Raw genomic sequence first — 66,444 nt, 5'->3', positions numbered from 1 at the left:
GCTCATGTGTAGGGCAATATAACAATTTTATTTTATGAAGCTTTCCCAGGCTTGTGTAGTGTAATGTATTTGCTGCTACATATACGTCCATTCAACTTTAACTTGGCGCCGTATGCAAATTAGGCATCGCTAGCGTAACTTTGCTTTGCTTGACGAATTAACGCTAGCGCAACTTCGCTGCCGTTCGCCTCCCTGAGCGCAACTTCGGATTTTATTGAATTAGCAGCACCCTGGTGAAACTTCGCCTGGCGAAGTGCTGCGAAGCCTGCGCTAGCGCAACTTCGCAGGTTAGTGAATTTGCCCCTACGTTTCTACTGATTGATTACCAGGCAGTAACTTAGGTTATTTGGTTCATAACTGTTGCGTTTGAATCTGAGCTGAATGCTGAGGATCAATTTCAAACTCACTGAAAAGTTATGTCCCATGTGGCCTCCATTATAGTCGCTGACTAACTCCGAGTTAGAGAGCTGAAAAGCAGGAAGTAGTGTTCTGGCTATTATGTTACACATCCAGTCACTCCAGCCTTTATACATTACATTTTTGGCTAACTAACTATATTAGAAATGTTTTTTTTATTTTGGACAGTCTATCTATTTGCAATAAACCTGTAGTTTAGGGTCTACAAGTAGAAACTGATAACTCAGCACAAAAGGGAAGAGGCCAAGGTGCACCACCCTGAGCCCTCAGCACGGGGAGCAGACAAACATACTGGTGTAACATACTGGGATAGCACAGAAAATATCTAGAATGTTTTTTTGAAGAGACTAGCGAGAAGATTCAATGAAGACAGATGCTAGGGAGATGCATACTGTGTGGATTAATCAGAAATAACAGGATACCTCGTACTTGCTGTTTAGACCCATAGGGAACCTAGTAGCTAGGACAAAGATCCACTTTGTTTCCAAATATAATGGTTTTTTTGTGTGGTCCCCTCCTCTCTGGTCAGACATTACTCTCTGGATACCCTGAACAGAGAAGAAATCTAAATTGCGGCAGTACAAGAAATGTACAGCTACCTTTGTGTCAATTTTATTTTTTCTATTGTTAATGTGTTCTATTGCTCTTTCTTTTGAGGTCCTACCTGTTTCACCAACATACTGCACGCCACATTTTTGGCAGGTAATGAGATAAACAACATGGTGGGGTAATGCAATCTATGTATTGATTCACTTTATATTTCTTCCCAGTGGTATGGGATGTAAAAGTATTACTCATTGTGATATAGTCACATGTGATACACCTACTTGCTCCATATTTGAAGGAACCCTTATATTCCATCCGTCAGGATCTGCTGGTAATCAAACTATAGTCACTGTGTTTCCACTCGCCTGCATTACCTCAGTGAGCCACTGGAAGCATATTCCACTTGCACTGACTAGTTTCTATAATGGGTCTTTTACATTCCTTTCTACACAGTGCCCTCCTCCCAACTCGTTTGATTCATCTGTTCTTGATCAAGCAATCTGGGGCCTTAATAAGCCTGTTTCCTGCATCTCCGAGTTGCTTGATCATTGTATGCCACAGACCTGATCCAGCCCGTTACGCTGTTCCTGCTTGTTTCCTGCCTGATTCCTGTTTTGTTCCTTGCCTGATTCCTGATCTGAGTCCTTGTTCCTGAGCCCTGCCTTTTTTCGACTGATCTCCTGGTACTGACTTCGGCCTGTTCCCTGGTTTATCCTTTGTCTGCAACCTGCCCCTTACCTCTGCCTGCCTACCGGATTTCTCTTGCTTGCTCCCTGTCCAGAACTCGGCGTATTTAATGGACTCTGATTACTTTCCTGCCTCTGCCTTTTAACCTGCTACATTGTTTTTAATTTTCAATAATAAGTCCTCTTCATTTATAACATGTCATCTGCCTATTATCATGCTCCATTCCTGCATTACCCTCATTATACAGCACATAGGCTCCTACCTGCCAACCACACACCTGTGGTCAGTCATTACACTATTCATGTATGTTTCTGTGCATTACCAATTTGACTGGGAGCTAACACATTTCTTAGTGTTCTAGGCCTTCTGGAAACAAACCAGCAACCACTTTATACAATGTCATCTAAAACAGGATCTGTTTTTAGAATAGTTCAATTTCTTTTTATAACATTGACAACATCCTGATATTGTGAACTATAGGTAAGTACGCACGTGGTAATATCGGAATCTTTTGTTTTACTTTTAGTCAAGCAGTTGAAGTAGCATTCTTACTGTACGTAAATTTAAATTTGAGATCATTGTTATTGAGGTATGTGAAAAAATCATTGAAAGTATTCTCACTGCCAGTCCAAATAAGTATAATATCATCAATAAATCGTGCATAGAACTAGATAACATTTTAATGGATTTCGAAAGTTGAAGACAAATTGCTCCTCCCACCATCCCATATACAGGTTGGCAAAGGAAGGAGCAAATTTTGCCCCCATAGCTGTGCCACATTTCTGTACAAAGAAATCTTTATCAAACAGGAAGAAGTTATGAGTTAGAATGTAATGTATGGCAGTTAGCAAAAACTCAATGTTGACGTTGAATAGGAGCTTTATTTGTCCAGATGATAGGCTACAGTTTCAATGCCCAAGGAATGTGGGATACATGAGTATAATGACAATACATCTATTGTAACCCACATGTGGGAGGACTCCCAATGACAACTTTGTAATTGTGTGATAAGGTGTGAACGGTCTTTCAAATAACCAGGAAGCCTAATGACTGTGACTAATGGTTGTAGAAAATAATGTACAAGTTCATAAAGTGGTTCCCCTAGGGATCCCATTCCAGTAATAACGGGTCTGCCTAGAGGCAGTCTAATAAGAAGTCTAATAAGTCAATTGTAATAAAGAACGCCGATAAGGGAGGATCAGTGGTGTTCTTGGAGGCAGAATATTATAAATCTGAAGCTTCTAGACAATTGGGTGATAGGAGTACTTATGAACCTTTGCAATGTGATCCCACGATGAATACAAAGTCTTTTTTAACAATTTAATTGTTTGGACGAAAAGTGAGTCTATTTTGAATATAGAAAGAATATAATTATATCAACTGTATTACCCCACGGATCCTAATTTTTCATTGGTTACCGAAAGTTCATAAGTCTACTATCAATGTACAGGGTAGACCTATAGTTTCAGGTATAGGGTCTTTAAATAAACACTTGTCAGAATATATTGATTGTCTTTTATTACCCATGGTTTTGGGATTACCCAGTTTTCTCCGTGATAGTACTGACTGTATTAATAAGATCCAACGGATAGCATGGCATTCTTCTTATTTGTGGGTAACTTTAGATGCTACATCTTTATATTCTTCAATTGAACATACTTTTGGCTTGTCAGCTGTAAGTTTTTGGTTAGAACATTTGAATTTGTATTCAGATATACAGAATGATTTTTTGTTGCAAGCATTGAAATACCTTCTCAATAGTAATTATTTCATGTTTAATGGCTCCTATTATCTTCAAAAACGGGGAGCCGCGAAGGGGGCACGATTTGCACCCTCATATGCAAATTTGTTTATGGGACATTGGGAACGTAACTTTATTTATAGTGAAAACAACCCATTTCGTTCACATATTATTTGTTTTTTTCGTTGTATCGACGATTTGATTTTTATTTGGAATGGCGATGAGTCATCTGTTAATAATTTCGTTCAGTATTGCAATACTACTTACTGGGGTATATCCTTTACAAGTGAGTGTAATCCCATAACCATGTGGTTTTTAGATATTAATTTTATGATTGTGGATAATAAGATCTTCACAGATCTGTATCGCAAACCTATCACCCGCAATACCTTGTTACATGCTGCCAGCTGTCATCCGACTAATGTGCTGCATGGCATCCCAGTGGGAACTACATGGGAAACCTTTAATAATCAGGCAATGTCTTTATGGGATAGACTTATTTCACGTGGATATGAATTTTGGGATGTCAAGAATGCCTATGACAGGGCAGTGGGTACGAGTCGAGATGATCTTTTAGTATCTAAAAATAAAAACAAACATCCAAGATCACATAGAAATTGGAAATTCCAAGGCAACATTAATAAGGATTGTCTCCCGTGATAGTTTTCAAGTACGTAAGATAATACAGAAGTATTGAAAGATTTTGTGTCAGGATCCTAAATTGTTTTACCCTCTCAACCAAATTTTGCCTTTAAGAGGGGACCCAGTCTGGGTTCATTACTGTCCCCGAGTCTGTTCACAGAATCAGATACATCTAGACCTACTCACTGGTTGGATACTAAGGGCTGCTATAGATGTGGTGGCTCCAGATGTGGCACTTGCCAGTATATGCGACCATCCAAGGATTTTAGGGGCAGATTGAATTCCAGGCGTTTTAAGATCAATTTCTATGCCAACTGTGGCACTAACAATGTAATCTAATCACTTGTAGTTTTGGCTTACAGTATGTAGGTAAGACGATTAGACCTTTTAGGAAACGTTTGTCGGAACATCTTAGTAGTGTGTCACGTAAAGATTTGAGCTCAGCTGTTACGAAACATCTGATAGAGTGTCATCAAAGTAAACTTTGCATATATGCCCAAATTATAGATAGGGTAGTAACCAATGTACGTAAGGGAGATACGGAGTCATCCCTCCTTAGGAAGGAAGCATTCTGGATATACAGGCTTAATACAGTTACACCCAATGGATTAAATCGAGAATGGGAATTGAATTGTTTCATTGATAGCTAGTTTTGGGACATCAACTTTGCTCCCTTCACCATATTAGGAAGGATTTATTAACTTATTAGCAACTTTAAAGGTTATATTATATTGTCTGAGTATTTATTAATTTTTGATTATAATGTCTACTGTCCTTTCATGAATTATTCCGGAAATCTTATTTTCTGCTGTTATATATTAATTGCTCTTTATTATATAAACATATTCGAGATGATTATAATTTTTTCACGTGGTTTGCATATGTTTTTTGGTTAACCATACATAATCTTACATTGTGTGTTTTTTGATTAATATTATATATATAGTATGTAATAATTTTGTTACATTTATTACATGTAATAACTATTATATCTATTATATGTATTACCATCATCTTCTAGTTATTTAAATATTGCCTAGTCTAGTATACTTTCACATGCATCTTCATATGTAGCATTAATCGCCAATCGTGACTTTTAACAGATGTTTTTCATGTTCTTAATGGTGAGTGGTATTTAACTATTAGTCCAGCAGATGGTGCCCATGCTTCTGATGAAGTGACCCAGAGGTCACGAAACGCGTCAAGCTACACTTCCCCCTGCCCGCTATTTGTGATTTTAAATATTCCAATAAAGCTATTCAAGTTTTACAATATTGGTTCCGAATTTACTCCGGTTGAGTCCGTACCCCTTCATTTGGCCTACAGGTAGCTATTTAAATCAGTAAAGAGATGTCTATCTTGCGATTCAACCAAATCAAGGTCACAATTCTGCAAGTGACAATGGGATAATGCAAAGTGTTTCTTTAAAAAGAGTTTCCTTATAAACCTGTTCACATCAATTCGTGTATTGAATAAATCAAAAGTCTGTGCAGGGCAAAAAGATAGACCTAACTGGAGTAGTCTTTTTTCTGTCACTGTTAATGTCCATGTTTAGTTCAGTTCTTTTGGTTTTCTCGTAGTTCAGTTCTTTTGCCTCTCTCGTATTTTTGTGACATTCTTGGATCGTCCTCCTCTCCTGATGTCTCTGCCATGGGATCTCTGCTGGTAAGGTTTTCCTGTTCTGAGGAATGAATGTGGGAGTCTTTGGTGTGTATCATTTTTTGAATCATTTTTTTGTGTCGTCACTGTGTAAACACATTTGCTGTGAAGAAACCAAAGGAGGAGAGCCAGCCACCGTATCTGATTCACAATTATCATCTGATTTTTCTTTGTTTTTAGAATAGAACGTTTAGTGGTGTTACTATAGTTGTATCTATTAACTCTGGACCATCCATAAACTATGGTTTTTTTTCATAATCATCTTTGTCTCGATTGTATTTCTTTGTTTTGATATCCATAATATCTGCTTCTAACTGTTTGATTTTTGTTTCCATCTGTTTGTTTAGGGACATAAAATCGACATGTTCCTTATGGGCATCCACCGCTATTCGTAAGAAGTCGAGTTCTTTCTTCAATTCTATATGCATCCCACTCTTTTTTTCAACTATCAAGCCCATCAGTTTTAGGGAACAATCTGAAAGTACAGTATTCCATTTGACCATAAATTCTTCGCTCAAAGATGTGGGGAATTTCTTTATTCTTAGCCCTCTAGGGATCATATCTAATGATATATATTTTTCAAATGAAGCCAATTCCCACCAAACTCTTAGTTCCTCCTTTGAAAGGTTCTCATATCTGAAAGGTTCTAAACAGCGAGTACGATGTATCCTGTTATTTCTGATTAATCCGCACAGTATCTCTATGCATTCTTTCCCTAGCATTTGTCTTTATTGAATCTCCTCGCTAGTCTCTTCAAAAAAAACATTCTAGATATTTTCTATGCTATCCCTGTATGTTACACCACTATTATTTTATATACAGTAGGTCAACTGTGCACACAAGTTTATAATGTGCATACAAAAGAATTATTTAGCCTACCACTAGTTCCAACCCTGGCATGGATAGATGTTTTCCCTGTAGTAAAAGTATAATATTTTCTCATGTTACAGAATGCAGTCACTATTTCCTATAGCAACTAAAAAAAACATATTTACTTCTTGTAACGCTTGTGTCGAAAAACCCATGTGTCAGTGTTGTAGTCATTTTGCAGGCGGTTTTTACATACTTTTCAAATCTGCAAGGTCCATAAAGCAAAATAGCTTTGGCAAGGGCATGGGAAAAATCACATTAAGAATGTGTTTATATAAAATAGTGTTACTGAGTGTCTGGGACACATTCATCCAAGTCTGAAAAAAATTGTTTCCCATATTATTATGTGTATCTCTTTCCTGCTACTGCACTTTTTGGTGCTACTGGAGTGCTGTGTTTCTGCTGCATGAGGGAGCAGGTACTGGTGTGCCTAGGGTTGCCACCTTTCTGGATTTGACTCAGACAGCCCGGTTTTCATATTTTTAAATAAGGAAAACCGGACAGGATCTCCCTTGATTGACATCATCGCTGATCGCCAGGTCATAGCCATGTCACTGGCCTGCCCCTCTGATGTCATTGCTCTGCCCAATGCCCAGATCATGGGCCAAAGAAAGGTGGCAAACCTAAGCGTGCCTCCATTCCAGGTCAGGAGAGACTAGGCTGTCATACCCCTCCCTGGGAACTTCTCTGATTCATGGAGAAAAGGTTTATAGGTTTATTGCCAGGACACTTGTTCCTTTACATTCCTCTCAAATGTCCTGTTTTCTGTGGGACAGTCCCAATTTTGACAGCTCAGCCCACAGTGCGGGTTTATTACTGAAATGACCCGACTTTCTCTTTGATCTCCTTCACTGACTCCAGAAAAAGATACAAAATTTAAATAAGAGGCTTTTTTTGGCATAGAGCCTGGAAAATCCAGCAGCTGCAAGATAAGCAGGTCTCTTGGGAGAACTGAGACTAGCAGTTTAGAAGGCAATTCACTTTCATTAGCAAAACTGTTATAACACGTAAAACATTGCACGAAGAACTTTGCTCTTCAGAGCCCTGAGAAGGACCCCTTTCCTTCCACACCCTATAAAAAAATCACTCGCTGGGAATGGCAAAGGTTAGCCGTGTTAGACAAATAAAACTTAAAATGACGCTGATAAATGCTTCCCTAACATTTCAAAACTCAATACATTCAGTTTTTATAATTTTTTTTTTTTATATTAGAGATATCTTTCTTTGCAACTAGGGAACACTATCAAGAAGTTTTACTTTTTGCCTTTACTTCCCCTTAAATAAATAATCCCCTGAGTCTTATTGGGGGAATATAATATATTTTGCGGAAAAAGCATTCTTAAAGGGATACTGTCATGAGAAAAATAATATTTTTCAAAATGAATCAGTTAATATTGCTGCTCCAGCAGAATTCTGCACTGAAATCCATTTCTCAAAAGAGCAAACAAATTCTTTTATATTCAATTTTGAAATCTGACATGGGGCTAGACATTTTGTCAATTTCCCAGCTGCCCCCAGTCATGTGACTTGTACCTGCACTTTAGGAGAGAAATGCTTTTTGGCAGGCTGCTGTTTTTCCTTCTCAATGTAACTGAATGTGTCTCAGTGGGACATGGGTTTTTACTATTCAGTGTTGTTCTTATATCTACCAGGCAGCTGTTATCTTGTGTTAGGGAGCTGTTATCTGTTTACCTTCCCATTGTTCTTTTGTTTCGCTGCTGGGGGGAAAAAGGGAGGGGGTGATATCACTCTAACTTGCAGTACAGCAGTAAAGAGTGATTGAAGTTTATCAGAGCACAAGTCACTTGACTTGGGGCAGCTGGGAAATTGACAATATGTCTAGCCCCATGTCAGATTTCAAAATTGAATATAAAAAAATCTGTTTGCTCTTTTCAGAAATGGATTTCAGTGCAGAATTCTGCTGGAGCAGCACTATTAACTGATTCATTTTGACCATTTTTTTTTTCCCATGACAGTATCCCTTTAAAGATCTTTGTGAACATTACCGACCATGTTTGCGTCCTTTTCGACTGATTACAGACCTCGGCGATTTCCTGTCAAAGTTTGCTGCGCAGTGTATGTAATAAAATTTCGGAATCGCTAAGCATATTCTTCAACAAAATATTTAATGAAACTCCAGAGCAGGTGTTAACGCCAACCTTTGCTTAATATATTTGCCAGCACATTTTTTACATTGCGAGCATCACTAAACATTCGTAAAAACACCATTTTAAACATTGCTTGCCATTTTTAATTACATTCCCTTTATCAGTCTGTTGTCCTGTGCAGTTTGAAATAAGATTCAATGCTAATGCTGTTAAACAAGTAGATTCAGTGACTTATTCTTCAAATTACATAAAGAGATGGCTGTTCCCTAGGCAACCGTCAGGAGTCAGCAGACATATAAGAGATGCTGAAAATGCTAATGAGATTATATGTGATCCAGACGAGGGCTATCACACGATAAGATTTATGTTGCAACACAGTCATTCATTTTCATACTCCCTGCATATAAATTATAGCACTTTATACTTATCAAGTATTTTTCTGATGCAGTGTTGACTAAAGCAGTGCAGCCACTAAATGATGTTGCCCAGACCTGCCCTAAGGCCTGGGAGCCCTTCTAATGTCCTTGCATGTATACATTTTTAAATCTAAATATTATGACTATAAAAGGAAAATAGTTTTACGAATAAGACACAATTCAAGATATTTTCTTACCTGCAATGCAATATTCTTTTCCAGCATTTCAGTGGAACTGTACAAAATGTAGAGCCAGATACTGGAGGTGAAAAGGTATGTACTAGTTCCTCAACTGCATGGAAATGGGGGCAATCGGGGTCACTAGACTAAATGTTAGTACAGGTATGGGACCTGATATCCAAAATGCTCAGAACCTGGGGTTTTCCGGATAATGGATCTTTCTGTAATTTGGATCTTCATACCTTAAATCTACTAAAAAGCACTTAAACATGAATTAAAACCAATAGGCTGGTTCTGCTTCCAATAAGGATTAATTATATCTTAGTTGGGATCAAGTACAAGCTACTGTTTTACTATTACAAAGAAAAAGGAAATCGTTAAAAAAAATTTGGATTATTTGGATAAAATGGAGTCGATTGGAGACTACCTTACTGTAATTTGGAGTTTTCTCGATAACGGATTCCATAACTTTACAATTTTAGGCAGATTTAGCAAGGGTCGAATTGAAAATTCGAAAATTTGAATTTTTTAATGGTCAAAACTGTCAAATTCGACTCCGGAAAACGCATCCCATACCTGTATACAATGTCCACCCCATCTACAACCAGAAATCAAACATTAAGGTACAGGTTATACTTATCATTGGTTTTCCTTCCAAAATTAGCCAACCATAAGGATTTTACTCACATTTTTGCAGTTGATTAAAAGGAATGCAATTAAATTGAATTAAATCAACATTTCAGTTCCCTTGTAAAGACACACAAATCTGGAAAGGAATATCTTTTATAACAAACTTTGCAACACAGGAAGCCTTTACCCCATGAATCAGAATGTTTAGACAAGGTAGGTTAATGTGGTGAACACACACCAAGATCAAAAAGGTAACAAAGCTTTGAAGAAAGATGGCCTGCTACTTTATCATAATCTTAGAGGAGCCTGTTTTGCTTACAGGCCAAAGTCTGGCAAAAGGCACTGATAACAAGTCACTCCTTTGTTGACAAGATGTTAATGGGCTTGATCTGAATTTTTCATCTAAATTTTAAAAACAGGAAAAAAAGACAGAAGGGTGCAAACAATACTTTTGTGTTGTAAGCTCAACCAGGGAAGTTGCTTATCATTACAGTATAAACCGGTTTTACAGCACTTGGTGGGTTAGCTTCAGCCTATAGGGAATTTCTATTAAAATTGAAATTTTAAGGGTGAAACTGGGTTTCCTTCACAGGATTCCTCCTCCTAAAAGCTATCAAGACCTAAATACTTACATGCAGGTTAATTGGATCCTGGTGAAAATGGACTCTAGTATGTATTGTGTGAATGTGATAGGGAAATTAGATTGTAAGCTCTACTAGGGCAGGGATGTATTACTATAAAGCAGTGGTTGTAGGACTTTTCAGTCCAAGCTCCGTTAGAGGTCCTTTGGTCAAGTTTCCCCTTAGCTCATAGCAAGGTTACAGATATCGGAAAAAATGGGTGAGTAATCATTGAAGACGTTTCACTGCTCAGCAGTTGAACTGAAGAAGCTGCTCTGATGAGTAGTGAAACGTCTTCAATGATTACTCAGCAGTTGTTTTAGAATTACTTATACTAGATATACCATGACCTGGACGAAAATCTTCATAGTCATTGGTGTCTCAGTCATACTGCCATAGACCCAAGATTATCTTGCTTTACCTATCAAACTGTCCTTCAAGCAGGACTTTGAGGAGGATCTAGGGGAACATTCTCCCCAAATCTATACCAAAGTAACTTTCAGTCTGGGCTCCTTGATAATGCCCAAGGCTCTCCCAGTTTGGGAAACAGACAAACTAACAGCTTGGGAATCAGTGGTGTAAAGAGCTGCATAAAAGTGGTGGTGCAATATATTGCAAATCAAGGATAGGAGAGAAGGTAGTTCTATGCAAGGTATGAAGTGCATTTGTAGGTTCTGAAGTTTCAATGGAAAACCTATGGCAATACAAAGTGCTGCAGCACTGTGAGCCCTATAAAAAGGCATGATGCTCTTCTAGATTCTCCACGGATTGTTTTTTACTTACAAGAGAAGTGCGTCTTATTATCTCAGTAGCAGATGTGGAATTTAATTGGATCCGCTGGAAACATGAGTTGGCCAACAATCGATACAGGAACTGGAATCATGAACCAGAGAACTTAAAATTACAGGCGCTGGTTCTGTCTGGAAAGAGAAGTCACAAATTCAGCTATATTTGTTGAAGTGAAAGGCAGACAGACCAGATTGTTTTGTTTCACAGAATGGATGAAAAATATTGCTGATATTGCAGAGCAGAGGTTCTTAAAATACTGGTCTGTCCCAGGGGGCAGTTTTAATGTTATTTAGGATTATATAGGATGACAAGGGAGCAAATGTTTTTTTTGCTGTCTTACAATTCAAGGATGTCTGGTCTAAGCTTATTTTCTTAAATCTATAAATCTATAAGCTATCTATGCAGTAAGGAAGGGGATGACCAAATGTTGAACCATAAAGGGGGACTTCATGTGTATGCGTGCGGTCTCATCTCTTACAAAATGCTGATGGGGATCAATACAGGGGTGCTGAAGTAGCCAGTAAAGCCTGGTGTGGATGGGGAGTGCTGCAGTGAATTAGGCATTGAGTGAATCGGTGCTTTGGGGCTCATGATGTGGTGCTGTAGTAAGTTAGAGAGTGTGAAGCAATACTGTACTCCGGGCATAAATGTGGGGTGCTGCAGTAAGTATGGTGTGTCTTTAATTCAGTGTTTTCGGGGTTGTCTGACAAACTGTCTGCGGCCCCAGTCTACAAAATTTAGGCCAGTCAATGTGTTCTTTGGCAAAGAAGCTCTTCAGCACATCTTTTCTTCAACAATGGGACTCTGCGGGGGCTTATTGTCGATACCTTGGCTTCACGTAGGCGTCTTCTAATTGTAACAGTATCACAGGCAACTTTACACCTTCTTTCATCTTCCTGGAGCTGATCATTGGCTATTCTTCTATCCATTCCAATGGTAGTTTTCCATTTTCTTCCATGACTTTCAGGTTTTGGTTTCCATTTTAAAGCATTTGAGATCATTTTAGTTGATCAGCCTATCATTTTCTGCACTTCGTTATATGTTTTCCCCTCTCCAATCAACTTTTTAATCAAAGTACTCTGTTCAGTGGAGTAAATATATATTACTGGGCCCCACAGCAAATTTTTTTTTAGGGCCCCCAAATATCCAGAGGTTGTCCTGTTCACCCAATATATATTGACTTTGCTCATCAATTAGGGCCTTGTGGGGCCCCCATACCTCCTCGCCCCCCCTGCAGCCGCAGGGTCTGCTTCTTCCATAGTTACACCACTGACTATTCTTCTGAACAATGTGAGAAATGCACTATAACCAGCAGCACAACATTTGCTCCTTCCATCCTTAAATAAGGGCCCCAATTGACTACTGTTTTTTCATAGAATGAATGAGCTCACTAATTGACCTCCACACTGCTATTATTTGGAACAAGCTATTATATTGAACACTGTTAGGGGCCGATTTACTACGCTCGAGTGAATTTTCGAAGTCCAAAAAGTTCGAATTTCGAACTAATTTTTTGGATACTTTGACCATCGAATAGGATACTACGACTTCGAATTTACTTTGATTCGAAGTAAAAATCGTTTGAATATTCGACCAGTTGATAATCGAAGTACTGTCTCTTTAAATATCCTTTGATTTCAATACTTTGCCAAATTAAAGCTAAAGAATTGCTATATTAGCCTATGGGGACCTTCTAGTACATTTTCTAAAGTTTTAGGCATCGAACAAAAATCCTTCGATCGATCGCTAAAAATCTTTCGAATCTGAGGATTTATATTCGATCTATCGAATGCTATTTTATCGCTAAATCCTTCGAATTCGATATTCGAAGGATTTTATTCGATGGTCGAATTTTGAGGGTTTTAACCCCTCGATAAATCCCTTGATAAATCTGCCCTTAGTATTTGGAACAAGCCCCAATTAATGATTCAATGACACCGAATCAGCAGCATGTCATGGCTGTTGGTTTTCTATTACTCTACTACACCTTCTAGTACATTTTTTGCCATGTAGAAATATAATTTCTACCAAAATCAGTGATCGATCAGGTTAGTGATGTTGGACTGCTATTATTCTGAACACAACTGTATTTGTATTAAAAAATTAGCACAGGACCACTGGTGAGATCACTGGACTGGGTTCATTAATCCATATCGTTAATGATGCTGGGGTCAGCATAAAATGAATTATTAAAGCAAAATATATATATAAAAAAAACCTTGATTCTTTAAGGTACACAATTACACTTTCATGTGTGCGCTTAACATTAACTAGACAGAAAAAAAATGTACTGAAGATTGAAGAGCAGAATTTTGAGGTGGGATGCGTTTGGTTATGGAGAATCACTTGTCCTGCTGTCTTAGGGCTTTTGCAGCCCCGATGGGGCCCCCAGCCCACCCTACCCTTAGGTATCCACTGCCTCTTATGAATACTGTACAAACGGGCCACTCGGAATTCTTTACTATAATGCAGTTCATTACCTCTACCAGTACATTTGTCATTTACGTTAGAATGTGCCTGAAGTGATGACAGCTTGCATGGGGAATAGGCATAGCTGAGGTTGCATCAAAGGGAAACTTAGTAGATGTTTGTTTTACAGTCTAGTGAACAGAGTTTGTTTCCTTACCCAGTCGTCTGATTTTTAATAGGAGTACACACAAAGCTCCACCATATGAAGTTTTTTACCAGATATTTTTTATATGGGAGTATTGTTTTAACATGTAGCAAGGGAAACCTTTTATATGCTGTATGGAGTCCACCATTGTTGCTTGTAGCCTACATGTATGAGCCCTTATGAATATAGAGTTAAACAAATGTATTGTGTTTTTATAACTTGGCATTTTACAACACAATCCATTAAAAGGAGAACTAACCCCTACAAATGAATAGGGATAAAAATGCCATATTTTATATAATGAACTTATCGCACGAGGCTAAGGTTTCAGCTTGTCAATAGCAGCAATGATCCAGGACTTCAAACTTGTCACAGGGGGTCACCATCTTGGAAAGTGTCTGTGACACTCACATGCTCAGTTGGCTCTGAGCAGCTGTTGAGAAGCTAAGCTTAGGGCTCGTCACTAATTATCCAGCAGAAAATGAGCTTCCCCTGTAATATAAGCTGATGCTACAGGTTTGCCGATTATTAAATTCTGATGCTAATTGCACTGGTTTCTGTGCTGCCATTAATTATACATATTAATTACTAATCAGCCTTATATTGTGACATTTCTATTCTATGTGTACTGTATATTGTGAGTGGGTCCCTAAGCTCAGTAAGTGACAGCAGCACAGAGCATGTGCAGTGAATCAGCAGAAAAGAAGATGGGGAGCTACTGGGGCATCTTTGGAGACACAGATCTTTACTGCTAAAGGGCTGTGGTTGCCTTGGGCTGATACAGAAGCACAAAACATAATGTATAACATTTCTAGCTACTTCTTTAGTTAAGCTTTAGTTCTCCTTTAAACCTATGTAAAGCTATCTTTTACGTGAGCGTTTTTCCTGCTGTCATATTCCTGTTTGGGTTTGATGTGGTGAGATGTGAGTAGTACACACACACACACACACACACAAGTGTAGGAGGAAATCTACACAGACATGGGGAGAACTTTCAGACTCCTGGCTGGAATTAAACCTAGAACGCCCGGCCCAGCTCTGTGTAAAAGCCATGAGAAACCACTACCCCCACTGTTACTGCTAATCTGTTGTATTGAAGAAAATTATTTTTAAAATAGGAAATTTTTTTTTTATTATTATTTGTGTAAATACAAGCAAAAAAAAAAAACCCTGAAAAACACTCAAAGGGGGTTATTTATTAAAGTCCGACTTTTTTCTGGTTTTAAAGGGGAAAACACTATTTTTCTGAGGAAAAAACCTTGAATTATTCGTGATTTATTAAACCCCTGAGGCAGCTAAAAGTGTCAACAAAAAAGTACTCCAACAAAAACCTGCCGAGTTCATGTAGAAGTCAATGGCACATGTCCCGTTTACAATTCAAAGATATCATGATCTGCGCTGGGTTTCGTACAATAATTCGAAGAATTTGTTGTTTTTCGGGCTTCAAATCCGAAAAAAATGGTACAATTCAGATTTGTTCACAATTTCATTGAGTCTTTTCCATCACCAGATTTTTTCAAGTAACATTTTTGATAAACACGGTAAAAATGGTCAAAGTGGTTTTAAGAAATTAGTGAGAAATTTCAGATTTTAGTAAATAACCCCCAAAAAGATTGAATAAAAGAAAGATTTCGACTACATGACCTTGACAGTAGAGTGCTGCAGCGGGTCCGGTACCCGTGGGTTACCCGCAAAAAACTGCGGTACCCTGCGGGTTGCTGGTAAAGTTCCAAGGTGCAGGTATACACGCGGGTTGGCAGTTCTGCGGGTCGGTTGCGAGTCTTCTCAATAGCGATTTTTATTCCTTTTTTCTGATCACGTCTACTTTTGATTATGTTTAGGGATGGGCGAATTTTGTCGCCTCGTTTCGCCAAAAAAATTACGCACATAGACTTGTATGGCGGCGTACATCAAAAAAAAAAAAAAAAGACGCGCGTCCAAACAATTTCTCCGCGCGACAATTTTTTTGTCTATGGGCGTCGCCAACATTTTCACTGGCGGCAAATTTTTGGCGAAACAAAACAGGTCAAATTCGCCCATCCCTAATTATGTCACTCCCGGTTTACAATGACAGCACTTCCTGTTTTACTCATTTTTTCTAACCACGGCTTCTTCCAATGATGTCACTTCCGGTTTGCAATGACAGCACATCCTGATTCTTGATGGTCACTGGGTCGCGGGTCCGGATAAGGTACTTGTGGGTCAGGTCGCGGGTCCAAAGTGTAAGAATGCTGGTTGCGGGTCCGGGTCAGGTATGGGTTAAAAATTGGACCTGCGCAGGACTCTACTGGACAGCTTTTAGATTTTCTTGGTATAATATAATTAGTATAATCCATAATTTTTACTGTTAAAAAATGGCTAATTCTAAGCAACTTTTCAATTGGCCTTCATTACTTATTTTCTATAGTTTTTGAATTATTTGTCTTCTTCAGACTCTTTCCAGTTTTGTTGATGGGGTCGCTGACCCCTTTTAAAAAAAACAAATTCTTTGTAAGGCTACAAATGTATTGTTATTGCTACTTTTTATTACTCGTCTTTCTATTCGGGTCCTCTACTGTTCCTATTCAAATCAATGCTTGGTTGCTAGGGTAATTTGGATCCTAGCATCTAGATTGCCGAAATTCCAAACTGGAGAACTGCTGAATAAAAAGCTAAATAACTAAAAAATGAAAACCATTTGCAGATTGTCTCAGAATATCACTTTCTACATCCTACTAAAACTAATTTAAAGGCGAACAACCCCTTTTATGCAACACAGTGTGCACTATGGATGCCAGGTTATTTTGGTAACATCTCAAATTCCTTGTATTGGATTGTGATGAAGCAAAAGCAGTTGTATAATATACTTTCTTTCAGTACTCACATAGGGTGTGCAAATCCCCTCAGGGAAATTCTGACTTCTACTAAGGCTAAAGAATCAAAGCATCAGTGTTCCGTCTGCTCTGTGACATGCACGGATTAAATGCATTACTTGTAACTGTAGCTCTGTAGAAAAAAACATCATAATAACAATACTATGACATGAGAAATGAATGGATTTATTGAAATGTGAGTGTTCCCATAGCATATATTTGATCTATAGCAGCACAAAAGCATCTGTTTGAGGCTTGATATCCATTTCCGGTGTACAGTACATTATTATTCTGGCATTTGAAGGCACTGTAATGAATTAAAAAGTAACAGAGTAATATTTGGCAGTTAAAGGGCAATCTTTATAGGTACCCTATTCATATTTAGTGATTAGCAGCTCATAGATAGTCCCTGAAAAGTATGTTGGCATAACGTAGGCAGAATTCTCCCTAAACTAGTGTTAATTCAAGGGATTCTTTGAGTCCAGTTGGTAACCAGTTAGTCAAAGCAAGCTGAACCGTTATATTGGTGCAAGCTGCAAAGAGCATGTACAGACCTTTGAGAACAACTTTTAAATGTGCACAGTTTTGCACTTGAAATGTTCAATGAGCCCAATCCTACACTGATCCCTTGTAATTACCAACTAACGACTTATATCTCTTAATGAGGCTTCAGTTGGCAAAGATTTCACCCATGGGGATCCAGATATTTTTACACTGTGTAGCTTGGTACAGGAACTCTTCACCTGATCCCTGATGCACATCTTCCCAATCTCTTGCATGGCCATAGTTCACCCATGTTCGCTTACAGTTCTCCGCTGAAGACCATTCAACGAACTTAGAACCCTGTTAAGCAGGAAAAAAAATATTAATGGCACTTTGTTGTCCCTAAACCAAGAATAACAAATGCCCCTGGCCCTGGATAAAGGGGTAGTTGTTAGCTAGATAAGCCAATGCTTATAATAGCTACTATTGGTGGTAGCTCACTGTAGGGACATCAGTCATATGTGAAAAATTTACATCATATTAAAACATACTATTATATCCATATGTCACCTCCTTCTACCCTGTGTTAAACAGCCCCCCACATACATGATTAAACACCTTAGGGGCCCAAAAAACTATTTCCAAATGCTAAGAAACCCCCAGAACAAATCCTACCAGGCTCACATCACGTCCCACGGGTAGCATAGGACAGGCAAAGTATGGCACACACAGGGAGCATAGGGAAAGCAGAGTATGACACACACAGGGAGCATAGGGAAGGCAGAGTATGGCACACAGGGAGCATAGGGAGGCAGAATATGGCACACACAGGGAGCATAGGGTACACAGAGTATAGCACACACAAGGAGCATAGGGCAGGCAGAGTATGGCACACACAGGGAGCATAGGGAAGGCAGAGTATGGCACACACAGGGTACGCAGATTATGGCACACACAGGGATCATAGGGTACACAGAGTATGGCACACATAAGGAGCATAGGCAAGCAGAGTATGGCACACACAGGGAGCATAGGGAAGGCACAGTATGGCACACACAGGGTACGCAGAGTATGGCACACACAGGGATCATAGGGTACACAGAGTATGGCACACATAAGGAGCATAGGCAAGCAGAGTATGGCACACACAGGGAGCATAGGGAAGGCACAGTATGGCACACATAGGGATCATAGGGTACGCAGAGTATGGCACACACAGGAAGCATAGGGAAGGCAGAATATGGCACACACAGGAAGCATAGGGTACACAGAGTATGGCAAATACAGGGTTTTAGGGTTGTTAACAATAGAGGTGTTACAAGTGTGAACAATGCAGGGGGGGGATTACAAATGTGAACAATGCAGGAGTTTACAGTCTGAATTTGAGAGGTAAATAATGCAGGGGCCAATTTATTTTAGTACAGATACCTTTAAACTTACACAAGGGAAGCAGTCACAGCAGGCAGACATTCATATGGGGCCCACACAAAGGGGGGGGGGGAGGTTACAGACCTGCCAGTTGGACAGCACTGCTCGAAGATATTGGATAGTCATATACTTACCACTTCATGTTGGTTTTATCATTGTTTTAATGTTTTGCATTTTCTGTATATAGAAAGTACAGTATAGGAGATTCTGTCTTTTTAAGACCTTTTTCCGTTTTTTTTTTCCTGTGTCTTCTATTTGCTCTTTTTTTATTTAAATACCTACTTCCTGGGATGCAGATCCTGCATACAATTCATTTTCCTTTCCTTTAAGGCACAAAATGTGTACGGCGCATTGGGATGCTGATGATTTTAATTTAGTTATCAATTAAAATGTTGTAATATTATCAAAGCCATTGAGAAAATGGTAACCACCTCACAGAAGGAAAAGAGATGCACATGTACGATAGTTATGCAGTATATACGCCTACATAGTGCTACTCACTATACACAATTCTATATACACTGACATTTTCAGATGGCCTGCAGCTGGCTTGCCATTTTTCTACATAGTATATCGTCCATACCTGCTCAGAGCCAAAGTACCACATGGCCTGGACATCTTGATGCTCCACCAAGTACTTGGCTAGGTGATCTCGTCCTCCTGTGAGAAGGTTCACAACTCCTCCAGGAAGGTCTGATGTATCAAACACCTATAACGTATGAACAAGAACATAACTGTATAAAACCTCATTATTTTACAAGCACTAAATGCTAACTGCCACTTATCTAGCAAGGGTGGCAGCATTAAAACAATCTTTCCCTTGCTAGCACATTAATAGTCTTACATTTGTTGCATCTAGGAACAATAACCTCCGCCCGATAAATTCTGATTATTGGTAACAATTACCTGGTAGAAATCTAAGGCTGGCAGAGGAAACTTCTCGCTTGGTATCATAATCACGGCATTTCCACGCACAATAGCTGGAGCAAAGAGACTGACAAAACTCAGGAGAGGATATTCATCTGGGCAAGTAATGCCCACCACACCAACTGGTTCCCGAATCATAACAGTTGCCCCATACAGCAAGGTTTCCTATGAACAGATACAATTCAGCATGATTAAACTGAGTATCTATGACCAGACCCTCCATTCATTTTTCTCGTCACAATAAATAACACCTACATAGACCTTTTTGTGTAGGAATGGGCTGTGAGGCTGCATTTCATCAAAAACTCTATTTGATCAAAGTTAATGTTTTTTCATATTGTTTTTGAGTCTGATACTAGTTCTTACCTGTACAGTGCCTCCATATTTGTCACAATATGCTCCCCAGTAAAACAACCTTTGGATGCTCAGATCTACTTCCAGCAAAGCCTTCTCCTTGGATTGCCCTGTCAGGGTGCTCAGTCTCTGTGCCACCTCGTCCCTTCGTAGCTCAAGGTTTTCAGCCATGTAGTACACAATCTGTGCTCTGTTGTGTGCTGCCCTTTTCCCCCACCTAGTAAAGACATGGAGAGCTGCAGTCTCAAGTAGTTTTCCCATTTCTGTTAAAGGAGAAGGAAAGCTACCAAAGCAGTTTATTGCCAATAGATGAGCCACAATAGTGCAAGCTATAACACTATATTTATTTTGCAGTATGCTTTACCATACCCACGTAAACAGCTTTAGAAGCTCTCTCTGTTTGAGGATAGCAGCTGCCATATAAGCACTTGGCTCAGATTAAAGCAGGGAGGGGGGAGAGAGGAGCAAACTGAGCATGCTCAAGCCCTAGCCCTGGAGAGTTATGCTGAAAACAGGAAGTCTGATACAGAAACCCATGTATACACAATAGAAGTAAAGAAATGCTGTGTTTCTTTTGACAGAGGACTCAGAGCAGCATTACTTTGAGGGTTTACTGGTGTATTTATATATACCATTCTGATAAAGCTTACTTAGTTTTAACCTTTCCTTCTTCATTAATGACCAATTTGATCGAGCAACCTGATCAGTGTATGTAAGAGGGTTATTAGCCAATCTGGGCATAGAACTCCACTCAACAATCTAACCAGTTGCTCATAAATATACAGTTAGATGGGTCTTTGCAATCTGGTTGTCAACATATGTTGCAATATCTAGGAATCACAAAAATCTGTCCATCCGGCTAAGATTAAGATTACAAGTATTTAATCCTGTTTTCCACAGACAATGATTATTATGTATTTGTGTCAGTGCTGCAAAATATGTTGGTGCTATATATAGTTGGATTTTTTTTTTAAAAGGGAACTATAGTGAAAATGGAAATTTAATAGCTTTAGCATATTGAAGTAAGAAACTTTCAACATGAAAAAGTTGTGGTTAATAATGGGTCCAGTAGGCAGAACTTTGCTGCAAAATTCAAGTGCTTTATAGTGTCACGACATGTTTCGAGCTGAGCTCTTTCTCAAGTGTTAACTTTGTGAAACTTTATAAATACAATCAATTAAAAATTCTGCATTGTTTCTGAAATAATCTTCACTATTCCTCTCTCAGCATCAGTTTCTCTTCATTCTGTCTTCTTGCAGAAGCTGGGTGTCAGATGAATGATCCAATATAACTTATAAGCTCAGTACCCCCTTGTTACCCTGGAGCAGCTTTGTGTGCAGCTTCCACTGCATTGCGGACATCTTTTCTGTTGCTATCAGAGACATAAGCTACGACAGTCCCATCAGGTCCACAGACTGGGCGAGAGTACATTCCATCTGGGCGCTTCTGGGCTCCAGCGTAATAGAGTTTGTAGGTCCTGTCGACGCTAAAAGGGAAAGCAAAATAATATATTACTGAACGATCACCAATGCAAACTGGTCTGTGCAAGTGCTGATGTAGTGCTATGGATAAATATTATTTTCTGGAATTAAATGAATACTGCAAAAGTAGGCTTTAGAACATGAAAAAATATTTCAGTCACACAACAGCCTACAGGCATTGATTTACAAACCAACACAGACTAGCTAGGTTTGTTTTTTTCTGTAAACAGTGGACACCAGCTCTTGGCTCCTTCTATCCGAATGGGGGAGTTCGCAATAGGAAATTGGGAAATATTGGGAACATTGGGAGTAATTACCAGTTTGTTCTGATAGGTCCCTAATGTACAGGTGGAGTAAGCCTGTTCTAGGTCGTGAAGTTTGATATACAATACACAAAAGCCATGAATATCCTGTAAATTATATCCTTATCAACGGTGAGTTCTGATGTCATCAGTTATAAATGGTGAGGTCTGATGTCATTTCTGTCACATTACTCACTAAAATTTGTGTATTATAATAAATAAAGTACCCCCCGTTACAAAATATGAGAAGTTACCTTGGAGTTCCATGACCTGCATAAAAACACTCGGCCTTAGGCCTTGTGTTTTTATATGGTCATGAAACTCCTTGGTAACTTATAATATCCTTATATTTTACAAGAGGGGGTACTTTATTTATTATATATCTAGCTATGTACCTAAAGTAAATTATATCTTTTAAAAATGGTGAGTAGTGATATCATTTTTGTCACATGACTCACTAAAACTTGTGTATTATAATAAATAAAGTACCCCTTGTACTTCGGCCTTGTGCTTTTATATGGTCATGGAACTTCTCTGTGACTTATAATATCCTTATATTTACAATAGGGGGTACTTTATTCAATATCTATCTATATATCTAGCTATGTATCTATCTATATATTTTTTTATTTGAAAGACACAGAGACATAGGGCAAGTTTTAAGCATACTTTGGCATGTCCACTTCGTGATTTTTCCAACAAAAGAACATCCTGGGAATAGATTTTCAATTCCTCCCTTTGCAAATGCACTTCCTTAAAAGTGAAAATTCTAGGTTGGGACATTTGGAATAAGGCAGTGATAACACTTCTATCTTTATAAGATATGAAGTTGAATGAAAGCTGGAATGCTTCTTTCTGGGATATCTCTTGGCTAACAAAAAAAAAAGCTACAAAGCATTTAAATAATATAACGATGTACCTGGGTATCCGGCTGTCCTGGAGTTGAATAACAGATGGCTGGATATCCTTCTGTCCAGGAATAGGAGGTAAGTCAGCCCCATATGAGGCAGCAAATGTTTTGTAATTCAGTTCACCGGGGTTAGGCTGGGGCCTGCTCTCCCAAGAAGGTCTTACATATTCATAAAGTCCCTGGATAAAGCACAGGGTTACAATCTTTGTATCATAATTGGCAACACACAACAGTAGCTCCCGCCTGATCACTTCTGCAATGTATGGCCAGCAGGGACAAGACTTAAGTAAGAGTAAAACTTATTCTCTCGCTTCAAACTATTTTTATTACATTTCACAATAAACAGGCAGACTGTTTGACAGCATATACACATATAAATATATATATATATTAGTCCCAGCTTAATTCATAGACCCTTACAAACAGCATTTTCAGTTGCAAACAGAAAGATGGCTTGCCCAGTAATAAATTCCCACTACCCTAAATTTCCCTTTTAATCAAATTTAACAAAAGAAAAAATAACTGCTCTCCAAATACATTGTGACTGTAGTGTGAAAGTGACTGTAGTGTGAAAGTGGCTGTAGTGTGAAGCATGTACAGCCTATTATTTTCTAGTTTTAAGTCTGTATCCAATAAACTACACATAATCTGATGAAAAATGTATATTAGTTAGCTACATCATTTTCCTATAAACCATCAGTTGCGTTTTCCTTGCACCACAGCTGCTTGCTCTGCTGTGGAGTCAGTTCTCCCTCTGCTGGAATAAATGAGTGTGTGCAATAGACATGACAGCTTGGTCATGTCTTCTTTTAAATAAAACAATTATACAAAACTGCATTAATTATAAAAAATGACCTAAACTGCACTGAAGCATAATAAATCTCTTTTGCAATTTTCCCGCATTGTAATTTTTTCCATCATACTCACTATAGAACCAGCTGGGAATTCCAAATCACTGACGCATGTTGGAATTGGTTTATTATACCAGGGACATCACAAGGCACATGCTTTCAAACTAAAGCTGACTGTCAGCCAGATATAGATATAGGCAGGCTGGCTGTCAGAAATGCTCCATACATGGACCTATAAGCTGCTGACTCTGACTTGAGGGGCCTAGTTTGCACCTTTCATTGGCAAATGTGTCGTCACTTTCACTGGGATCCCATGTTACAGCCAGTTATTCCTGCTATAAGTCTGGCACTCTTAGGGAGTTATTTATTAAAGTCCGAATGCCACAATCCGAAAATCCGGCATCTCAGACCTTGTATATAAGTCAATGACACAAGTCCCAAAGATATCCTGATCTACACTGGGTTTGTGCAATAATACGTCAACTTCATGGTTTTTCAGGCAAAAATCAGAAAAAGCTGAATTTTCGGTCGTAAAATCAAAAAAAAATAAATAAAATTTGGATGTGGATTCATTTTTGAGAAAATCTCTTACCTCCTTACCCCCATCACGGCCAAATCCACTTTCTTTGTAACCACCAAAGCCAGCAGCTGCATCAAATATGTTGTGCCCATTCACCCACACTGTGCCTGCTTTAATACTGAGCAAAAAAAAAAAAAGAAGTGAAAGTCACAAGCAATGCATATGCTAAAAAATCATCAAATATATAGCAAAGATTCCATTGTATTTAAAGGGGAAGGCCACAAAAACATAACAAGCTTTTTTAAAGGAAACTTTGCAATAAACATAAATTAAAAAATATGCCAACTTTTCATGATTTTTAATGGTTTCTGACAGTTCCCTAAGCCTAGCCCCCTGCTCTCCTGCTGTCTGACTACTTTGCTGAGCTGGCTGACTATTTTTACTTTGTATCAACAGCCATCTGTCCTCAGACTCCATCCTCCAAACCCCACAATTCCCTGCACATGTGATTTCAATAAGGAACATGACAGTGCAATGCATTGTGGGTTATGTAGTTCCTGCATGCTGTCTGTAAGCTGTGGAGAAGTTGTTACAATTTGTAACATCAGTGTTTAGTCCCTCCTTCCCTGCCAGGATTTCAAATGATGCAGAAAGAGAAGAACTGTTAAACAGCTGGATTTCAGCATAAAAAATGGCATTTATTCATACTTTTTGAAGAAACGGGTAACTGTGATTGGTATATTAGGGGTTTCTGTGTTATTTGGGCCTCTTTATCAGATTTTTGGTTTGGAAGCTGGAGTTCCCCTTTAAACATTTTTGGCATTGGCTGAAAGCACTGGTTACATTTTGGATTGCAAAATTCTAGATTTACATACATAGTTAAAATGCTATCGTAAAAATGATTGATATCTATTGTGTATATATACAGGAACAAAGAGGAGCAATACCCTTAAAGGGGTTGTTCACCTTTAAATTAACTTTCAGTAGGATGTAGAGAGTGATATTCTGAGACAATTTGCAATTGGTTTTCATTTTTATTATTGTGGTTTTTGAGTTAGCTTTTTATGCAGCAGCACTTCAGTTTGCAGTTTCAGCAATCTAGGTTTCAATTTACCCGAGCAACCATGCACTGATTTAAATAAGGGACTAAAATATGAAAAGGAGAGGGACGGAATAGAACGATAATAAAAAGTACCAATAACAATACATTTGTATCCTTACAGAGCATTTGTTTTAGATATGGTCAGTGACCCTCATTTGAAAGTTGGGAAAGAGACGGAAGAAGAAGGCAAATAATTAAAAATCTATAAAAAAAATAAATAATGAAGACCAATTGAAAAGCTTCTTAGAATTAGCCATAACATACTAAAAGTTAGCTTAAAGGTGAACCTCCCCTTTAACTGTATGCTAACAGTCCTGGTTGCAGGGGAATAGAAAACATGAAAAAACAAGCTTGTAAAAAAATTGCATAATTCTACAAGCTTGTTTTTTAATGTTTGATAATATTGCACTTAATATACAGGTATAGAGAGATATGCCGTATTATTTACTGATTGCCCATTGAACATTTTGTAACTAACTTTACCGTTGATCTGCCTTATACAGAGTTGCCTATTGAGTGCTACAATGTTTACAGTATAAATATTTTGCCACACAAATAGCGGCAATTGTTACTAAATCGATACATAGATCACTGCATATTTTTCCCTGACAACCTTTTGTCCTTTGTTGTTTGTCAATGTTAAATTAAGTAATTTGCATACTTGCTTCACCCCTTCTGACGCCAGATGACGCCTTTCCCGCTACTATATGTTTATATGATTGGTTTGTTTGATGTTTTGCACTTTTTAAAAAAGGCTAAAGTGCTAACTGAAATGTCAGCAACTTTTTTTTGCTAAATAAAATGCACCTTTATTCTTCCTAAGACCTGAGAGTGCTCGCTCTTTATTCATGTACTGTGGCGTTTGAAATTTTGGATGGTTCATGGGTTTGGCCCCTGCCTTAAAGGTATACTCGCCTAGCCTTATGCCCATAATACTGCTTTTAACCTTGTACTGTCACATTTTCCCTGTGCACGGGTTGCTAGGCACCCTAGCAACCACAGTTTGGCGCCATTTTGACACCATTTAAACCCTGCACTGTACTGTTGTGTTCTGTTTTCTTTCCCTGACGAAGGTTCCAAGAAGGAACCGAAACGTAGGATCACAATAAACCTCCATGGTTTCACTTTATTGGACTGTTCCAATTTTTTTCTGTGAGTGCCGTCACTTCTGGATTTACTGGATTTGCATATGTAAATTAGGTGTGGGAAGGGAAATCACGTGACTTTTTGTGTCAAAACAAGGAACTAAAACATTCTTTTTCCACTTTTTCTTTTCCGCCTCTAATTTGCATATGCAAATTAGGATTCGGTTCTGTATTCAGACAAATCTTTCACAAAGGATTTAGGGATTTGGCTGAATCCCAAATAGTGGATTCGGTGCATTTTATTGAGTAAGAAGTCAACTTAGTGAGGATGACCATTTTTACCTAAGGGCAACCTCAAGCGCTAAGGGAAGGTTTTCTGTCCACACACTTGCAGCCAGTCCATATGGAGTATTGTTCCCCAGGGCTATTGCTTCTTTTGCTGTGCGAAAGGTCATTGCAACCAGAACTGGTCCAAAAATCTGAAAAGGGGGGAAATATATATACATAGTGAATAAAGTACCCCATATTGTAAAACATAAGTATATTATAAGTCACCAAGGAGTTCCATGCCCATATATTTATTATAATACACAAGTTTCAGTGAGCTGTGTGGCAAAAATTATACAACTAAGCTCGGATTAGAATGGATGACATCACTAAGCACCATTTATAAGGATATAATTTACAGGATATTTATCTTGTGTATTACAAAGATGTAATCTTTTCTAACCATGTGCAGTGAAGCTTCTGTAATAATTAACTATAACATGTAGTATAGCTCAAATGTGAGCTACAGAGTATGTCATCTTAGAAATTATACCTTGCACATAGACCAATAAACCATAATTGAAAACCACTGAATATGTATTTATAGGTTCATGTATATAGAATTACAGTATAGTACATTGCCTGCAAGGGACCAATATAGGGAAAGTTGGTAGTGGTTTATAAGAATTACCAAACTGGCTGTGGTGCAGGTTGAAAACCACTGAATATGTATTTATAGGTTCATGTATATAGAATTACAGTATAGTACATTGCCTGCAAGGGACTAATATAGGGAAAGTTGGTAGTGATTTATAAGAATTACCAAACTGGCTGTGGTGCAGGAAGGAAGTGCAAAGTAGAGGCTGGTTTAAAGGACAACTAAACCCTAAAAATGAATATGGCTAGAAATGCCATATTTTATATATTGAACCAGCCTAAAGTTTTAGCATCTCTATAATAATGATCTAGGACTTCAAACATGTCACAAGAGTTTTCCACTCATGCTCGGTGGGCTCTGAGCAGCTGTTGAGATGCTTAAGCTTAGGGGTCATCACTAATTATCAAGCAGAAAATGAAGTTTGATGTCTGATGCCACAGGGCTGATTTATACATTTTGATGCTAGTTGTGCTGGTTTCTGAGCTGCCAAATGTCAATGATCTGAATTATTTAATAATCAGCCTTATATTGTGACATTTATATAATATGTATATAATATGTATTAACTGTTTAGTGAGCTTGCAATTGATCCTCAGCATTCAGCTCAGATTCAAAACCAAACAGTTATGACCCATGTGCCCCCCCCCAAGTCACTGATTGACCTTGACCTGTAGTGTTTAATTACCTTCAAAATGCAAAATGTTTTCCAACAGGGGACACCATCTTTTTTATGTAATGGCCCTTATATGTTCTCTTATCCTTTCTTTTAGACAACTTGTTGTACAGCCCACATACTGTTTTTGCAATGTCCACATTCTAAGATGTATACTACACTTTTTGTGTTACAACTATAAAAGCCAGAATTGTCCAATCTAAAGCCTGTACCAACTGAAATTACTTCACAAGTCTTACATATAGTTGCTCCACATCTGTATGTCCCTTTCACAGATAACCAGTTTCCATTAGGATTCACTGGGACTGATGACACCAAACTTGGTGCCAATATGTTACCCAAAGTGGATGCTTCTTTGAGACACATTTAATATCAAATATGAGACAGGATTCCAATCCTGCATCAGTTTATTTTTTTTCATGAAATTGGTTTGATCTACATTGCAGTCAGGGCTTTCAATAAGCAGATTAAAATTACAGTTCTTTCTATAAATCCCACAAGCTCACAATTATATTAGGAATAAACTCAAAACGACCTGTGGCAACATCTTGCATGCTATTAAAGGGCATGTAAAGACTAAAATGGAATGAGGCTAGAAATGCTGTATTTTGTATACTAAATATAAACATGAACTTACTGCACCACAAGCCTAATCAAACAAATAATTTATGCTTTCAAAGTTGGCCGCAGGGGGTCACCATCTTGTAACTTTATTATACATCTTTGCAAGACTAAGACTGTGCACATGCTCAGTGTGGTCTGGGCTGCTTAGGGATCATCATAAACAATGCTGCTTGAGTTCTGCATGGCTGGGAAGTAAGGCAGGGGCTCCCCCTGCTGTTCATAAGTATGATTGTTTCCCTGCAGAGCAGTTAGGCACCATCTGAGAATTCCTATCCACAGCAGTAAATGAATGGAGAATTTCACTGCATACAGTCAGGTTTCTTATAAAAACGGTACACATTTTTTAATTAAAGTAGATTGGAGATAGGTTTCTTTTTCATTAAAGAAAGTAAAAATGGGATTTTATTTTTTTGCCTTTACATGTCCTTTAAGGACAAATATATCCTTTCTATACACGCAATGCTTTATCATCCCTTATATCTGACTTAGTAATGCTCTATAAGTTGGTATGATTCTATCACCAGCATGCTATAGCACCAGTGATGAGAGTAACAGTGAGCTGTTTTATATTTGTGAAGTATAATACACAAATCAGGAGATAACCCTAACAGGACAGGCTGTTGTGAATATTCTGAGAGTGGCTGTTACCTCTTCTCTCACACATCGTGATGTGGTGTTCACTCCAGTGATTAAGGTGGGAGGGTAGAACAACCCTTTCTTCGGAATGGGACCAGGTGACTGGAAAACCTGTGTGAACATAATATGGTATCAAATGTTAACAGAAATTTGACAGTCTGCAATGAGAATCAACTTAGATTTTATTCATATTTCCTTTGACCCACCATCATAAAACAAAATGGTAAGGGAGATGAAAAAAAAAAAAATTGGTTTGAAGACCAAATACATTTTCGGTATGGCACTCTGTCTTTGTATTTTTATATATATATATATATATATATATATATATATATATATATATATATATATATATATATATATATATATATATATATATATATATATATATATATATATATATATATATATATATATCTCAGTGTCAGACTGGGGCCACCCGGGCCTGCAGCCTCAGCGTCCCCTGGGCCCCCCAGCTACAAACTATTCTATGCCACCGATACCTCCTCCTGCACGCTGGGAAGCAGAAGAGGGAGTGCAGGAGCAAATTATTGAGTGCCGCCGATACCTCCTATACCCCATCTGCCCCAAAATCTATGTGATGCTAAATTGGTTTTTACGCATCATTAAGCTGCGTTTGACAAAACAAACTTTATTAGTAATTTGACCAGAGATCAAAATACTTCCGAGATGCTAATACACCTTAGTATAGCGCATGTGTTTTTTTGCTTCCTCTTAACATGCACTGTGGATTCAATGTGTAACTACTACCAATTGTATTTAATTAAAATACTCAGTTTGTTTCCTGTAAACGTGGTACCAAATTCAGAGCATTAAATATTTATGATAGCAGCCTACAAAGTTGTGGGTTGGCTGGGAGACCACAATGTTCTGTAGCCCTCTCAGACAGCTTACACCATGCCAGATAGATCGGCGCACATGCACGTTGGTGAGTTTTTTCTACAGAAGAGGGAGTGCAGGAGCGAATCCGGGGGCCCCCAGCCCCAAACTATTGAGTGGCGCCGATACCTCCTGGTCTTCAAACCACATGCTTGCGCAAGCTTGCAAGACTTTCGTGCAGAAGTGAGTGGGAGTGCAGGAGCGGGTCTGGGCCGGCAGGACCCAAAAGAGCCTGGGCCCATCGTGTTTTTTTCCCGGTGTCCCACCGGCCCAGCCTGACCCTAACCAGACTGGTGCTTTTGTGCCAGCTCTCGGTAGGTGACAATAATCATTGAGGGGTGCCTAACATTTGGCACCACCAGTGATTTTACCTTTCATTTTCCTTCAAGGGGTTGTTCATTTTCAAACACTTTTTTTTCAGTTCAGTTAGTTTCAGATAGTTTATCAGAAATAAAGCCTTTTTCCAAATTGCTTTCTATTTTCTAAAATTGAAGTGTAAAGTTTCATTTTTCACTTTCTAAAGCAGGTCTGGAAGGGGAGAAGTCTCTAACTGTTCTAAATTGATACATTTAGTTGATACATTTGTTATCTTTGTCCCTGCTGAGCAGATTCTGAGTTTCATTAAAGGCAGCTGTTAGAATTGATACAATAGTTGCTGAAATTCCACAGATACTGCAGAGAAATCAACTAAATGTATCAACTAAATTGCAACAATTCAGATGCTCCTGATCACTGAGCTGCCAGATCGAAACACTAGAGACACGAACATTAACCTTAAGTTAAATTTTGGGAAAACTGTAAGAAATAAAAAATGGAAAACAATTGTTGAAAACTGAAAAAAAGTGTTTCAGTGTCGTTATTATTCATACTTCTCAATGGCACAGTTAGTACCTCCCGAGTTTCAGAGCATAATCATTTTTGTGGCATCCAATGAGAAATTTTACCATTCTCACTGACTGATTTGAAAGAATCTGTGCACCACCCACCATAGAAAGCAGAGGAACTTCACATCCCAGAATCCATCAAGAACAAGAGGTTGGAAAATGGTTCCTCTGAGACAGAGATAGACTATAATGGCTTTCTTTAAATATGTGTATTCATGTACCTTTGTTAAAAAAAAAACACATTTATTCAGATGTGTTTATGTAAATTTTTTAAATTAAGCTTGGCACTGGGAAACTGAATGCATTCATGTAAGCATGTTATTTCAATAGTTCTTACGTCTGCTCCCTCTGCCCGTGCTTCTTCCACAAACTCCTCAATTGTTTTTTTCTGTGTCTCATCCACCAAGGCTCCCATATCTATGGTTTTATCTAGGCTGTCTCCCAGCCTCAAATGTGACATCCTCTGCTTAAGTCGGCGAACTAAATCTTCCGAGATAGATTCTTGCATAAGAAGCCGTGAGCCAGCACTGCAAACCTAATGAAAAGCAGCCAACAATTATTGCATCTTACTATATACAGTATGCTGATTATCTAACAAGGATACTACTGACTATACATGAAACGATCTATATCTTGGTCCCCACCAGGTAATGGATACAACAGTAGACAAGACAAAGGCCAGCTACATTAACTACAGTGCAAGTTTCTTGGATATATAGACATTTTCATATAGGAACAAAGAAGATTCAATTAGGGTAAACAGAAAGCTTAGACATTTGACCAATAAATGTGCACAAGTTATTCCATTACAGTGGCACTGTTAAATGAAGCCTTAACAAAGGAGGGCAAAAGGCTACTTGTACGTAATGCACTTGGCAAGTAATGTTTGGCAGCCAAAGTCAATTAGACACAAACCATGACTTGTATAAAAAGCAAGGAAATTATGAGTCTGCTTCATTATAGATCAGTGGTAATATAAACAGTGAGATTTGGTCTCAACTTGACAAAAACAACACTAGGTTCAGAATCAACAGTGTCGAAAGGAAGGTCAAATAATGTAGTCAAATAATGTTTAATGAAAATATGTTTTACAGTATAGATGTAGAATTAACACCTTTAGCTTCAATGATGGATGCCGGATTACCTTATGAATTTGGAAAATAAAAAGTTACTGGTATATATGTAATATTTTGATCAGGGGGCTGACATCAATTATCAGTTATATCACTAGAGGGTTATTAACTATACCCAAGTTTAAAGCACTTTTAAGTACGATATTCAAAAAAACTTGTGGCCATTCATGCTCCATCACAAGTTAAACTATTCATCCAATAGTGATGTGCAGGTCGTGAAAAACTCACCACACCAGACCCTAAATCGCTGCTCCTCCACCTGCACACGACCCTAATCCAGTGCGCTCCCCTCTTTATATACCCACGCCCGACCCGTCCCTCTGTGATGTCATTAAAGGGGCGGAACAGGGCCTGTGCGAGTATAATAATATAGTATAGAAGTCGGGCAGAAGAAGGCCGGGGGGCAGGAAGAATGTAGGTTAAAGTTCAGACTGAACCTGCCCAAGAACACTGTCCGGAAGTCGGTCTGAACCTGCAGGTCCCGTGGGCTTCGGACCAGCCAGCACATCACTATTGTCCAGCTTGCTCTGATTAATAGCACTAAAGTACACATATGGACAATAGGGAGCCCTGGAACTTGCACCAAGTGAATCAGACTGTAATGCTAAAATTATCACCACGTGCCAGAGGTAACCCATATTCAAACACAAATACAGGGGAAATAGTGTCCCACAATTTGTGTGCGATTTACCAAAATGTACAGTGTATGCAACTTAAAGTGTACAGTGTGTGCCCCTGAAATGTAACTGGAATACTGGGCAAAATGCATTCTTGGTAAAGGAAAATGCCAGTTTGTGTCCTAAAACTGAACTTTGTACGATGCACTCCATTAATAAGTGAGCCCTAAGGTGTGTGTGTTAAATAATATAAATACATATCATCTTTTTACTGCCACTTGGTATTTTACCTTTAGTAAAACAGCATATTACTAAGCATGCTGCAAGGTTTTTTATTTTGTTCACCTAATTAAGGAAACATATATTTAGACCATAGGTATTCCTTGAATACGGGAACCGCTTTCCATGGTGGGTCTGGGTGCTTATGCCCCAGACATTCAGCAGGGGGGAGCAACACTCAAAACTTGAATAACGGGCAGGCACCTTTTGGGCTGCTGGATTCTACTGACTGACTGGTTTTGGTGTTCTGGAGTGGTGCCTGCCCGTTATTCAAGTTTTGTGCACCTAATTAAAGAGTGGCTTTAGCCTCAAACACTAAAGCAATATACCGTAAAATTAATATACACCCCACACTAACAATATGTGTATTATGTTAACAATTAATTTTACTATTTATAGTCCTACTAACCTGGCCTTGATTGAACCAGATGGCATCCACTATTCCCTCTACAGCACTATCTAGATCAGATGTGTCAAACACAATGAATGGCGATTTCCCACCAAGCTCCAGAGATAATTTCTTCCCGGTGCCAGCTGTTGCTTTGCGCAGAGTCCGCCCAACCTGAATTGACAGGAGTGATACAAATGAATGTGGCTTAAATTCATCTACAAGAGCAAGCAGTTATGTATTTATCAGTATATGTAATACCTAAATGTATATGTGTTTTATGTTACCTCGGTAGAACCAGTAAATGCTACTTTGTCCACATCTGGATGGTCAGCCAGTTTCCCACCAAAGGCTCCATTGCCAGTGACCACATTGAATACTCCCGGTGGAAGTCCTGCCTCAGCACAGATCTCTGCTAGCAGCAGTGCGGTCAGCCGTGTGTAGGTAGCAGGTTTAAGCACTACGGTGTTACCTGCAGTAACACATTTAAATGGTTTCATGGATGAGGTCACTCAAAGTAGGAGACTATTAAACAGTACACAGCCAGTGGTAGTTGCCATACTCCTTGTTCGACTGGAGCAGTAAGTCAAAGAGGGGCAATGAGTACTTAGACATTAAACTGGACACTTACCCATGGCTAAAGCAGGACAAATCTTCCAGGTGAGTAACATTAGAGGAAAATTCCAAGGAACAATAGCAGCAATAACACCTAGAGACAAGAGCAAATAGTGTTGCTTTTATGATAGACACCTAATGGCTATGTCACATAGCTCCAGCATAGCAATAATCTCCATTCCACTCAGACAGACATGTCATCTGCCTAACCATGCACAGACAGGACGTATTTTGATGTAAAAATTTATACTTTTGTGCTTCCAAGTTAATGCCCTTTCTGTGTTCTGACAGAATTACGCCATGTTTGTCAGTGGACACCAAGGTTAGGGCGAAATGGAGTTCCCCCCCCCCAGCATTGGAGAAAATGTGCTACAAAATAAAATAGTCTAAGAAGAATTGATCTTGCAGTTTGCTCTGCAGCAGGCAAGATATCATGCTCTTAATTTCTCTTACCAAGGGGCTTCCATCCATTCATTTCAGTATCCCTGAGCTGTGCCCATCCAGCATGATGATAGAAATGGCGAACCACAAGTGGAACATCACAGTCCCGTGACTCACGGATTGGCTTCCCATTGTCCATACTTTCAATCACGCTTAGTAATCTCTGATGTTTTTGTACAGTGCGGGCAATGCTATGGAGGAAATCAAACAGATGTTCAATAGAGCATATGTGCAGAGTTTTGAAACCAATTAAATACCTGGGAATTATCTTAAATGTTAACAGCAAAATAAACAAAGAAATAGGCTTAAAATGCAACACATTACTTCAGTACCAACTCAGAGCATAATATGGGAAGCTGCGTTGGACGTACAAAACAAACAGAATCACTGGCACACGTGGCAATTCAAGTGCCGGGTTACCCCGTGCTCTTTATTGTGCGGACGTGCAACGTTTCGGGGTAACAACCCCTTTATCAAGCATACTAAAAAAGACCACAATGCAAGTATATATCATGTGATCAATTAACATGTTTAGCATAATTAATAAAGTGACCAGCCCCTGTAAGGGTTCATACAAAATAGTAAAACATTCTTAAAATCCTTGTGAAAGTGTCCAAGCAGATGACATTGTAGTGAAGAGTAAAAGGTTTCGTATATGCAACAAATGTATCAAAGTGTCCATTTGTGGAAAAAATGTGTCGCTTGTTCAACAGTTACAACATTGTTGCATCTATAAAAGAATAAAAGATGTGCTGATAACAAGCTCCTTGTGCTAAAATTTCTTATGACAATGTGTTATAAACCAATACAAATTTACAAAATATACATAATTAAAACCAGGTTAAAAAACATTAAGCTACACTCTAACCCTGCTAATAAGGGAAATTTAATTACCTGTCCCTGGGGTATACAAGATTGTTCTTATCTGAAAAAAATTTTTTGAAAAAAGAGCATTAATCATTCTGATCCAATTTTCAACATGAATTAACTTCTCATAGGGCAGCTGAAAAGAATACCGTAATGAATTATAAATAACAAGATAAATTATATTCTTCATTGAGACCCCTGGGGCTTCTGGATTGGAGGAGCCATATCCAAAAGCATTCTCTTTGGAGCAATCTACATTTCTTTTCTTGCCCTTGCTGAACGATGACCTTCTCTAAAATTTGCCATCTCAACTGCGCTATCTGATGGCCCTGCTCGAAAAAATGCTTTGCTAATAGTGTTTCCTTTTTCATTATTTTGGTTGTATCTTGTTCCTTATTTTTACTTCCCTGAGGAATGGGTACCAATGGTTTGTAATTTCTGATCGTGCTCTTATGCTCATTGAGCCTAACTTTTATGGATCTTGATGTCTGCCCAATGTATGCCAATCCACATGGGCATTTCAAGCAATAAACAACTTCACTGCTATCACAAGTGAAGCAGCCTTTTATTATATGTTTTGATCCTTTCTGTGGATGTGTGACATAGTTACCCTGTATAATACTATTACAATTCCCGCAATTTCTACAGGGGAATGTCCCATGAAGCTGTGTTTTATCTGGAAAATTACCTCTTAGATTTCCTTTCTTATCTGGTTTTATGTAGTCTCCAATACTTCTCCCGCGTCTGTAGGAGAACAAGGGAGGCTGTCGGAATAAATGACCATGTTTGGGGTCTGAACTTAGTATCCCCCAATATTTTAGAATAATCCTTCGGTGTGTTTTTGAATTTTTATCATATGAGGATACATACGGTATTCTTTGTGATTTATTAACAATCGGGGCTTTTCTAGTAAGTAACTGTTCTCTAGACAATCCTTTAACCTCTTCCTTGCATAAATTCAAATGTGCTTTATCATAACCTTTTTCCAGAAATTTGCCCATCATTTTCTCTGATTCACATTCATATAGATCATCATTCGAAGTAATTCTTTTAACCCTTAAAAATTGACTTTTGGGCAAACCTCGAATCAGACCAGGTGGATGAAAAGATGTGGATTTAAGTAAGTTATTGCGATCAGTGGGTTTTGTATAGACAGTGGTAACCAATTTTCCATCTAAATATGTTACATTTACATCCAAAAAATGAATTTCCGAATTACTCATTTCCATGGTAAATTTAATGGTAGGATGTACTTCATTAAGATATATTAAAAAGTCACCCAGAGATTCCTTTGTTCCAGTCCACAAAAAGAACGTGTCATCCACATAACGCATATATGCTTTAATGTATTGAGAAAACTGTTCATTGGCAAAGATATAGGTCTGTTCGAAGTTGTCCATAAATATATTTGCATAGGCAGGTGCCATGTTGGCACCCATGGCACAGCCTTGCATCTGGATATAGAAATCTTTTTTAAATTGGAAATAGTTATTCTGTAATACGCTTTCCAACAGGTTGCAAATAAAACCAATCATGTGATTGGGAAGGGCACCCTTACTAAGATATGTGCGAATGCTTTCTACTCCTTCCCCATGTGGGATTGAAGTATAAAGGTCTTTCACGTCGAGTGAACATAAGAAAAATTCTCCTGTCGGTAAAATGATATTTCTCAATCTATTTAGAAAATCGGTAGTATCAAGCAAGCAAGGGTTAAGGGTTGGTAACACCTCCTGTAAAAATGTATCTATATACATAGCAACTGGTTGCCAAATAGACCCAATGTTAGACACTATAGGCCGCCCTGGTGGATTAGTGGGATGTTTATGTATTTTGGGAAGAAAATACACAATTGGTACCTTAGGATTAGCAGTAGTTAATGTTTCACAGAGCGAATCACTTATTAACCCTTCCATCACCATTGAATGTAAGAAGATTTTGAGTTCGTTAAGAAACTTCAAAGTGGGATCAGAAAATAACATTTTGTAATGGGCTTTGTTCTCAAGTTGGCGTTTTGCTTCCGCCTCATAATCACATGCATTTAAAATCACAGTGCCTCCACCTTTATCTGCTTTCATAATGGTGATGTCAGAATTCTGTTGTAATGTCTTAAGTGCAGCCTTTTCATTTTTCAATAGATTGTTAGTATGTTCCCTTTTTGTTTTAGGAGACAAGCGGTTAATTTCAGTAGAGACTACAGCCTCAAAGGCGTCAATACAAGGATAATTTCCAGGGGGCATGAATTTACTTTTCTTGCCTAGTTTATTTTTCAAACTTAACAACTTCGGGTCTTGCCTATATGCATCATTTTTATCAGCAAAAAATACTTTAAGTTTTAACGAACGCAAAAACTTAAATAAGTCCACAGAAACATTGAATGCAGGGGTTAGAAAAGACGGAACAAACCCCAAACCTTTCTCTAAAACAGTCAGTTCGCAGGTATTCAGTTCGTATGTAGACAGATTAAACACCGATGTTACCTGTGGTACTGTCCCTTGTACTTGCTCCTGTATATGCCGCTTTGTCTGCCTCTGCCCCCTCCGGATCTTCCGATATGTCTTGTCTGGCCTCCTCCTAAAAAAGGAACCGCAGGCTGTTGCTGGGAAGAGGCTGGTGAAGTAAACCCGCCATCCGCGCTGTCTACTGACGAGGTCTCGGCTGAGGAGGTATCCTGGCGTCTGTAATAACGTGTGCGTCTTCTGGTTTCCTTCCAGGTATACACCTCCCCTCGTTCGTAATCCTTGGTGTCTCTGGTAAATTTCCGAAGTTTGACCTGTAGAATTTCTTGCTGTAACTTCTCGATCTTTGCCTCCAATTCCTTCAGTGCTGTATCGTCGGTCCCCATGTTCGCTTTGCACTCCTCCTCCATTGTGTGCAATTGTTGTTTGAGCTCCCGCGTGCCGGTCTGCAGCTGCTGGATAGTCAAAGTAATTAAATCCAGGCTGCATCGATTTAATATGCCACGCCATTTCAGTAAAAACTCTGTGTTGTCTTTGAACAGTGCGGGTTGTAGCATGATTCGTAACCCACGCGGTATTCGATGGGCTTTGACATATTCTGCCAGCGATGCCGATGCCGAGCTTGTTATCAGCACATCTTTTATTCTTTTATAGATGCAACAATGTTGTAACTGTTGAACAAGCGACACATTTTTTCCACAAATGGACACTTTGATACATTTGTTGCATATACGAAACCTTTTACTCTTCACTACAATGTCATCTGCTTGGACACTTTCACAAGGATTTTAAGAATGTTTTACTATTTTGTATGAACCCTTACAGGGGCTGGTCACTTTATTAATTATGCTAAACATGTTAATTGATCACATGATATATACTTGCATTGTGGTCTTTTTTAGTATGCTTGATAAAGGGGTTGTTACCCCGAAACGTTGCACGTCCGCACAATAAAGAGCACGGGGTAACCCGGCACTTGAATTGCCACGTGTGCCAGTGATTCTGTTTGTTTTGTACGTATTCCTGGGGGTTGCCGTGCCCTCTACACTGTGCACCGGGCTCAAACTGCCAAACTGTGAGGAGAGTGTGCGCTGCTTCATCCGAGTTCCTGCAAGCTGCGTTGGACAACACTGAAAGCCTGGCCCATTACTGCTAAACCTCTAGACTGGCATAATAAATTTAGTATTAAAACACAACTATCTTGATTTTATAGACTTAGTTCTTCTTTAAACAGAAAGAGGGTGGTCAAATCCTTTTCTCTTCATGATCGTTCTGTGGGACACAGGGGTATAGCCTCCACCACCAGGAGGCAGGACACTAGGAAAGAAGCTGACTCCACCCTATCGTGCTATATCCCCCCCCCCAGTGCAACTGGAGGACTTCAGTTTTGAATAACAAAAAAGGACAGCCATAAACCGCTAGTTTAACTATGTACAAAATAATACTGTTGTACAAGGCATAACGGATTCAGATGGATCACTTCCAGGGCGGGAGGCCCTGTGTCCCACAGACTGCTGAAAAGAAAAGGAGTTTCACAAAATCCTCTTTTCTCTTGCAGTTGTCTGTGGGGACATACTAAAGCTGTCCTGTTTTGTTGGGTGGGAGGAAGCGAGACCAATTGCCTTAAACAATGGCAGCCTGTAGCAACTTCCTGCTGAAGTGTGCCTCAGATGCCGCAAGCTGTTCTGCAGATTGGTTTGGTGGAGGCCTGTTTCCGGCAAGCCCAAGATGTATAGATTCCCCTAGTGGAATGGGCTCTAATATGTGACGGAAGGTTCTGGAATCTGGCCACATAAGCTCATTGTATGGCCTCCCGGATCAAGCTGGAAATGGTGGTTTTAGAAGCAGTGGAGCCCTTGAATTTCCCTAAATGCAGCACAAGTTAGAATTCTAGAGCCCAAACCAGATTGAGAGAGTGAAGAGTGACGTTGTGGGCAGAATGATGGGATGGTGATGTCCTAGTTGATGTGGAAGGACAAGACCACCTTGGGTACAAAGAATGGGACCACCTGATCAGGATGGAAAACCAGGGGAGGGTGACAAGAAAGTTCTGAGACTCTACTTTTGTAGAAGACCAATTTTCTTGCTGCTATCATGGTTTGAATGATCATCAAGGAGAACACTTTGCGTTCCAGATTGAGCATTCCCAGGTTGGGTTGTAGGGTCCCTGGGAGAGAATGTTCAAGCGAGACAGCAAAAGCCATGGAACTTCCCTGTTGAGATTGATAAGCTTGGAAAACCAGGCTCGGCACGGCCAGTGCAAGTATATCAAAATTATGGGGCACCGTTCCCTCTGGATCTTTAGAATTACCCTGGGGAACTGTGGAACTGAAGGGAATGTGTATCCAAGATGGAAGGTTCATGGTGCACTCGATGCGTCTACCGCGAGCACCAGTGAGTCCCGGTATGCAGCCAATTTAGGTATGCCGGAGGACAGATGACATGCCCAAGAGGCTGCTGCTAAGGGCTGTTGTGGATCTATATCTGTACCCTATAGCCCAGTACTGCTGATGCCGTGGGGGAGTCATGCACTTCCGGGACTGGGGAAGAAGGCTCAACTTCAGTAGCTCTAGTACCTAGAAAAAGGTCCATCTGAACTCCCTTCTGCCATGGTACCAATGATAAACCCTATTAAGGAATGATTTTTTTTGTTTGTGAATCAAAATAAATTTGGTGTACAGCATGTGCTGTAAAGGATATGCCTTAATATAAGGAGCTGTTCTCCATGCCTTGATTGCTTCTTTCTCCTCACTATAAGCCCCAGTGTCTGAGCGTGCTATTGCTGGTGCGTGAAGTCCTCCAGTTGCACGGGGGTGTAGCAAGATAAGGAATCTGCTTCTTTCCTATTGTCCTGCCTCCTGGTGGTGGATGCTATACCCATGGTCCCTGTGTGTCCCACAGACACCTGCAAGAGAGATTTCCATTTCGGAGATGTCTATAAATAGCTGCAATGCATTTAGATACTGTCATGTGCCTTCCTACTCAAAGCTAGAGGGGTCTTTCCACCTCCCAGTGAAGTTTATTTTAGGGGTTCCCAGGTGGTTCCTTAATAATAATGTTTTATTGCAGTCATTGGCAAGTGGACTAGCTTATCATTTTGTTAATAACTTTTTTTTTACTTCAGACTTGAAACGTTCATTCTCTCCTAAACTGCCATTGCTTTTCTTATGCCGCTCTCTCTCTTATGCTGCACTTTTAACTAAATATGCATGAGTGAGCCCAAGGTGTAATTTACAATTAATGACATGCCTCCTTTTAATACAGATATTTCATAAATGGATACCAAAATGTTTTCTACCTTGACATAAACAATAGCAACTGTTTATTGTTACTCATTCTGCAATCTCATCCACGCTACGAGTTTAAATCACACTGGTTCTACCAAAGGCATTTTGTGGAAATTTATGAAAGTATGAATCAGTTAATGATTTCCCTGCTCTAACCAAATCAATTATCAACTATTTGGAACATTCAGCTGCAAAATAGCATGACTGACTTGCTTGTTGTAGTCAATAAATATAAGGTTGAGGGATAGCCGCTTCTGAGCACTTTTGCCATTTAAAGTCATTATATTTTTGGGATTTCAATACCCCAACTGTTTTCTCCAGGAAAGAGATGAACATAACTGCAAAAGCTTCCTTTACTGACTCAAGGATCTCCTGGCACTTGCTAAAATACAATAAATTGGACACTGGCTTTAAAAGGCCACCGCAGAACTTAGGCTACTAAAACAAAGGCTGATTACCCTATTTAACTCTACACTCAACAGACCAAATGCAAAACTGTTATCACAGGCACTGGGCCAAAATGACAAGTAAAAGCAGTTGCCTGAATGACATAGAAGTCGGTGAGCTGTGATTGACAGCTTAAACCCACTGATGCTGCAGCACATTGCACAAAATAGCTATAGTACGGCTATGTGAATTTTTACTGATCTGTAACCTGCTCTTCGTGAAAACAGTCTCATCATTATGTATTCTACAATTATCTCAAGGTTAGGAATAAACAAGCAAGGAATATGCAGCTGGTAGCTTTGGTAGTTTTTCTTTTTGCATTGCTACCTGTTCCCATGGAGTGGTGTGGTACTGAACCCTTCAAGCCTGCTCATACCCAGTTGCCAGACATTCCCTGGGGTTTAGAACTCTACTGTAATCGTGTATACATAAAATAAAACGGAGTATAATCTGATTTATTGCTGTGTTGTATAGTTTCTGTACACATAGCTGGAAAATTCAAAAAACTGGCACCATTTCCAGCGCAGATCAGATGCGCTCATCACCTTAAAGGGATTGTGTCATGATTTTTATGATGTAATTTTTATTTCTAAATTACACTGTTTACATTGTGAATATTTTGCTCTACGTGTCATTTTGCCTTGTCACGTGCTTTCAGAAAGAGACAGCACTTTAGGATGGAACTGCTTTCTGGCAGGCTGTTTCTCCTACTAAATGTAACTGAATGTGTCGCAGTGGGACCTGGATTTTACCACTGAGTGCTGTTCTTATATCTACCAGGCAGCTGTTATCTTGTGTTAGGCTGTCCATAGACACAAAGATCCGATCGTATGAATCGAGGATTCGTACGATTTTCAGACCGCGTGCGGAGAGTCCAGACATTTTTCGTCAGACGGAGATCGGTCGTTTGGTCGATTGGACAGGTTACCGTAATACATTTCTGTTGGCTGCAGATAATATCTCTGCATGTATTGCAGATCATACGGTTTTCAGTGGGAGACTGTCACTAGCTTTTGTCCGACATAACTTTCGTTCAATTGCTGTCAGGGGCAGAACATTGGCTGATCTGTTCTTTACTACTTTATTTGATCTGAATGGTTAATGCCAGGTCGGGAGATGGGGAAGTCCGATCATTCGAGGATTCGAACGATCGGATCTTTGCATCTATGGCCAGCTTTAGGGAACAGCTATCTGGTTACCTTCCCATTGTTCTGTTAGGCTGCTGTGGAGGGAAAAGGTAGGGGGTGATATAACTCCAAATTGCAGTGCAGCAGTAAAGACTGAAGTTTATCAGAGCACAAGTCACATGACTGGGGGCAGCTGGGAAACTAACAATATGTCTAGTCCCATGTCAGATTTCAAAATGTATAAAAATATAAAAAAAATCTGTTTGCTCTTTTGAGAAAATAATTTCAGTGCTGGGGTGCCAAAATGTTGGGCACACACCAGTGAAATATATTGCTTACTACCCAAGCACTGCGCTGGCATCTCCTACCTTTAGATCTTAATTCCTTTGCCAATTAGCAGCTGTCATGTCATGTAGAAATTGCACAAGGGATTCCGGGGACATCAATCCTTGTTTTGCGGAAAAAACGTAGCAATCTATTTCACTGGGAAATGCCTAACTTTTTGGCATCCCAAGTTAAATAGGATTTTCATGTCCTCTAACATATTAGGCCTCTATTTCTAAGCTGGAACAGAGACAGGGAGCTCTTTCTGACCTGTACAGATAGCGGGCTCGGACATGGCAAGGAAGCTTACTCCAGGACTCAAAGGCTTTCCGTGCAGCTTTAACTGCAGTCTCCACATCCTCATCCTCTCCTTGGATTGTGGTGGCCAGAGCCTCCCCTGAAATATGGAGAAACATGATTCTAAATTCAAGTCTTAAAAGTGAACTACTAACTCACTTTCCCACATCACATTCCATAATGAAAACTCACTCACTGATACTTAACTATCATCTACAGCCAGATCCTTACTGTACCATATAAAAATTACTATATAGGCCCTATGCAAAATCCTTAGCAAAGAAAGAAAACGACACACTTTTCCAAACAAATCTGAGGTAAGTTACACTGCGTCCAGACACCTCTTCTTTTGTATGATAACTTTTCTTGAAAAAAATACCGGCCTTCCCTTTTCCCCTATTAATAACATTGGGATCAAGGCGGTAAAATACAGAGCAGGTGGCAACCCTATTTGTATGTATGATGATGATGATGCAGCAAAGGTAAAAACCCTCAGGAATGAAATATGGATACATTTAAGTGTAAAAAAATAAGTATTTTATTTTGTGTGACATTTATTACATGTTGTACTGGTGTGAATCTGGAAGTCAAACACACAGCTGCCCATAGATTTATGAGAAGGGCACACAGAATTACCTGTAGCTGGGTTCTTGGTGGTGTAGGTCTTTCGGCCTTCAGGTTTTAACCACTTGCCATCAATAAAATGTCCAAAGCTGCGCTGATGAGAATCAAGCCAAGCCTACAAGACAGCAACAGGGTTAAAGAATATTCATGTGGGAAAATGGATTCTACCATCAAGTAAGGCAATTTTTCTGACACAAATCAAAGGACGGCTTTTTAAATTAATGAAACGGAACAGCATGTTGCTTGTTTCTTTTTTTGTTTGCTTTTTTTTTTATAGTGACATCAATGCTGGCAAAAAAATAGATTCAAACAGAACCAGGCTCGAGATGCTACATCTTATGTTATGTGTTGTTGTACCAGCCAAAGCCAACCACAGATGGTGCTTCAGGAAGGGGGTATATTCTGGGGCTCTTTGTTGGATAAGTGGGGGTTGTTCTCCTTTAAAGTTGTTGTTCACCTTTGAGTTAACTTTTAGTATGATATAGAGAGTGATATTCTAAGACAATTTGCAATTGGTTTTCATTTTTTATTATTTGTGGTTTTTGAGTTATTTATCTTTATATTCAGCAGCTCTCCAGTTTGCAACGTCAGCAATCTGGTTCTAGTGTCCAAATTACCCTAGCAACCATGCATTGATTTGAATAAGAGACTGGAATATGAATAGGAGAGGGACTGAATAGAAAGAGGAGAAATATAAATTCTGTCACAAGAAACTAAAGAACATGAGTGGCAAATCAATATCTGCATCAGTACTAAATACTGTTGAACTCAAAGATGTAAGTAAAGAAAACTATACCTTTATAATAATAATAATAATAAATAATAAATATACCTTTATTAGAATATAACATTTATAATGAATACTAATACAATAATCACCTTTGATACATAGTCACATAGTCACGTCCATACATAAAGATATAGATAGTTATCTATTGTCTGTACACGTCCATACATAAAGATATAGATAGTTATCTATTGTCTGTACCTTGAACAAATAAATGAGTATTTATTAGTTATTTGAGTTCTTTCAAGTTAGGTACAAAGGTAACCTATGGGTTTGTGCGTTCAGGCTCTGGGACTGAGTTAAAGAGGTGGTTCACCTCTAAGTTAACTTTTAGTATATTATAAAATGACGAATTCTAAGCATCTTTTCAATTGGTCTTTTTTTATTTTTATTTTTTATTGTTTTTAAATTATTTGTCTTTTTCTTCTGACTCTTTCCAGCTTTCAAATGAGGGGTCACTGACCCCATCTAAAAAAAAAAACCAAATGCTCTATAAGGCTACACAGTAGTTTTTATTACTCATCTTTCCATTCAGGCCCTCTCCTATTCATATTCACATCTTCTATTCAAATCAATGCATGGTTGTTAGGATAATTTGGACCCTAGGAACCAGATTGCTGAAATTGCAAACTGAAGAGCTGCTGAATAAAAAGATAATAACTCAAAAACCCCAAATAATAAAAAATTAAAACTGATTGCAAATTGTCTCAAAATATCACTCTCTACGTCATACTAAAAGTTAATGTAAAGGTGAACAACCACTTTAATGTAGTACATCTAGTATGCTCTGCCAGACCCTTAACTTCTGTCATCCCCAACAGCCTTTACCCACCTATAAATCCATAAATTATCAAGGAGGACCATTATATTATTTACACCCCAAATGTAAATGATAATAATAATCATAATTTCTGCGTCTATGCAGTATCCATTCTGACATCCAAATACTTCTTGCTTAGGAGTTAATTCCTACTGTCAGTACACCTTTAGATACATTTTAACAGTGAAAACAACAAACAGCACATATCCATCTAAACATGGAAGGTACCTTTGTCCTGTACTATTGACTTAACCAACGAGTAATCCATACTGTAGAGAAAACAGAAGGAAGGTCACTCAGCCCTATCATAACGGGCTGGTTTTCCAGGCACTGATCTTTTAAGGTGCAGCAAAAAGGCAGGTGGTAGCAATGAAAATATCCTTCCCAGAAATACCATGGCACCCTGTTATCAAACCTCAATTTACATCCATGGGCCAAATGGTGTAATTATTAGGTCACTATATATATATATATTTTTTTTTTCAGTATTTTTAGAAACTAGAAAGGGAAAATTATATTTTAAGATAGGGCTGTAATACAGAGTAAGCACGTTTAGTCTCACCTCAAAGGACAAACCAATCCACTTTCTGTATAAAAGGGCAGTGGCACAGTGTGCCTCCATTTTTGCCAATTGTATGTTTTTGGAGTGTGGGAGGACAGCAGAGTACCCAGTGAAAACCCCCTACCCCATTAAGAAAGAGAGCTAAGAGAGTAAAATAGACAAACTAGCATAAAAATAAATAGATTCATATAATTCCAGAATGAAGGTTAGAACAGAGAACGAGCAGAGGGGTGCTTCTGGCCAGTGGCATAACTAAAAATCTTAAGAGGGGCACGGCCCCTGCCCCGCCTCCACCCCACTCACTCCCTGCCTGGCTCCACTCACTCCCGCCTGGCTTGCGCCCCTCCTATTTGCTGCAGGTAAGAGAGCGTCTGGGAGTAGGGTTTTTTAATAAGCTATAGAGGAAGCACCGCTGCGACTGCGGGGTCTGCTTCCTCTATAGTTACGCCACTGCTTCTGCCCAACAATACATGCTTGTCTAACCCACTAAGTTTCTTTGTTTTATATAAGAAATATTTTTCCCCATTCTGATAATTCCAGATATCCCAGAGCTTATGCTTTAATATTGTCAGGAAAGATTCTGACATTATAGTTTATAGTAGGTGGGTACTTGGTTTTTAGACTGGTGACGGATGGTTAATACTCTTAGTACTGGCAGAAATCACAGCCCTTTTTTGTACTTAGTACTCGCTGGCAGAAATCACAGCATTGGGTAGCAATTAGAACTGCCAGCAATCATTTCACTGGGGACTTGATAGCATTGACCATAATCAATCCATTCAAAAGTATTTAATCCTGGTAATAGTCACAGCTAGAAGTGATGGTAGTCACTGCACTATGGAGTCGCTATAATAGCAGCAGGCAGGAGTCAGTACAGATAGTAATCTACAGGACCGTAGTTGAGACTGAAGGTAATTAGGGGTGGATTCATGCATAGGCTAAAGCTGGCCGCAGACGCAAAGATCCGATCGTACGAATCAACGTACGATCGGACTTCCCCATGTCCCGACTCGCCACTAACCATTCAGATCAAATAAAGTACAAAAGGGGCCGATGTTCTGCCCCTGACAGCAATCGTACGAAAGTTATGTCCGACCAAAGCTAGTGACAGTCTCCCTCTGAAAATCGTACGGTCAGTAATACATGCAGAGATATTACCCGCAGCCGGCAGAAATCTTTTAACCTGTCCGATCGACCAAACGACCAATCTCCGCCGGACGAAAAATGACGGGACTCTCCACACATGGTCCGAAAATCGTACAAATCCTTGATTTGTACGATCAGATCTTTGCGTCTATGGCCAGCTTTACCTAGGCTACAACTTAGAGGTCCAGTATGATTAGGGGCCCATCTAGCTTTTTTTAAATTATTTATCTTTCAAATATTTATTTTTATTTGCACTGGGTCCGGTTGGGTGCATCTGAGATAAAAAGGCAGGCAAGGCGCATGCTTGCTGCCGGATGCGTGCAGATCCAGACATGCCTGCTAGTGATGTGCTGGCCGAACCAACAACCGCGGGTTGGGCGGGTTTGGGCAGACCTCTCTCCCCCTTTTGCCCCCATTATAGGGACCTGCCTGCCCTGCCCCTTTTGTGACATCATTGGCGGGGCGGATTGGCGAGGGTCTATAAAAGGAAAGGTGGAAGTCGGGTGCAGGCGGCACGGATCGGGGACACACTAGGTTAGTTTTTAGTCAAGTTTTTCTCCACCAGCACATCACTAACGCATGCACCTGAGCGCTCTACACTGGCTCGGTTTAGGTGTGCCACTGAGCGTAATGTCTGCACTAGCGATGTGCGGGACCCGCTGGTCGGATGAGTTCGGGCTTACTCCTGCACAAAATGGTCGGGCGGTAGTGATGTGGGGGCTGACCCGATACCCGTGGGGCCCGCGGGTTTATCCGCGGGACGGCTGGGTTCGGGTCGACCTCGCACTGCTTCTCGCGGGCGGTGGGCGGGTGCGGGTTGAGCTATTCTACTGCTCTCCCCGCCCGCCACCTTCAAATGCCGGCTTCCGTTACGGTTTTATAGTCCCGCGTCTGCTCGGCCCGCTTGTGACGTCATCAGCAGGACGGGTCAGCGCGGGTCTATAAAAGGACCCCAGAAGCGCAGGTGCGGGCGGGCGGGCTGGAGCAGGGCAGGTTAGGGTTGGGTGCAGGTCAGGAAAACCCTGACCCGCACATCACTATCGGCGGGTCCTGGTCGAGCTCTTCTCCTGCTCTCCCTACCCGCGACCTAGCAGTTCTGGCTTCTGGCGCCGGAATTTATATACTTCCCCCGCCCCTTTTGTAACGTCAATGCGGGGTGGGAGTGGGTCTATAAATAGAGGGCAACAGCGGGCCTGTGCCAGGAGTGTTTTGGGAGAGGGTGGGTTAGGGTCAGATGCAGGTCGAGAAATTCTTGACCCGCACATCACTAGTCTGCACTATGCAGTAGTCAGAGTAAGACTTAAGGTGGCCATACACGGGCCGATAAAAGCTGCCGACAGACTGTGTCGGCAGCTTATTGGCCCGTGTATGGGGGCCCCCGACGGGCTTGCCCGATCGAGATCTGGCCGAAAGTCTGCCAGATCTCGATCGGTTTAAAAATCCCGTCGGATTGCGGCCGCATCTGTTCGTTGATGCGGTCCCGCGATCTGACCGCCCGTTTGCCGAATGCTAGGATCCGATCGTTGGGCCCTAGGGCCCACGATCGGATCTGCCCGATATTGCCCACCTCAAGGTGGGCATATCGGAGGGAGATCCGCTCGTTTGGCGACATCGCCAAACGAGCGGATCTATCCATGTATGGCCACCTTAATAAGAATAATCGCAGCAGCAGCCAATAATCAGTAGTCACAGCAATTACCTCACTGGGCAGTAAATGACACAGGCAATAATCCCAACAGCACACACTGCATGCTCAGCACAGGTAGTTTAGCCCTTTGGTGCTACAGTAAGCTTTAGTTCAACTAAAACTGAGGGTCTGTCATTGCCTCTGCCTGGCCTTGCCTCATGAAACAGACAAATAAGAGTAAAAATAAAGTGGGCAGCCATATAACATCCTCACTTATGGTTCCTAGAAGGGCAGGTTTAGAGGATGTGAGTGGCAGCTATAACTCGCCAAGAGAAACACGAGAACAAGCTCTCACCTGAGCTATATTGGCAGCCTCCGGGGCCGGCCCGTACTCCATGCTAAAGAAAATGTCCTTAACCGAGTGTTTGTCCGCTCCAGTGGAGGCAGCCATAGTTAAAAGCGGAACTTGTGCACACTTGCTGACAGGATTATTGACAAGAAGGGGGCGTGAAAGACAGGGGGTGGAGCCAAAGCTGACACGCGGCGAACGTCGGCAGAATGTGTCTCTGAGGCGATAATACATTTTAGGGCTTTGTGTTCGTTTCATATTGACGTTATGCAAATAGGATGGAAATTCCTCATAGAAACGATGAAATGTACGATATGTATCAAATAGAGGACGGACTTCCAAAGACCGGAAGAAGGTCAACCGGAAATCCAGCGTCAGCGTTGATGTTGAGAAGCCTAAATGCGGCCGTGGTTGCTAAGGTGAGGTGGAACGTGATGCTCTTATGGGAGGGCACAGTTTGGATCATTTGATGGCGAGCGCTGGTACTTGTGAATTGTGTGTTTGTGTGGAATCCTGTGGAGCCAACGAAAGCTGCACTGGGGCTCGTTTAATATCTGTGGGCAAACCAGTCACACTTTTTCGCAGCTGTCTGAGTAACGCAAATCAAGTACTTGCCTGGTTGCTGTGGGTTACTGCCCATATACACATTTGCACAGTGTTAAAGGGGAACTCCATAAAAACATAATTTAAGCTTTTTGAAAAGTAAACAGAATTTCAAGCAACTTCGCAATATACATCAATTAAAAAATCTGTAGACTTTTCATGATTTGTAATGGTTTCGGACAGTTCCCTAAGCCAAGCCCCCTGCTGATCTGTCTGACTACTTTGCTGAGCTGACTGACTAATGTTACTTTGTATCAACAGCCATCTGTCCTTAGCCTGCATCCTCCAAACCCCACAATTCCCTGCACATGTGATTTCAATAAGGAACATCTCAGTGCAATGCATTGTGGGTTATGTAGTTCCTGCATGCTGTCTGTAAACTGTGGAGAAGTGGTTACAATTTGTAACATCAGTGTTTAGTCCCTCCTTCCCTGCCAGGATTTCAAATGATGCAGAAAGAGAAGAACTGTTAAACAGCTGGATTTCAGCATAGAAATTGCCATTTATTCATACTTTTTGGAGAAACAGGTAACTGTGATGGGTATATTAGGGGTTTCTGTGTTATGTGGGACTAGGGTTGCCACCTTTCCCTGTGGCTCCAGCCGGACAGGGGGTGGTCCCGTGACGTCAGTGGGCGTTCCCGTGACGTCAGTGGGCGTTCCCGTGACATCAGTGGGCGTTCCCGTGACGTCAGTGGGCGGTCCCGTGACGTCACGGGGCGGAGCTATGACGTCGCGATCGCCGATTGGCCGATCGCGGCGTCAATCAAGCTAATTCCGCCCGGTTTTCCTTATTTGGAAAACCGGGCAGGAAGCATTGAACCGGGCAGCCCTTCAAAATACCGGGCTGTCCGGTTCAAAACCGGACAGGTGGCAACCCTATGTGGGACTCTTTATCAAATTTTGGTTTGGAAGCTGGAGTTCCCCTTTAATCAATGAAGCCTGACTTGGTATTAAAGGGGTAGTTTGCCTTTTGGTTAACTTGTAGTATGTTATAGAATGGCTAATTCTAAGCAACTTTTCATTTGACATTCATTTTTTTTATAGTCTTTGAATTATTTTCCTTCTTCTGATTTTTGTGTTCTTTCAAATAGGGGTCACTGACAAATGCTCTGTACGGCTACAAATGTATTGTTATTGCTACTTTTTATTACCCATCTTTCTATTCAAGCCTCTTCTAAGCATATTCCAGTCATCCATAACAATCCATGTTCAGGGTCAGACTGGGCCGGTGGAACACCAGGAAAAAACCCGGTGAGCCCCAGCATTCATAGACCCCCGCCGGGCCCAGACCTGCTCCCCTGGCTGCCTCATAAAAATTAGCTGTTGCTCTGCAGTGTGGTGCCATTCGCACATGCATTGGCGCATCTTTCAAGCTCGGCATTTCTTTTGTGCTTCTTTCGCACCCTTCATTTTGCAGCCCTGTTGGGTGCCCAAGGCTCCAGTCCAACCCTGTGCATGGTTGCTAGGGTGATTTGAAAAATATATATATATATTTTATTATTAAAGAGGATATTACGCATTCCTATAGAGCTATTGGAACATTGGAGGGGAAAAGAGCAGACTGAATGTGAAGGCTCACTCTACGTGAAGGCCCATAAAAACCCACCTAAAAATCACACTGGTTGAATAAAAGGATATGGTAACGACTTTAAAGGTGAAGGAGAAGGAGTACCCCCTTCATAGAGTGTGTGACCACCCACAAACAAAAAATAGTACACTTATATTAGTCAATTGTCCTTTTTGTCTATCCTCAAACTGTTTTGAGCGCTGGTCCATCTATATTTACATTACCTGATCGTTACATCCTAAGGAGAACGGATATTGGTCACCGGCAGAGGAAGTGGACCAAAGGACCCAAGATAATTTTTATATTTATTTCTTTTACTGTTATATGTTAGGTACGACCTATTGTATTGAGCCTAGCTGAGATTGAAGGAAACAAACATTTCTGAACTCTTCAAAAGTTAACAGGTCTGCTTTGAGTGGTTTGTAATTAGAATTGATTGGATATGCCCTGCATTAGCTTGCTGATTCTCAGAATCTTTTTTTTGCTGAATATTTGCATTACTACTTATACCCTATTTCCCTCTGAGAATAGCAATTGCTTAAAATAGATGCTGCTCTTCCTTTACTCATATAAAATCGCTCTGCAGACCGGAACCACTTGGCATCACTTAGTCACAGTTATAAATAAATGCAAATATGGAATTCGGGAATGTTCTCTGCCCTCATAGTTTATATATAGGGTATATGAGTACTAGCTTTAAAGCAAGACTGCCAGGTAATATGATCCTATTTAAAGCTATTCAACTAGTCTTAGTTTTAACGCCAAGGCAGCATTGCTTAAATGAAACCTTAATATACAGTAGAACCCCCATTTTACATTTTTCAGGGAAAAGTATTATGCATAATATATAGGTGGGACCACAAAACAACAATGTAAAATGAGAGAAATCTTAAAATAAGGGGAAGTGAAATTGAGATTTCGCTGTATTACGTGTTTGTATTTTCGTTCATGCACATTATTTCTGATTGCCTTATAGTTTGCATCCTGGCCTTGCAGGATCCTTGTTAAATGTAACATTTGGTTGTATATTCTAGGTGCTGACCATTACCATGCCAGTGCAACGAGTATAGTAAGGCTATATCGGGGAAGGTTTGCAACTGTCTCCAAATCCTATACAATATATAGGTCCAATGGATCCAAAGACAGGTATAACTGTTTGACTTTTCCCAATGTTTGGGGCTGGGTCATAACACTATATAATAAATATGCTGTGTCATGGGAGTGTGCTTGTTCTGCTTATTGAAAGCTTACAATTAATCCATATTGTTTAGGTGGCTCAAACATTTTCTTCATCGTTTTGTATGGGTTCACTGCCACAGCGGCTTTCAGAACTAACTTAGGGTTTTAGATCAATTATGTTCTATGAATTGAGTGGTAACCATTGCACCCTAACTAATAGCACTGAATTAATAATGGATCACCCATATCACTGGACACAGCCAAAGTGTTTGACCCAGTCCAATAGCAATACTTTTACCAATATGGATTAGGGCCTTGTTCTTGCAGCTGAATCAAAGCCCTTTATAAACACCCCCAGACTTAGGTTTTGGTTAATGGTACACGTTCAGTGGAGGTGGGACTAAAACGCAAGACTAGGCAGCAGTGCTCCCTATGCTTTTTGATTTGGCCACCGACTATTCAAATAAGGGAATCTCAAATATTTGAAGGGCTTAAATTAAAGGATGTCACAAATTCTTTCTCTATATCCTGATGATATGCTCATTTACCTGGCAAACTCCAACAACAAGTTGACAAAGCTACTACAGCTAGTTTCTGATAAAATTCAATTTTTAAAAGGTTGGTCATTTTCTCTATAGATCCCTTTCCTGGCAACACGTCCCTATTATGCAACAGCTGCAAGTGGTGTCCCCCTTTAAGTATCTGGGAATAACAATTCACTGTTTCACAAAATATTCACTAAATATGAAGCTCTCAATCTATCCCCAAAAGTGCAGTCTTTAGTCTCTAAAGCCCATGTGTGGCAAGACTGTCCGATTTCCCTTCCGGGTAGAATCAATTTTCTTATCAAGCATTTTTCTCCCAAAATTTATTTACACCTTCCACAACTCTCCTATTACCCCCTGAGCACAGTGGTTAAAATATTTAAAGCACCTACTACTAAAGGAGGCCTTTTGCTTTCTTATCTTAAACTCTGTTTCTGGGCAAGCCAACTGATCTATGAAGGCTGGTGGTTTACAACCTACTACTGACAATCCAGCCATCATGCTCAAAGCCATGACATTGGGCTCTTTGGATGCTCTAGCCCAGGAGTGCCCATACTTTACTAATGCGAGATCTACTTTTAATAATGTCCTATTATCTATTATTAACTGATTTTTTTGGTGTTCCGGAGTGGTGCCTGCCCGTTATTCAAGGTTTCTGTGTGTCGCTCCCCTTTGCTGAAGGTCTGGGGCATGAGCACCTGGACCCATTGTGGAAAGCAGTTAGCTTGTCCTTTCACCTATAATATCCATGCTTCCTATGGATTTCATTTCATAGTACACAGAGGCCCACTAAATACTGACTTTTTATAGCAGCCCCTCTGGTATCTGCTGTTAAATTGCAGGAATTCATACCTGTCTTGCCACATCTATCCACTGTTGTCCTGTGTTACCAAATGAGTTGATTCTGCCTCCATTTTGGCCAGAGCCTTCGTATAACACATCATCACCAATCCATCAGATTTCCCATATTGGGACAGTGATTTCAGATTATGACCCAAATTACAGTGGGGACCAACAGACATGGATTGGCCAACCTTGTTGCCTCGTTCATCTCCATATATGTACTAGGCTTTTTGGGATCATCTGAATATAAAGACTTATATGCTAAGAAAAACTGCTTTCCTATTGAATGTACAGAATAGCTTTAGTTTTGAGCTCTTGTTTTTAACTGAATTTTACAAAAAGCAATTTTTTTAATTTATGGTTGCGATAGTTTGAATCTTCCCTATGTCTTTCTGATTGAATTTTTTTATTGTTGTGAGTGGCCCTACAATAGACCATGCATCTTTCCAGGAAGTGACAATCTTTACAAGGGAATGAGAACTAGGTCGGCAGTATCCCACAGGGGTCAAATTATCTCCCTGGGTCCACACTATGTTGCAACTTAATTGCCATGGAAAAGCCACCAGTTACTATTCATAATGCCAGGCAGGCAAAATTCTAAGGCCAATCGTACATGGAGCTTTTGGATTTTCTAAGAGGAAGAACCCTGTATGCTAAAAAAAACCAGTGTGATTGCTATTCTTAAAGGGATATGTGACTTGTGCTCTGATAAACTTCAGTCACTCTTTACTGCTGTACTGCAAGTTGGAGTGATATCACCCCCTTCCCCCCCCCCCAGCGGCCTACCAACAGAACAATGGGAAGGTAACCAGATAGCAGCTCCCTAACACAAGATAACCGCTCCCTGGTAGATCTAAGAACAGCACTTAATAGTAAAATCCAGGTCCCACTGCGACACATTCAGTTACATTGAGTAAGAGAAATAACAGCCTGCCAGAAAGCAGTTCCATCCTAAAGTGCTGGCTCTTTCTGAAAGCACATGACCAGGCAAAATTACCTGAGACAGCTTTCCAGCATTAACATCCATTACATGCCATTCCACAATACAACATATATGATGTTATAAAAATAATGGATAAAGGCTGACTTGTGTTTGGTACGTGTAGAGCCATGGAATTTAGGGTGGAAATAATTACAATAAACTAATTGTTTTATTGGTAATATTTTCAATTCAGTAGATTTTGAAGGCTTCAGGTTTAGTACAATTTATGTAGTCCTATCTGATGTAAGTGCAGTAAAAGAACAGAGTGAGTATGTCTAATGGGAGTGGTGGCATTGCTCACACTGTCTCTCATTGGAGCCACTAGAGAATAAAAACAGAATAAAAGAAACAAAGAGCAGTTCTTCTAGCAGTTGCTGGCGTGCACCATGCGGCAGCGGAGGATCTTCAGGTAGTTGTCTATCTTGTTGGAATCCCTCCGGAAACAGTGCAGTAAGTGATAGAGGGCATAACTCTCAGAATCTCCATTTGGCATCCTGGAATCCCCCGGGGTGAGCCATTGAGGGTAGAATTCATCTCCCAGATTGCTTTGCATCTAAAGTTAAGGGCATTGTTATTTATGCTGGACCACAGCATTGACATTACCTGGCTTGTGTGATTAATAAGAGAGGCAGGCAATTGATGAATAAATAACCTAACATATACATTTATAAACATAAGGGGTGAACATAACAACCAATCAGATCCTTGCTTTCACAATGATTAAAAGCTTACTGTTTACATGCCCCTCTAAATGTATGATAATATAAGTTTCTACTGATTGATTAAGATGCTATAGATTCACTTGCTTTGGGTATGTAGGTACTTACCCTTCCAGCAATCCTATCAATCCCTCCCTGCAGGATCTTTGCATGCTCCTCAACTTCTTTCATTTTGCTCGCCATGTTGTCTGGAGCCTCCAGTGCCAAATGTTGTAAGGGCTGGTTCCATGAGCGCAGTAACTTCTGCACAAGGTTAATCAGGTCGTCATGCTGTTGATCCAAAGAAAAAAGTTAAGTACAAGTGTAAATCCTGTGAATGCAGAGGCCAAGTCAGTGCTGACATAGTTTGCTAATGGGGCAAAACTAAAGTGACTACTCATTGGGTCAATGTTGGCATTGGTCCTTTGGATGATAAGAAGTTTATCTGTTTGCAAACAATTGGTTGGGAGGGATTAATCAAACCATAAATGCATTTTACATTGTTGACATGCAATAGAATAGTGGCTAGCACACCATCATTTCAGTAGTAACCCAAAAGGACAAATCCCTTAGCAGCAATTATTGGTCTCCTGTATAAAAGCAAGAATCTGGTTGCTGGGGGTTACTAGACTTCTTACAGACTTTGCAAATGTTACTTTATCCCACACGTTGCAAAAACACATGGGGGCAGATTTATTAAAGGGCGAAGTGGCCGTCGCTAGGGAAAATTTGCCAGAAATCCCAATCTGCAGGGACATCGGCAATTCACTAACAGGTGCAGACGACCGTTCGCTAGCAAAAGAAACCATCGCTAGCATTGGTTCGCACGCTATTGGCAGTCGACTTTTCGCTCTGGCAACTGGTCGTTGCTCCACAAATTCACTAAGTGCGGATTTTAATGAACGTTACCCCTTTCGACAGAGTTGACTTTGCCACCTTAGACCAGACGAACTGGTAAAATGAAGCTACATCTTCCTCAATCTTCACTTACATCATATCCTGTATGCCGAAGCATTGAAGTTGAGAAAACGCTGGCGACTTTTCCTTTTTTTTAGCGGGATTGCCTGCAAAAGTTCTAACTTGAACTTTTTTCTCCAGACATTTGAGGGCCATGGAACATTCATTTTACAGTGGGCTCATGTGTAGGGCATTATATGATCTCTTTTGTCTTTATTAAGGTTCCTTGTACATTTGTAATAAAAAAGTGGTAACCTCAAGCATTTGCACCAACATCTCTAATAAAGACGTCCATACAACTTTAATGTACCCGCCCTATTCAAATTGACCTAAGTGTAAGCTCACTAGCAACTTTTCGATAGGCATAAATGAACGCTAGGGAATCTTCGCTATGAAATGCTCGCACTGAAGAAGTATCGCTAGCAAAAAGTCGCATTGTTCGGTGCCCAGGAAGCAACTTCGCATTTTAGTGAATTAGTGTAGTGGTAACGAATTTGCACCTGGTGAAGTGTGTGAAGTGGTCACTGGCGAAAATTCGCCCTTTAGTAAACCTGCCCCATGTAGAGCAGCTTCTAACTGTGACTAGATACAGGTATGGGACCTGTTATTCAGAATGCTTGGGACTTGGGGTTTTCCGGATAAGGGATCTTTCCATTTGGATCTGCATACCTTAAGAGGCCCATTAATCAAAGGTTGAGTTCTGAATTCATGTGAATTTTTTTTTTTACAATAATAAATTTGAATATACTCACAATTCGACTGGGATGTTATTTAAGAAAAATTTTGAATGTCTAATATTCAATCGAATAGTTCCGACCCAAAAATTTGAATCGTATTCGAATCGTGCGAATCAAGTTTTTCACCGAAAACCCCCCTCAAATGTCATGAAGGCTATTAACATCTCCAAATGGCTCAACGGACCTCTGCCATTGACTTGGCAGGAACTCAGCAGGTTTTAGTTGGCGAATATTCGAATTAGGACTGTTTCCATGGTCAAGGTGTGATAAATCTCATATCCTAATTTACATTCGAATACGGGGATTAAAATTTGAATGTGTGAATTCTGATACGAAAAGAAATTCGAATTCTAATATACTATTCGACCCTTAATAAATCTGCCCCTAAATCTACAAAAAAAATAATGTAAACATTAATTGTTTTGCCTTCAATAAGGATTTACTATATATTAGTAGGAGTCATGTAGAAGGTACTGTTTCATTATAACAGAGAAAAGGGAAATCATTTTTAAAAAATGTAATCATTTGATTATAATGGAGTCTAGGGAGATGGCCTTCCCATAATTCAGAGCTCTCTGGATAACGGGTTTCTGGATACCTGTACTACACTTTTCCATCCATATTCCTTTGAGACAAATATAGAATCTGGACCTCATGTTTCTTCCATGTCTGCCTAGATACAGGCTAGTCAATGTGTAGGAGATTAAAACCTTAAAAAACACTGTCCAAAAACAGCTTCTTCACATGTGTTTTAATATATTCTGGGAACTTAAATTAGTACCACTGGTTGCACTGGTTATGCAGAGGACTCAAGACAAGGCTTGGCACTTAGATAGCCTGATGAGTAGTGATGGGCGAATTTATTCGGCAGGCATGGATTTGCGGCAAATTTTCTCATTTTGCCACCCAGCGAATGTTTTCGCGAAACTGTGTGCGGAAATTCGCCATGGAAAATTTGCAGCGACAAAAAAAAAATTGTTGCGCATCAAAATTATTTGGACGCCCGTTGACTTTAATGCATTTGGACAAAATAGTCGCACGTATGAAAATTTTCGCTCGTGTTAAAATTGTAGCGAATCAAAATAATTTTGACAACCATTGACTTCAACGCCTTTCACTGTTTTTTTGCCGTTTCGCAAATATTTTGCTGTTTTTGCAAATTTTTCGGTGAAGCAAAATGGGAAAGATTCACCCATCACTACTGGTGAGTACTGTACAGGGTAGCAGATGTTTATGGACATTCTTCTCCAGCTGTTGGGACTGGACACCCATAAAGTGTTTTCTAATGATTTAAGCCACCCATGTGCTCTTAGGCGTATCGGCAAGCTTAATAAAGCCATGCAGTAAGCAGACATCTTTGCAGCCTTGCGTTTTTGTGGTGATTTATAGAATGGAACTGAAGTGGTAAACCTGAACCTATTACAGGAAAGGAGCACCTGCATCAAAAGTAAGGAGGTCGGTGGAGAGTGGGGAATGTGTGCATTTGATATTGTGCACTGGAGAAAATTTCACTAGGCATTAGGTCCAACAGGTACAAAGGCTTCACAGATACCCCAATACATTTCTCTTGTTACTGGTAACTATATCTAATCCTGACACTGAAACTATCTATAGTTTCCCTTCCTTGTTGCTGTACAGATGCAAAGGGCCCAAAGTGGAGTAACACAAACTTAAATGACACTCATTTGTGCCGTTATTCTGTATGTACGTACGTGTGTCTGCAAAGCCTGGTCCTTGTCCTCTGGGGTACTTAGGGAGGAGGTGTGACAGCTGATCATGGCTTTCCCTAAAATCTGACGGCCTTGGGAAAACCTCTGATCCTGTAACCAAAGAGTTCACATTCATTAGTTTCACTGATTGTTTGTAAATAACCACCTTCCTTAACCACAATATCAAATGACCCTCTTTGATCTTTGACTAGACACACAATAAATACTTATACTTATTAGATGGTTTTAAATGTCCATATGGTGTCTGTGATGTGAGACTCAATGAGCTTGTTTACTGCCTAATTTGGGAAGAAGAGCTATATTTAATATATCAAGTCATCTGGAGCTGGATGCTGGTCTTCTAGTAGAGACTGCTTAAAGAGTTTGGTTACATATAACTAATTCTGTATATTCTCATGATACCTTTGGATGTAGACATACAGTAAGCATTTAATAAGGCTAACCAGATGCCTCACTCCTACTTACTCTAATATTTAGTTATGAAACAAGAAGGTAACCCAGTGGTTTAAGGGGCAGATTTATCAAGGGTCGAATTTCGAATTTGAAAAACTTCGAAATTCAAATTCAAAAAAATTGAAATTAAATCAAAGGGGTTTTTTTTGGCCGAATAGGTCAGTTTTCGATCTAATTCTAATCGTACAAATCGAAGTAATAGCGCATTCGAATCGTGCCATTCAAAGAAAACTTTGATTTTTAAAATTCCACTAATTGACTCCAAATAGGTTGTAGGAGGTCCCCCATAGGCTAAAACAGCAATTTGACAGTACATGATAAATTTCAAAATTCGAATTTTCAATTTTTCTTCAAATTCAAATTGAATTTGGACTATTCCCTAGTCGAAGTACACAAAAATTAGCTCGACATTCAAACACCCCTCAAGCTAATATTTGTGTACTTCAACTAGAGAATAGTCCAAATTTGATTTGAATTTGAAAAAAATGAAAAAATTCAAATATCAGTTTATCATGTACTGTCTCTTTAAAACTTCGACCATTCACCATCTGAAACCTGCCGAATTGCTGTTTTAGCCTATGGGGGACCTCCTAGGAGTCAATTGGTGGACTTTGAAAAGTCAAAGTTTTTTTGGGGAAAAACTTTGATTCAAATTCGTTCTAATGCGCTATTATTCAATTAGTACGATTTGAATTCGGCCAAATATAGACCTATTCAATCAAAAACAGACCTATTTGGCCAAAATAAAACTTACATTTTTTTTTTTATAAATTTTGGTTAGTCAAATTTCGAAGTTTTTTTAAATTCGAAATGTGACCCTTGATAAATCTGCCCCTTAATGTTTGGGGTTTATAGGAAGAGGTACATTAAGGGTCAGATTTATCAAGGGTCGAATTTCGAGTTCATGGGAGTTTGTATAAACTCCCATGAACTCAAAATTTGTGAAAAAAAACGACCAGTTGAAATTATTTTTTTAAAAAAACACATTTTTCGAATTTGGGTGAAAGGGATTGATCCGCAAACTCAAATCAAATTCGAATCAAATCATTCACCAAAATGTCTCCTATCAACTCCAAATTGATCCCAGGACGTCCCCCATTGGCTAAACCAGCAATTCAGAAGGTTTAAGGTGGCAAATAGTCGTATTTGAATTTTTAAAGAGCCAGTACATGATAAAGTTCAAAATTCAAATTCAAATTTTTTTTTAAAACTCAAATTGAATTTTAACTATTCCCTAGTTGAATAACACTAAAATAAACTGGGAAATTTAGATATTTTAAATTCGAATTTTCACTTCGACCCTTGATAAATCTGCCCCCAGGTCTGGGCTATACTCACCAGGTCCTCATACATCTCTGTGGACAGGGAATGGATATAGTGTGATAACTTTATAGCTCTGTCGAAGAGGTCACTAAGCAGAACCTGACACTGGAAGCTTCCAGGAGTACATATTGGCATAGAGGATACCATCTTTCTCATCACTAACACATCAGACATCAACAGTGCAAGGAGCATGATACCTGGAGAGGAGATCAACAGTAAATACTAGGTAACAATAAATAATAGTTTCAGATACCTATAGCTGTACCACAAACCTCATAGCTGCTAAACTTTTGCTAAAAGGGCTTACATTTTTAGAAATTTTAACACGTAATCTTTACATTATTTTATATATGAGATGACACAGTTGCCTAATTTGTGGTAATCCATCAAAGCCAAATGGATGTTTGCCACACTGTCCTACACAAGTACAAGTAACTCTCAACTGAGAACGCTTTTTTCACAACTTCTGTGCTTCCTTACTGATGGCTTGTCTATTTAAGGGTGCAAAAGAACCCCTAAACTGTTACAAAAAGATCCTCTTTTCATCATAATAGGGCTAATAGTTGAAATGTCTTCATAATCCAAGAATATCTAAGACAATAGATAAGTGTTCGTCTGTAAATTAACTTCAAGCTGGTCATCCTTCTACTTCTTTGAGTCCCTAATATGCGTAACTATGGTTTAACGTATATTTTCCCTTTACAGAAGAGTTATTCCATGACAGAATTCAAGTACATAGTATAAAACAGATTGTCATGCAAAGGTTACCTCTTCTTGAGCTGGCCATAGTTAGGATATGTTCTTCTGTGAGGCTCTGCTTGACTTGTGGATCTCCAGCCCTGTGAGGCCACCAGCTTTATACCTTCTATCCCCATGATCACCTGAAGAACTCTCTTCCTTGACATCACAGTGGTAATCAGAAACCTAGACACCTAATTTCCTTACATTCATATTTAGGATAGACATGTAGCTGGGTTGAGTGCTTTTAGCAATAATGTTTGTATTTTTAATGTTTTAATTATTTTGTTCCCAAATGTCAACCCTTCCTCAACTTATAGCCAAGCTATGTATGAACTTCTAACCTCACACCAGCTTATAAAGATTTTAATTAAGCATATATAAATAACATTGTGGACCTGCTTTCAGAAGTAGACACCTGACACCCAATAACTTGCCCAACAGCAGCCAAAGTAGCAGATAAAGCAAAGACTTGAGAATAATGTTGTATGTTAAACATAAATGTTGGATAGATTTGCCACTGTGTCTGGGCAAGAATATATTTTCTAATGAAATAATGGTCACATTGTAATAATCAGTTGAAGGTCAATTTCAAAAGATGTACTGTTCATGGAAACTATGAGGCTAAGTAATAAATTATTTTTAGTTTTCTACTTGTCTGTAACACATAGCAACCAATCAGCTGGTACTGCTTACTAGTCAGCTATTTGAACACACACACTCAGGGTCATTCATCAATTTGCCCATGGGCAGTAACAAAATTGCTGCATACATTGTTCTACTTGCAACTGCCTTTAAAAACCTAATCACTGATTGGTTGCTCCGGGTTGGGGTGGTCCAATGATTTCACAGGGGAGGGACGGTGACATTGTGAGCGGGCGGCAATATAGTTCATGCATGGTTGACCCAGACAGCTTTTGGAAAACCGAACTGTCCAGGTCAAAACCAGACAGGTGGCAACCCTAGCTGCAGTATTTCTGGTCAGGTGATCTCCGAGGCAGCACAAAGACCATCACAACATGGGGGCTCAAGGGAAAAGATATAAAATATTTTTATTTATTTAAATATTTATTCCTGTTTGGCAAGATTATTTAATATGCCATTTAAGATGTAAACAAGTATTAATCTGGGGGTATAGTTTTCCTTTAAACATCAAATCTAGGGGGCATGTGAGTTATAACACTTGGTTCATGCCATCTAGAGCAATATCCATTAGGAGTGTATATGTTTTCTGCCTTTTTAACTGGACAGATAAGAGCACTTAATAAGGCTGGCTGCATGTCTATAACAATTAGGCTGATCATCATTTATACTGAGGGTCTTGTATGAATGGACTATTCGATTCTCATTGGCCAAGATGTTCAGGGTGTTGTTTTATTCTCCCTCTATCTGATACCTGACAAAAGAAATGAAAAGTTGTATGATCCAAATCTATTTTAATAAATTACGTAAAATCCCTTGCAAATAGCTTAGTTAGTGCAGGGCAATAGCTACAGTAAGATCCTACAGGTTCCCCCAACATCTGGGTCTATACAAATAAGCATAAATGAGCTCAGCTGTTGCAGAAGTCTTGGCCACCAAATTGCCCACATACATACCAATCATTTAGATTGAATTGTTTGAAGGCTTTGTGTGATAAAAAGAAGGAATGGGCAAGCAGAATATGATAGAATTATGTTTACTCAGCTGCATGCATAAGTTTGATGTATATACTTGATAGTAGCTGCATGGGCAAAGGGGTTCCCTCCAGTCGGTGGCTGACTTCTCACAGCCATAGGTTACAGTATATTACAGCCTTTATTGACTATTCACTGGAAGTCATGGAAACCATGTTTGGATGTCTTCTTGTGTGACCAAATGCTTTCTACACCCTAGAGTTCTCCCCAAAATATTTTACTTTGAGAATATTGTCATTTTTTTTTCTCTTGGTATCCTGTAACAGTGTGGGTGGCTGATTGGCACCTTCACTTTTCTACTGCATAGTCAGCCTCTACCAAATTTCATGTTGTGTTTTCTCCTTTTAGCTGTTGAAATAAGCTTCGTCCCAATGGCAAGAATTAAATATTGGCCTATGTAGTCAAATAGACTGACAGAGGCCCTATCCCTTGGTACATAGCTGTGCAAACAAAATATAGAACATACATTTCTATCTCAGATATACACATATAAATATAACAACACTTGTGCAGACGATGATAATTAACTGTGAAGATTGGAACTTTGTTCCACTCTATAGCACAGCCAGCTCATCATTAATACAAAACCTGTTGCAGGGAGGTAATGAGATATGCAGTGTTGTGTAAGAGCTGTGTAATGCATTCATGAATATTTGTATTCAACCCTGAGGGCTCTCTAAGCCCATGAGATCTTTTTACATGACAGACAGTGGGTTAATTAAGACTCTATCATGAATAACCTAGTGTGTTAAATATAAATTCTGTATTTTTACAAATAGTCATCTTTTTACAACGTCCTTAATGTTGTATCATTTTTAAGGAGAGAGATGCTTATTCTTTCTTTCTTACTTGGGACTTTCAGAAGGCTAAATTTTCTTTCCACTGGACCCAAAGCAGCTCTTAGCTGTTAAGGCCTCCACCTTAGGAATGTGGGTGTTTTAGGAGATACAAGAACTAGGAACACAAGGAATTGACAAAGTTAATGTCCAATAATGAAGTCAACCAGCTCTGCATCTCAAGACCACTCATGTCTGTGAAAATTGGGGGCTCTCAGGTCATTAAAGACATTTTTGTGCACCATATTGTATAGTTTAAGAACACACAATATTTGTTTTATTATGGTTTTTCTTGCTTTGAGAAATTTATAGGAAAGGCCCACTGTGTTTCATTCCAAACATTATGGGCTGGATGTTATTTCTAAAAAGTCTAGCTGACCACCAATTGTATTATGGGAACAGACGTTGGTTTTTCTTGCCCTTAGAAAAGAGGATGGATATTAAAGGCTATATGCAATCTCCAAGGTCATCTGAAACCCACCATAACTGGTACCTTCTACCTTGTGAGCCATAATCTTTTCATCTACTGTATATATGAAGTATGTGCTGGGATCGGAAAGACATGGTGATGCCAACATCCCAATGCTAGTTATTTGTCACCAATTCAAAGACCATTCCAGACCCAGTTTTGATGTCCACCTATAGGTGTTACTTGCTGGGTATGCCTTACATTTCTTTTCTTTCTTCTAGTTTCTACCTTCTAGCTAGGTTCTCTAGCAGTTGTTATATTTATTCTAGCTGGGTTCTCTAGAAGTCATTACTTTTCTTCTAGCTGGGTTCTCTAGAAGTCATTACATTTCTTCTTGTTGGGTTCTCTAGTAGTCATTACATTTCTTCTAGCTGGGTTCTCTAGTAGTCATTTCTTTTCTTCTAGCTGGGTTCTCTAGAAGTCATTACATTATTTCTTGCTTGGTTCTCTAGTAGTTATTACATTTCTTCTAGCTGGATTCTCTAGTAGTCATTACTTTTCTTCTTGCTGGGTACTCTAGTAGTTGTTGCATTTCTTCTACCTGGGTTCTCTAGTAGTCAATACATTTCTTTTAGCTAGGTTCTTTAGAAGTCATTAAATTTCTTCTTGCTGGGTACTCTAGTAGTCATTACATTTCTTCTAGCTGTGTTCTCTAGTAGTCATTACTTTTCTTCTAGCTGGGTTCTTTAGCAACGAGTCGTTACCACCGGCACCCACCAACACTGTGCTGTGTACCTCATGCCAGACTTTTATCTGGAGCAAGATGCACAGTAAAGTAATTCCTTCCATGCATGATCATTAAGGGGTGTATTATTGCACTTCCATTCAGGGAATTTATGAAATAAATGCAGAGAAATCTTGTACTACATTGGCCACATGATCCATCTGATGCATTATATAATCACAGAAAAGGCAAACGGAGTGTTAATGTTCTAAAGTGTTATCTTTTTATGAAGCAATTAATCTCTTAATCGCTTATTTATCTCCATGCTGCAAAGGGGATAGGGAGACCCGAGCATGGAACTAACGGTTAGCGCCAATTAGTACATGATGCCTACAGCCACTAAAATTACTTTTTTTCTGAGAAATAAACAACAGCAGTCATAGATTTTTCTATAAGGCAAATATTACAAAAGGTCAGCCGGTCCCTGTTTAACTTGTCATTAAATCATTGCCTCCAGATTTATTCATATTCATATATCTCATTCCTAATGCTTCCTGTGGATTAACTCTCATCAACTGGATTATTGCTTTCTTTTTAATACACATTTCCACCCCCTTTTCTCTACAGATTTGAGGTTCTTGTGCAAATGTAAACAATTAACAGTTAAGCAGTAACACTAATATGGGCTTCTATAAAAATGTTGTCATTAGTGAAGAATCGAACAGCGGAACAATGAATTTGTGTGTGTGCAATATAATGTATAATTGGCAGTAATACTATTCCTTTTCTTGGCCTCCATTCTTTTGAGGTTCCATTCCAGGGTAAGGTTAACTGTTATCGAAAGGGGGTTCAGATATGAAAGGGTTCCAGCAGAGCAGCAGCTGTGGTGTGGAAAAGTGGGGCAACAGTATAATAAGGTGACGGCAACAGAAACATTTTATGTCTGTGTTCTTAGAACCCCATGAAGAGATATAGTTTTACTTCATATAAATATAGCATTCCACATCCCAAAAAGATTTTTTTTCCCTTGAATCTAGCTGCCGTTGATTGAATTTTATAATTTAGTTAGGGAGTTTGCCCCATTTATTGTCAAAGACAGAACAGAATAAGAAATAAAATTCCAAACATAAAAATGGGCAGATGAAAGAGGGTAACCTGTCAAACCAATTTTTATCAGTGATGTTTTTGTACACATTCAAATCACTGCACCTGTAAATAAGTGTAACAAAACCTACCTGCCCTGGTGGTTTAGTGGGGCGGCGGGGATGCCCGCCGCGTGGTCCTCCTCCTGCGCCATCTTGCATTCCTTAGGGCGCGCGCCTGAGTGTTGTTTATAGGTGCAAGCACGCTGCCGTGATTGCGCCAGCGCGTTTTCGCGCGAATGTGCACGTTTT

The 66,444-nt window shown here is 39.6% G+C and overlaps 2 protein-coding genes across 2 annotated transcripts; both read right to left on the bottom strand.

Moving 5' to 3' along the window:
• Positions 1 to 16,935: 16,935 nt before the first annotated feature.
• Positions 16,936 to 49,148, bottom strand: aldh16a1.S (aldehyde dehydrogenase 16 family member A1 S homeolog). The gene is given in 17 exon segments (NM_001096186.1): positions 16,936 to 17,613; positions 19,265 to 19,390; positions 19,588 to 19,773; positions 19,975 to 20,179; positions 21,281 to 21,448; positions 22,665 to 22,834; positions 24,099 to 24,204; positions 26,556 to 26,692; positions 29,084 to 29,182; positions 31,193 to 31,390; positions 33,294 to 33,446; positions 33,560 to 33,744; positions 33,904 to 33,981; positions 34,341 to 34,519; positions 43,107 to 43,233; positions 43,770 to 43,872; positions 49,055 to 49,148. Coding segments are annotated over 17 exon segments (2,436 nt in total). The 5' UTR covers positions 49,097 to 49,148; the 3' UTR covers positions 16,936 to 17,439.
• Positions 49,149 to 55,133: 5,985 nt separating this feature from the next.
• Positions 55,134 to 61,454, bottom strand: prl.2.S (prolactin, gene 2 S homeolog). Its single transcript, XM_018227169.1, has 5 exons — positions 61,436 to 61,454; positions 60,683 to 60,864; positions 58,874 to 58,981; positions 55,597 to 55,758; positions 55,134 to 55,322 (listed from the first exon to the last, which is right to left on the bottom strand). Exons 1-5 carry the CDS (start codon positions 61,452 to 61,454, stop codon positions 55,134 to 55,136), a joined length of 660 nt encoding a protein of 219 aa, XP_018082658.1.
• Between the last annotated feature and the right edge of the window lie 4,990 nt (positions 61,455 to 66,444).

Source organism: Xenopus laevis, chromosome 7S (genome assembly GCF_017654675.1).
Source record: "Xenopus laevis strain J_2021 chromosome 7S, Xenopus_laevis_v10.1, whole genome shotgun sequence".
NCBI lineage: Eukaryota > Metazoa > Chordata > Amphibia > Anura > Pipidae > Xenopus > Xenopus laevis.
Note: the sequence above shows the minus strand (reverse complement) of the source record. Positions and strands in the feature narration are given on the sequence as shown.

Coding starts and splice junctions, on each gene's coding strand:
- prl.2.S (XM_018227169.1), bottom strand. Junction 55,759..58,873: donor ACCAGGCTTTGCAGACACAC/GTACGTACATAC, acceptor TTGGATCAACAG/CATGACGACCTGATTAACCT. Junction 55,323..55,596: donor TTGATAGGATTGCTGGAAGG/GTAAGTACCTAC, acceptor CCTTAACTTTAG/ATGCAAAGCAATCTGGGAGA.